Here is a 67,528-nt window from a genome sequence, read left to right as displayed (position 1 = left end):
TGGAGAAAAAAAATATTACGCAGCATTCCGAGCAACTGTTAATTGAACACCGTACGCTAGCTCATAAATTAGAATTAAAAGCTTCTGCACTGATTAGTGTAACCGCGGAGCGCGAGCAATTGCGGCAAGTTATTGACGAGTTGAATCAAACACTGCAAACACAGGAGCAGCTCTTAGGACTGAAAGAGCAAGAATTTCTAGACCTCAAACACCACTATCAAGAAAAACTGAGCAGAGAATCCTCCATTGAGGCCATACACAACCACAGCCTGGCCTACCACGAAGAGATCAAGACTAAGACTAGCGAAATAGCTGCACTCAAGTTATCGCAGTATGAGTTGCAAACGGAGCATTTGCTCATGTTAAAGCTGCAATCACAAAACGCGGAGCAGCAAGAGCAACTGGAGCAACTAAGCTTAAAGCTTAAGGCGCAGCAATTGGATCAGACGTTGAAGGATGCTCAAATCAGAGATCTCACGTCGGAAAAAAAAATGCTAATGGAACAACTTCAACAAACACAGCCGACAATACTTCACCTGGAGCAGCAATTAAAAGACCTTAGAGAGAAGTTCGCAGACACCTGTGCTAATTTGAAATACAGCCATTGTAAGCTTGAGCTAGAGATAAGTGAAAACTATAATCAGCAGCAGAAACTAAAGGTTCTACAAGAACAACTTGACGTTTATATGCAAACTCCCAAAAACTTAAGCGATAGTTCAACCCAAACAGAAGGCCAAAACGTTGTAGATAGCTCTGCTCTGGAGCAACGAATTAAATCATTAGAGCTTCAGCTGCAGGCAGTCAAAAAACAGAAGCATGAAACAGTTGGTCTGCTTCAGGAATTGTTGCAACAACAAAACGAAAAAATAAAAAACACTAACGAAATGGAGTCGGACTGGCAGCAGCTGTTGGATGCGTTGCAAGCCACACAGAAATTGGAACAAAATATGCAACTTCAGTTGCAACAGAAAGCCGATGAGCTGCATCAGCTCAACGAACTGTTTGCGCGTCAAAATGAGCAACTGGAGCAGCTACAAGAATTAAGCGAAGCTCACGAACGCCGGAGCGCAGAAGAATTGCAGGAACTGAAGCAAGTACAAGCTCAAGATGAAGCTAATCTTAGTCAGCTACGACATCAAGTAGCACTGCTAGAAGAAAGCGAAACTGTAACGCGGGAGCATCACAAAACACTGTTGAATCTGCTTGAAACCGAAACGGGCTTAAATCTGCAACACGTTAACAGTATGCCACAATTGATGAAAGTCTTGCGTCAGCAGTTACGCGCAGCTAAAGCATCAGAGGAGCTGCCCACACTTAAAAGTAAACTGGCTAAAGTCAGCGAGAAGCATGCGAGGGCATTGGATAAAATAAAAGTAAATGCATTAATTGCTATTAGAATATTTATTGTATTTTACGTACTTTTAGTTATTGGAGCAAACTTTGGCAGCAGAACGCGAACGTTTTGAGGCTTCTGATGCAGGCAAGTCGACAGCTAGCATAGCTCTAATGGAGCCTGCTCATGAGGTGGCCAATCTTATTGATGATTATAAGAAGGTATGTGTGCCTTTTAAAACTAAAAAGAACACCACAAACAACTGACCTCACTGTCCTGTCAACTAGCTTATTCAACAAACTGCAGAGGAGACGGGTCGTCCGCGCAACAGTTACATACTAGAACTTATTGAGCGCAGTCAACAGTGTCAGCCAAATTTGTGCCAACTAAGCGAGGGCGTGGCCGCTTGTCGTGCGGATATGATGAGTCTGAACAGGCTGCTGGTCGGCCTAAATCCAGATACCATCCGGCAACAGTCCGTGCCTTCGCTAATGGAAGAACTGCGTGCTGTCACAGAGCACACATAATTAAGTAAGTCGAGTGTCACTCATATGGATTAATCATAGTCAAGTAGTTTAAGTAGGTAATTTCGCTTAACTTTTTGTTTTGTATTTTTAAATGTACTTTACACTTGTGTTTCAGTCCCAACGGCCTGTATTTCCCTATGTTTATTATGCTTGTTTTTTTTCATCGCGTGCAATTTACCAAGTAAATTTTTCTCCTTGCCAAACATGTATCGAATATAATTATTTATATTTTAAAATAATAATATATCAAATATGCCATATATTTTTGAAAAACAATTGTAAGCGTAAAAATAAAAAGTATATTCTGTGGAACTATCTTTAATATCTTCCTTTACGCCTAAAATATTTACACATTGACATATTCAACAAATTATAATTTGTAATAAAAACATAACTAGTAGTAAAGAAAAAGAGAATAGTGATAAATTGTAGTTGATAGTTTAATAGAGATCCACAACTAATGTCAAGCCAAATCGATTTCTCACATTTCCACTGCGCACAGTTTAAGCGGTCGCGGCTTACGTTTAATATAAAAATTGCCAGTGTCAATATCTAACTGCGGCATTCGACATTGGTCAATGGATACGGGAGGATAGAACAGCAGCCACTTGGGTATTGATAAATGCGTTGAAGATTAAGTGACCGCCCAGTAGATTTTCACCCAAGCGTCACCCCTTTGCGCCCTATGAGCGAACCACAATTGCTTGCCAAATTCAATTGGCGCAATTTTTCATCGTTTTCAGTGCCTTTAAGGGAACCGCGCGATCCTTCGCTAACACTGCCAATCTTACTATAGCTGTTGTTGTTACTTGTGTTATTGTTCTTGCTGCTGCTGCTGTTGTTGTTGTCATCTATTATTGCCCGTTGGCCTGGCAATTGTTCTCTGCAGCGACTCAAGGTTGTAAGAGATTCTTGAAAAATCACCAACAGGCGAATGCCGCCCGGGCCCAACGTCGTGGCCATGTTGCGGTCTGGGATTTAATTCAATGCCTGGACATTTATAAATTGCACTCAATTTATATACAACACGAAAGCGTGATTTTTACATTTTTACAATCTAGTGAATAATAGATCAGCGTCCCGTCGCTCGTTACTGCCCTTTTTGCTAAATCGCTGCTTCGAAGTTCGAATACTTGCAATTTTTGACACAACACCAATGCATTGTGTGCCGACTACAAATGCCTCGAATTGTTTTTATACACTTTTATAATGGAACTTGGTTAATTGTATATCCACATTTTCTAGAACATGTGAACTGCATTAGGCTGGCAACAATTAATTGAGTTTGACCAAAGTCAAGAGGCAGGGATCCATGCCATGTTGTCTGATTGACCATTGAGTAGATCTCTCATGTAAGCAGAGCTCTTGGGCAAATAGTGAGAGCCATAAACATGAAATTCTCACCAAAGATATATAATACATGCTACAGCCGGTAAGGGTCATTGTCGGTCTGGAGGCAATGCTAGTCCCAAATTGCAAATCCAACTTGTTAACCTTGAAACTACGCAGACAAAACGGACCAACTGACAGACAAACAGATGGGCCAAGTGCTTGGCAGCAACAGACCTACAAGACCTCAGCACAGTATGAGGCATTTAGTCAGACGTCGTCCTCGTTGATGTCCGTCTGCCGATCACTCGTTTGTCTTGCAGCTACAGCTACAGCTATAACTGCAACTAGAAGTGGAGGCTGCGGCTGCGACTGTTGAGGCTTCTACTCCTGCTAGAGCAGCATATTGAATAATGCGTTTATGGGCAGATGAATGACACTTCATAATGGGGGGCTGTCTGCTCATGGTGGTGGCCAAATGTACCGAAGCGGTACAGCTTGAGTAGCGTCCGACTATTCGTCATATGTGGCGCGGCCAAGTCAGTGTTATATTTGAAGGAAATTCATTTAAATTGTCAATTGTCTGGAATCTGTGTGCCTATGAAACAGGTTTCCATCCACTAATGAGGTGCATGAACGGTGGGCAGCAGATACAAATACAAATATGCATTCAAAAAAAAAAAAAAAAGATATACAAAATTGCAAGAAGAAATGAATCCAAGCCAAAAACCCTTTTAGCATTCAACAGTGACGGTGGCCAACGACGGTGGCTCTGCGGTCATTTAGCAGGCAAACTACTTACATTAAACTCTACTTAAGCACACAGATACTCACACATACATTCATCTATACCTACATATGTATGCAGAATATGGGCTAGTTGAAGTTCCGTGCAGATTGTGTGATTTGGTTTGCTGACGAGTGGCATGAAGCGGGGCTTTAGGTCGACTGGTGTTGCAATGTCATTCGTTGCATTTTATGCACTTTACGGCCCGAACATTGTGAACTTGGCGCTGGCCATAAATAAACTTGTATCTTTAAGATAGCAAAAAGTCATAAAAATCTGCAAATAACCCCAAACCCCCAAGGCACTTGAACTTTAGAGCTTTTAGCCATAGCTACTAAAGCCGCAGTTATAGCCGCAAGATTAGTCGACCAGACGTCCAACTTTATTTTCCTGTAAATAAAACCTGGCTAATACTTACAAGCCTACTTGCATGTTACCAGGAATATTAAATTTTATATTAAGCGCACGACTCACAACCTTTGCATACAATACAGAATGCCGTACGTCGGGCGGGGGGACGTTGCCCATTTATGATTTGGACTAGAAATTGGCAATGGGGGAACGTGATTCCAGTTGGTAGCTGCAGCCACAAATTGACATCAATCCAAACTGATATATACAATTTTCTCCCAAAATCAAAACTAATAGCATTCAAACTGTTTTCAATTTCCCGCTGGCTCATCCCCCATTTAACACATGTCTTTCAACAGCTCAATCATCGGAAAGCTCGATGAAGTTGCATTTTTCAAACGCCTTTCAAACTCTTTTGTCCCAAATTCTTTATGTATTGAAGAAGCATTTAAAGCTTGACTACTCAAGGCACACATTACCACAAGTTTTAATGGCTTACAGTAAAGCGAGTTAGCTACCTTACATGGGATTGGAAGTGCGAGAAGAGCGGGCACCCGCTCTGGTAGCCATTTCACTAAAGATCATAAAAAATAATTACTGCTTCGGGTACTTCGTTAATTACTGTGTATTGCGTCTTTTCAAACGCTTCAGCTAAAGCATAATGACCAAGTGTTTAACCCCAACACTTTACCTTACTGTTTGCTTTATTTGAACCATTACACAACCATTTATTACAACCACATATTTGATATTTATGTATTTCTCTCGCTGAATTGGCCAAAGCACTGTTTGAACTACCAATATATATATTGAGAATTTCATATCAATTATAAAGCATTCACTAGCCAGTGACTCAAACTCTTGTATATTATTACTCTGCCAAAAAGAGTGCATTACTTTTGTAGCTCCGTTTAATCTTTTAGCATTCACTCAGTAACTCGTTATTTCTCATAAGAACACCTCACATTTTCTGCAAAGTCAGAAAAATGAATACTCCCAAAATGAATATATAGTATTTTAAAAACAATTTACGTAATAATAAATAAATATTCCAAGTTCGTTACTCTGCATTTTATTATTTCTGTATCTTCAATTGTTTTCAACGCCGCGCCGGCTGCTTGTAGCATTGTTTAATCTATGAGGCATGCACATAAAAGGGCATGAGAACATTTGAAATGATACTTCAGAGTGCGCTTAACCTGAGAAATATCAGCTAAGGCAGGTACATTGATCTCCCGCCTTTAGCGTAGAACCGTTATGATTTAAAGATACTCACAGAGCACACCACAGTACAGTACAGAATTCAATGACCCAAAGATTTGCGCTTCATTTTACTATTTTCTATGTTGTTTCTTTTTGTTTTGTCGTTGTGTTGATTACGTCAAAAAGGCTGCGGCAATCTGGGCGGCTGCTGTCCGTAATTATTTGACATTGCTTCTCAAGATGCCAAGTCAATGGCAAATCTCGTTACTGGCCATGCGCTTGAGTCTCAGTCTCAGTTGCAGTGTCAGTCTCGGCCTTAGTCTGCCGCTTGCTGTCTGTCCGTGTTTGTGTCTGTGGTTGCGCATGCAAATGCCACAGCTAAAGTCCAAGTTGCAGTTGCAAAGTGAGCTCAACAGCTCGACTTGAAGTATGAGGCAATGGCAATGGCAATGCCGTAGGCGCATGGGCCCTGGCCATAGCCATGCAATTTAGTCAAAAGGCCCTAACGGCATTTGAGCAAAATGCGTTTACGCATCCGCTATAAACTCGTATGCCGGTTCCCAACTCAACTGCCAGTTGCGAGTTACAAGTTCTAAGCTTAGGTGTTGCTCGCTCACTCGTTCGCTTGGCTGCCTTGGTTAGCTTGGTTAGTTAACTGGCTCGCTCGCTAGCTTGGTCGCTTGGTTGCTTGCCCTGTCGGTCGCCGCCACAGCCACAGCGTTAAAAGCCCAAGAGCCAAAACCAGTTGTGCTGGAGAGCATGCGACAAATGCTGTCCACACAGCCGGCAAACTGTGACTTCCTTCAGGACGGTGCGCGCGACAGGCACGACACATAGTTAGAGCGACGTTTCTGTGCTCTCTGTGCTTGCTGGGTACTGTTAATTGGACTTATGCTGGCACTCGGGGCTGTCCAACTGGCCAACTTTACCCATCGAGCGCTTTGGTGCGTACAACCAACTAACTGTACCCGCCTCTGTATTTGTATCTGCACCGCCTTGTCCAAATCGATCGTGCCTCAAATTTCATTAAATTTTACGCCTGCCACACTGCCTCGAAGGGCTGCTGCTGCTGCGGTCATTGCACGCATTATCCAATGCTTATCACCAGGCGATCGGCAAACCGATCAACCAATATTCAACTCAACATCAATATCAGCATCAACGGCAACTCCATCTCGCAAGCCCATCAAATCAGCAACGTGACGCTGCCCGTAGGGTCCATAACAGTCTTATGGCCCTCTGCTCGTTTGACTCCCCAGCTTTTCTGCTGCTGCAGCTTCGACTGCGGTTGCCACATTCCTTCGATAGCGTAAAATGGTCATAACATTTGCACCGCAATAATGGTGCTTAGAGTCACTGCGAGACTGAGACCCTGGAGCTTGCAGAGTGCGCATGGCTGTGGCTGAGCTTTATTCATTCAAGGATTATGTTACGCTTAATGACGCGGCCAAGCAAGTCATTTAATTTGCTAAACTATTCCCAACAAGACCAGCAATAAATACAAAAACTACAGTAAAACTGAAATTGGCTTGGGTAAAAATCTACCAGGCAATACTCTTGTATTTGAATTAAATAATCTGAATGAATTAGAATTTTAATTCGAGCATAACGGCCTAATCGGTAAAATTCTTCTTTTTTTTTTTTTTTTAATTTTTCATATAGGCAAGTTGGCGCACCCAACTTTACTGCGATTCTGTTTATTATCAAAAGTTTGCAAGCCGAAACCGAAGCAGACTCTAAATATAAGAAATTTTTTAATAATACAAATAAAAAAATTGGATTGTAAGTCCAAATTTTATAGCTTCAATTTAGTAACTCAAAGATCGTCTTTAAGTATTAATGTCACTGCGTTGAGCTATATATATAAAGCTGAGCGCTAACAATAGCTCAACCATAGCAATGTTGTTAATGGTAATCGTACTGATAATAATGATGAAGATAGTTGATGGTGAAATGAAATTGTTGCTTTCGATTTTGGCTAATTGCCGAGTCCATTGAAATGCCTACTTAGGGCTAATTGGTCCCATCGGAAGCGCCGCCAAGGCATGTACAAACATTTCACGCTGCGCTGTCATAGATGCTGTAATTGATGCCGCTGCAGTGCCATGTCACAGATGTCAACCCTGCCGGATACTCGTCTCGTGGAGACCCTAGGACAACAACAGTAGCAACAACAACGACTGATACGACTCGAAAACAGAGTCGAGACAGTGCCAGTGTCAGGCTAAAAAGGACGGCAAATCTAACAACTTTGATTGACTTGTGATTTGAAGGCGCGCCTAATTGAAGCAATCTCCAGCGAACAGAAGCCCAGACCGAGACCGAGACCGAGACTGAGGCTGCGTCTAGGCTCAACGCAGACGTAGACCTAGACATAGACAGTGACATGCCTTGGAGACTGGGAACTGGATACTGCTCGGTAGCTCAGCCAAATGTTTCGTGAGAAATGTCATTAATACGAACGACGTGCTGTGAATGTTGTTCACGTTGTTGTTGTTATTTCTGCTACTGTTGTCCTACGCACATATGTATATATGTATATTTGTATATATGTATATATGTATCTGTATATATCTGCACTTACCGTGAGTCAGTCAATCCAATTGGAATTCGTTTGGCTGTTTTCTGTTTTGCTCTAGCCGCGGATCTAACCGACCGCATTGTTGCACTTAATTAATGTGCGGCGGCTCCTTGCGGCATTTTGTATGTGCACAATGTACATGTGCGTGCCATATAGGGTCAAGCACAAAGGCGTTGCTTGTATAATGAAAATTGCTATTAAGCATTTACACTTGCACTTAATGCCAGAGGATAATGGCTCAACGTTAGCATTTATCAGCTTGCACCCAATATCAAGCCGGCATGGATTGGCCAAAGCGTTGAGATATTATTTGCGGCATGCAGCGCCGCAGACACATAGGCATTCAATTCGAACTACGCCCGCAGGCGGGCTTCGAGTGGCTAGAAGCAGGTGTCAATGTTGGCGCGAACTGGCTGAATGTAATGCCAACAATGTGCAATTATAGTACTTGATTCTAATTGCAATTAATTTGTGGGATTTATTATATCTTATTGGCGTCGCGACGCATTTTATTGACAGTATTTGTTACTGCTGTGCGTGCGTATTATGTACATGTAACATTTAAATGGTTATTAAGCTAAGCTAAAAAATTATTATTGCGGCTTTGCATAGCATGAATGAAAATATAATTCGAATTTATTTATAGTATATGCAAATCTCTTTTGTTAATTTTGACTCGAAGAAACGTATTTTTGGAGTATCAACATATTAATATGGCCATATATATGTGAACAGATTTCATTGTACGGTATTTCTCTATGACTACTACGAACCGCAAATCATCAGCTAAAATACTAGCGTGTATATTGTTTAAATTACGAGTATATACGTTTGCTGAATTACTGGTATGAATATCATGCGATGCACCTTATATTAAATAGACATTTCATATAACTAATGCTCTAGCGGCTAATTCTCTATTAAAACTTATTACTGCTCCTTGGGAGCCGTATTAGAGGGTATCGTGTTTTCATTTTGTGTGTATGTGTATGTGTGTGTGTGTGTGTGTGTGTGTATGGGAGCGCTATGTGCTGCTTCTTAATTATTATGAAAAAATACTCAGTTCCAGTGCTCTCGATAGCTCTCTGCGCCGCTCAGATTCAGACCGTCTAGTCAATACAATATGCCGGGATGCACGGCGCCACTGCGCTGGAAGTATACATTCGGATTGCTGCTCAATGTAGGCTCCAGCGTAGTGTAGAGATTCGTTTCGTCGGGCCGTATGAACATGCCTGCAAATGGATCACATATATTGCATAGATGTATCTAATAGAGCTGTTGATAAATCAGCGCCTGAATACCAAAACTTATCGCTTGTAATTATGAATATTTGGCAATTACCTGGGGCATAGCGCAGCGTTTTGGCCAGCTGCGCCGCTTGTGTCATGGAGGTAAGCGAGCTGCCAAGTTGTTTGAGGGTCAATGGTGTGGCCAGCTGTGTGGGTGGTGCAGGCGGTGGCGGTAGTGGTGGTGGTGCGGGGGGGTAATAGCAGAACGGGTGTGCGCTCAAATGTGCTGGAAAATAGTGATACATACGTGTGTAGCTCGGCGGTGCGGCGCTGACCAAAGCGACTCGATCTGAAGCCCCGTTAACCATTCGTTGTTGTTTTCAGTTTTGGATTTTGGTGTGCAAAGGAGTTTGTTGTGCATGTAAACGGTTGTAATTCCAAGCCAAAATAATATAATAACCCAGCACACACGCGCACGCATACGCAGCCATATGTATAAATATAAATATGCAGCATACATAAATATGTTTATATATATAGGCCAGACAGGTATACATACATTAATTAATTTTTTATATTTTTATAACGATAAATGTAAATGTAATTCGAATTTAAAAAAGGTCGAAAACCGGAAACAAAACCAAAAACGAATTACAAACAAAATGATTAATGAATAAAAATATAAACAATAAAAAAATTACATAACCACATAGTGAAGTCAATGTTTGTTGTCGTGTTCGCATGTGTGTGTGTGTGTCAGCGTGTTGAGAATTTTTTGTATGTTTTGTTGTGTGGTTGACAAAAATGACGAGGGTAACCATTGGATTTTTATAATGTTGTTGCCGTTGCAATGAGGATATCGTATTCATATAATTTTTGTTTTGTTTGGTTTTGTGTGGCGCAATGATGATGATGTTGATGATGAGTACATGATGATAATGTTGATGTTTATAAGCAAAATGTAGAGAAAAAAATACTTGTAAATCGAGTGCAATATGTGTAGCTTAATATAAAAATTATTTATTACAAATTTATATGTATACCTGATGTCACAATTTCTGCATTGGGCACACATTGCGGTGCCTTGGTCAATAATTGGCCAACCACTTGACCCCAGCGACCAACATAAAAACCCAAATACAATCTTCAGATGACGTTGTCATATTTCACACTTTGGCCGCGCGCGCGCAAGCTAAACATTTATTTACGAGCTTAATGATGTTAAATCTGCTCATAACACCCTTAAGCCATAGAGAAAGTTTGACTTAAGCTCGCTTTCATATTGAGCAATCTGCTAAACGTTCGTTCATTGGAATTTTAATGCGCTACACTAATTGCACTCTTGTACAAGAAGGTCAACAACGCTTCGTATCGTATTATATCGTATTATGAACTCTAGCTCAGCCCAAGTTGTTTATGAGCAGCTTATTAGATTCTTTATTGCCAGTGACTGCATAATTGGCAACTACCTTGTCAAGTTTGTCGCCTCAGTCTTTTGTTTGGGTAGGGGTAGGACATTAAATCACACTTGGACGGAAATTGTTGAGCTTACCATTAGCTTGCAAAAAGTAAGTAGCTTTGGTATGCAAAGCTAAACAAATTCGAGCCAATCAACTGAATGACACTCTGAAGTTTATTATGAGCTTGTTTATTATTTGCAGTCGCTTGTTGCCCAAAGTAAAATAAATATGAAAAACAAAACACACACACACAAACGGAGCAAAAGCTAACTGTGTTAATGACATAAAAACCGACAAAAATAACAGCAGCTTCGATAAAAACGATAGACAGGGAACAGCTGAACTGGTTGCTAGAACAGACACAGCTACGGGGCCTGACGACTGTTGCAAAAACTGAGAGAGAAAAAAATAACTGAGGCCTGCCAACTGAACTCTTGACAGTGTTAAATACAGCAGTTACACATACACGGCTAGATTTGTTTTTTTTTACTTTGCTTTTTGCTTATGCTCTTTATTTGTGCGGCTGGAAAAACCTTCTTGGTTTTCTAATTAACTTAGAACAAATACTGCAATTAAGCTCGCTTGTTCTGCTTGCTGCGCGGGCATCGCACGAGCTGTGAATCTGGAATTATGTGTCAGAAAATGAAACTATTCTTATGTGTGTGTGTGTATGTGTGTGTGGTTGCATGCACATTTGCAAACTAGTTTGTTGCGACTACGACTACTCGCTTCGTCCGGCAGCTGAAGCGGCAAATTTGGCTTATTTCTTTTGCAGGCACTAGCTCTGTCTCAGACTCAGCCACATCCACTGCAGCTGCCTGATTCTATTTGAGAGCGCTGGCTTAGGCTAAACTATCCTTATGAGCGTCTGTCAGGTCACTTTACAAATATGAATTATGCTCCCTTGCATAAAAATGCCACCTTGTGACGCTGACTGGTGCTGCCAAGCCGCATCAACTGTCCATAGCAGGCTCAAAACGAAAGGCCCCAACACAGAATAAGCGACTAATTAAGTGCAAATATGTATGAACAGGGCTTAGCTCGTGCGTGTTTTCCTCAGCTGTGCTTGTATTGGTGCATCCGCTTCTGTGTGTAGATGTGGGCGTGATAGATTGCAAACTCTCTTGTCTGCTAGTGATGACAGTCCAACATTTCTACAACATAACTAATGTAGGGACATTTGAGTTCCCAGTCTAGCGATTATTTTTATCAAATTCACGATTTAAATAAAAAAAACTTAGGCTTTGATTGGTTTATTCAACTTTCAACTAGCCACATTATTGTTCATCTCTATTGGGAGCCAAAAAAAAAAACGCAAAAATTTTCCACGTTTTGCATTTTGCAATTGCCCTTGCGAAGCAGTAATCGGTTTTCCCTCTTACTCACTCTCTCGCTTGCAGAGCTCTTGCCCCCAGCCAGCCAGCCAGCCAGCCAGCCAGCCAGCCAACCAACCACCCGCTCGCTTGTTCACGTTCTCTCACACGTACTGTCGTTGGTAACAAGTTAAACATAAGCCAACTGCCGCACGTTGACTGATTGCTACGTGCAGATTGTCATTGTTCGCTCTTCTTCTGCAACAGTTGCTGTTGTTGTTCTTCTTGTTGCTGATGTTCTGAGCCGCGGCAAAGTATTCTTAGTGTTTTGCTGCTTCTGCTGCTGCTGTTCTTGCTACATACTTTGCAGACTTGAGTAATTTCCTTGGCGAGCGTTGAGTTTTCCTTATTGGCTCTAGCTACAGTTCTAACTTGCACTCTGCAGACTTTTCTTTGGAGTCGACTCTTCTGTGTGTGCTGCGAGAGTAAGTTGCCAGATGTTGTGATATCACGAAGCAGCATTATAACTAATTGGCCACGTTCGTTCGAAGCACTCTCTCCCTCTTTCTTTCGCTCATTCTGCGCAAAGTTCATTGTCATGAACATGGCTTTGCCATTGTTACCCACCCCCAAAACCCTTGTTTGCTTGTGTTTGTGTAAGTCAAAGCGGAAGAGAAACATTTCTCACAGGCCTCTCGGCGTGCAGTGCATAATTTGTGCAATTTGCATATTTCGGCAAAGGGCGTATGACCTTCAAATTGCTACAATTCAGTTGGCATTATGTGCGTGCCGCGTCTAAGCCGCAAGCGCGCGATTCGTCTTGGCCAATTTAGCATTATAATTTAACGTTAGCAGTTGGCAGTTAGCACGGCTCATTGACTCAAGCTGGATACATTGGATGTACAGCTGAGGTTGGGGCTGCGGCTGTGGCTGCTGTTCCACTCGCTTGGCTAGCTCGCTTGCTTGCCAATCGCCTGGCTTTTCCGCTTTCGGTTTCATTGCTACAATTCGGAACTGGTTATCGATTACGTTTACAACCATCGTCGCCGTCGCCGTCGCCTTTGCCGTCTGCATCTTGCGGTTGGTTACTCTAGCCAAAACATAAATATCATCAGCTGTAGCAACTGCTGCAGCCACAGCTATGACTATGACTATGACTTCGACTTTGACTGGGCGCTGGTTATTGCAAAACCGCTATAATTTTGTGGTAATATACAGTGACGCGCGTTTCAAGCACGTGCTGCAGCGTTTACTCTACTCATATATTAAACACACAGACACTTCTATGTGTGTGTGTGTTTGTATGTGTGTGGAAATACTAAGCGACACGTACTTCACAGATTTTAACGTTGAACGCTGTACTCATAGTCATCATTGGACTTTTTCTTTTGTGCTTGCTTCTCAATTCGATGCATATTCCGTTAAAAAAAATTGGCTTTAATGGCATTATGAAACGGTGACTGGCTCAGCATTTAGGGTATATATAGTCGTGTACTTTATATGATCATTGGCACCATATTAATAATTTTTTGTTTATTTCATGTTCTGCTGCCTAAGTCTTTTGTTATGCTGCGAATTCAAGGGGGCCTAGAACAATTTAGGCTAATCGATTTTTATTTGATTTGATCGCTAGCTGTTTTTGACAGCTGATGCTGGTAAAAGACCACGTCCATTATTGAATGGTTCATTGGAACCACTTGAAGCGTTATTGCTTGAAGAGCTTATGAATTTAGAATCAATGTTTCTCGACCAAAATTATTAGAGCTTGGCTGTAAGCTCAAAGATTAAAAAAAAAATTGTTTATTGATTAGCATCAGCGATTATGAAATGTTCTATAATCATAGCGATCATAGCCCACACTTCACCCAAAAGTTCTTTCAGCTTTGTCTTGCGAAACTTGTTGAGAAAGTGGGCTCTTTTGTGCAAAAAGATTTATATATAGAATATACATAGAATAAACATAGTTATGAGGTAAAAGCCGTATTGGAGAATAAACAGAGCGCACAGATCAGAGCTATATCGAATCCAATCTAAATGGCACATGCGTGTCAAACAAAAGATTTGGCCATTAAGAGTTTAGTATGGTTATTCAATTATGACTCAAATTTCAATCTATGTTTATGTTAACAGAACTTTCTAACGAATTTGCAGTCATTTAAATAGCCTTTGTATTTAATTCTTCAGCGTGTTGGCGGCTTGACGACTTGTGTGCCATAGATAAGCATACTTTAAACTTGTGCTCGAACCGCCAAGGCGAGTCCATGAATTAGCATTATTGTTGTTATTGTTTTGTTATTGTTACTGGTATTGTTGCTGTTGTCGTAGCAGCACTGGCATGAATGATTGATTTTATGTATGTAGCTGCCTGACATAAAGTCACTCAATAAAATTACAAAAAAATGCGACACGTCGCATAGAACAAAGGCCAAGGCAGCTGCACATCCGTTCGTATCTCAACCCCAAGACTCAGGCTCACAATCAGTCAGTTCAAGTAGCTGACGACGACGACAATTAATTGAAGCGCAACACAGCATCCACTTGGCAGCAACAAACAAAAACGATTACAAGCCGCAACTACGATGGTGGTTACTAAATTTTGAAGGCTTTGTTGATTGAGGGCAGATAGTGAAGAGCCATATCAAAAGCTTCAACTAGCTTAAACCCAAGATACTTGATACTGTCTGGACGACCCTCGCAGTGTCGGTGTCTATTTTTGTGACTGCTTCCTGTCATCGCTCAGTTTGCTGCAATGGGGCTCCCTGTGGAGGCTGCGTCTGGGGCTGGGGCTGCCGCCATCGTCATCAACGTTGTCGAAGGCCCAGCCACACGTGGCTGTAGCTGTAGCTGTTTCAACAATAAGTCTTCAATTAAAGTGAGCAACCTTGAACTCTTTTCAAGCGGTTTATGTGCGTTCAATCAACGGCAACCACTGTGGCTCATATCGGCCATATCGCGAATCGTTAGCTTGTCCCTATAACAACAGCACCAACAACAGCCCCAACAACAACAGCAAGTAAGCCAGTAACCAAGTTTGCAGCCAAAGCTGTCAATCTGCGTTCCTCGCGTTTTCTTTTGCCTTTTGCCACAGCAATCATCGAATGCTGTCCAAGCTGCAGGCCTGCCCCTCTGGAAGAGCGACTCCTTGTCCAGCGTTGGCTCATTCTTTGGCGTCAACGCCGTTAGCTGTCGTTTAGTTTATTGTTGCAAATTGCTCAGTGAATTATGTGCCGAACCGCTTACTGCCAGCGACCACACGCACACACACACACACACACACACATGGCCTTGTAGGTGCGCCTTTTATGGGACAGAGTTTGACAGGAAATTTGATATTGTGGGTTTATTAGAAGACATTTGATTGCGGGTTCTAACTTGGCTATAAGAACTTTTTATTTATCATCATGAAGCTAACTTTGATTTCCAATTAATGACCGAATTTCTGATTCGGCATCATATTGTTCATATAAAGAAAAACATTTTTAATGAATGCCACAAAAATAATATGCTAAATATAAAGTAATTCAGAACTGGAGCTTATGTTTGTTTCTTCGATAAGCTGCAGTTTGTTTCCTAAGTGAAACTTATACAGGCGGCTTTAGCTTTATGTTAATTCGATTTGCTTTGATTTTTTTTCTGCACTGCCCACGTACAGCTCCAGATTTATATATTTATTTCAATTTTTAGATCTCCTTGCTTGTGATTTTCCTTTTTTTTTTTTTGCTCTTAATCAAGCAAAACCCTTTTTTCTGCCAATGCCTCACTTAACTACACTTCAGTCAATCTGAGCTCGCTGGGATCACAACAACAACCCACACATAGACATGCCACTGCCAGGGAACCGATAATGTCAGCTAAGCTCGACTCACGTAGTGTGTATGCCTGTTAAGCCCTGTCCCAGCTTTGATTTTTATGCTCCGTGTCTCCAGACATTTGTCTCCGCTGTTGCTGTTGTTATTTTTGTTACCTTCAAATGCACTTTCAATTGCAGACAGTTTGACGTATATTTGTAAGTATGTATATATGAGGCAAGCTAAGGTACTATATCTTTCATTTATCTACCCATATACATAAAAAGGTACGCATACTATGTACCAAACTTAAATATATAACTCTGTCTGTCTGTCCGTTCGTCCGTCCGTCCGTCTGTTTGTCTGTGGCTTGTCTTGCTTTCTTTATGCAACGATAGCTAAGAGCTGAACGTGCAACGAGGTGCGGAGTAGGGCTACCCACAGGCACTTGGCAAGAGACGAAGCAATTCAGCTGTGGGCTGCATGGCTCCACTTCCAGCTACAGACTTTGCCTTGCATTGGTTTGTGTCTGCTTTCATGCGTGGCAAGCGCTCCAATCTTTCACTCACACAATCGCACACAAACACACACACACACCCACACATGCCTTTGTCGTCAAGTAGCTGCCATGTAAAACGCTTCCTACTTAAGAACAGCGCTGCAATTGTTATATATAATATGTGAAATTATGGCAGCATTAGTATTATGTAAGTCCGACTACTTGCCACGATTGAATACATTATAGGCCCTACTGAAACCGAAAGCCTGTTAGAGCATTACGCATTCGTTTAGTTTAATAGTGCTGCGTTTTCAATTGTTATTAATTGCTTCGATGTAATCATAAGTTTTATGTGTATTTTCGTTAATTAAATTACATAAAGTGTTGGAAATGTATGTTGCATATCTTGGACACGCATATGCCATAGGCAGCTTACACTGCTTAGACTTATAGCCACTTGTGTTTGCTTTCATTAGAAAGCCAGCACGAAAGGTTTTGTTTCTTTGCTTTTGTTGCGGCTCAGAAAATATTCGCAACCACACAGGTATGCATAGTATATGAATACATGTGTTTTGTTTTCTAGATCGTAAATCAAAATAAAACAAAGATTGTGCGGTATTAGCTCGTTTCACTTGGCATATGACTTACGGCATTCGTTATTTTGCCGGGGCCTCGGTCAATTTTCAGAAGTTGACAATGACTTTTAACACCTCTTAATGACTAGTTGTGAAATCTGGCTAAAAAATTTGGTCTTGTTGATGTCTGCATTGGCACAACAGCAACACAGCACAACTTCAGCAGTAGCTCAGCACAGTGGCAGGTATCAGAAATGATTAAGAAAGCCGCACTTAAATCAAAAGACTTACGTAGCGAACCTGCGCGCTATTCTCACCAGCCGAAATGAAAATGAAAGCAGCCAGCCGAAGCAAAGATACTTACAAGCAGACAAACAGTCAGACAAACAGACAGACAGACAGAGGGGCATACAAATGAACACGGAGAGATAGTCGGATAGACAGATGAATTGCTACAAGAGCTTCATGTGTGTGCTCTTTTTACACTTGGCTTACACGACGGCCTCGTGGAAATTAATACGCAAAACAATTACTCGGCATGGCAAAACAATTTTAAGCCCAGTTAATGCTGCTGCACACTGATGTGAAACACACGAAAATATTTGAAAGAGCTTCAGAGCTTAAAACGCAATTAAAATAATTGTAAAAATTATTCAGATTGAGCTTACATTGAAATTTCTATATATTAAGAAATTTATATAAACCTAATGTAAATTTCTATATATGAACTTGAGTAAGTATTGTTTTAGTTTTACTTTAATTTATGTGAAAGAGTATAATAAATAGAAACCTTGTAAATGTATTCAAATGACCTTCGTTGGTGAACCACTGTGCAGTGTTTCCTACCAGCTTGTCTACGAAAGTATTAAAGCTTTAGCTTTTGCTTTTCTTTATTATTGTTTTTGTTTTAAGCAAGAGCGATGTCGAGGCGTGTGTGAGGCAAGAAAAGAAAGTTATTTCAAAATTAATAGAAACTGTCAGTTGACAAGGGTAAGGGACACTGTCAGGAACAAGCAGCGGCTTACCCAAGCTGCAGAGAATTGTGACATCTAAACCTTTTTGTATGTATAGTGAAATGGGGAAACTTACCACCGCCATTGTTGGCACTGGAGCAGTGCTTGGAGCTGAGACCCTGTCCCGTATTCGATGCAGAATTGGGCAATCCACACCCGCTCATGACGCCATACTTGATGGGCTTGAAATGAAAGAAGGAGGGCGAATAGCCAGAGCCAGCGCGACTCAACGAACTGAACTGCTCCTCGCGGTCCTCGACATAAAGGCCCTCCTTCCCCATGGCGGCCAGCTGCCTGCCCTTGGGCATGAACATGACGAGGAATACAGTTGCCGAAGTTGCCACCAGTCCAAAAGCAATGCACGCATCCTTGTGCCGCTCAGCAACAGCCAGTCCGCACAGCATCCAGCCCAGCCAAATGGGAATGGCGCCACCGATAGCCAGGCCAATGTACGTCGCCTCGCGATAATTGTCCCGTATTCCGCGCGACTTGATCGCCAGTACGGCAATAAACACAATGAGAAACACGATGTAGATCAGCGAGAAAAGGAGCTCCGAGAACTGCGTCTTGCATAGTGGTATCAGCACGGTGCTAACCGCCGCGATTCTGGTGTAGATCTCTGGTGTGCCGTCGAGAGTGGTGTAGGACGTGGGATAGAACAGTGCTGAGTAGTTTGTCTGTGAAGCGACCGTGGTGGAGAGGAAACCGCTGCCCATGACTGGCACGCTGGTCGTGTAGATTTCCGGCGGCTGGGTCAGCAGCCACTGGGCTCCAATGGCCACTTGGATCAGCAGCGCGAAGAGCAAGAGCAGACCCTGATACGGTGCTGGCAGATAGACGCCGCCGTTTAGACTGATGAGGAATACACACTTGACCAGCAGAGCGGCAAAGACAAGCGCATAGGCCACGCCCACGCCGAAGCGGATAGCGCCACAGCTGAGCAGCGTCGGCTGGGCTGTTATAACAGCGCCTAATCCAGCGCAGGCAAATAGCCCCAGGAGCAGCATCTGGCCAAGGAAGAGATGACGCCGCGAGGGCGACGTGCGCCACGCTTTGAACAGCACAAAAATCTCGAAGGCGCCCATCATCAGCATGGTGAGGCTCGCCAGCACCAGCACTGGCACCACCCACACCTCCTTGCGCAGACCCGTGAACGGCAGCTGCGTGGTGGACACTATGCTGGGCGGAGTGGCGCCACTGGGTGGTGTGGAGCGTGGCGTGTTAGCAGCGCGTGCTCGGGCGCCCTGACTGCGCGTGGGCGTTGCTGAAGTGCTGCTCTTGGGCAACGGTGACTGCGTAGGCACCACAAAGAACTCCGTGGACATTTCCAAGCGTGCTGCACTTGAGACATTGCTCTCGGGCACATTGAGATCCTCGCGACGTAGCAGCTGCTTCCCACTGCGACGTACTGGTGCTGTTGTTGTTGTAGTAGTAGTAGTAGTTGTTGTTGTTGATGTTGATGTTGAAGTTGATGTTGAGATGCTGCTGCTGTTGGCCTTGAGCAATTGGTAGGCACTGCGCTCCCGCTCGAGACTGTGACTGTGGGTGATACTGGGGCTGGCACTGACGCTGGTCACGAGACGCACTCGTCGCCATATGTTATTGTTGTTGTTGTTGGTACTGCCACTGCTGCTGTTGGGATAAGAGCTTCGCGCCGCCAGCGCTGTTGAGATCAGCTGCAGCAAGAGCAGCAGCAACAGTATTTGCCATTTGCTCCTGCTGCTTCTACTCATGACCAGCGTCCGTTTGGTCATTGGAACTCGAACTCGCGTTGCCGTTACGTGCCGCAAACTCAATTGTTGCACATAGTCTTTGCAAACACACGCACTGTTGCAAGTAGAGTAAACACACTCGACACGCGCACTTGCAAACGCAATCGCAATCGCATTCACCCAAACCCAAACCCAAACGCACTCGCTTAGTTATGACGCTGACTCTCGACTGTTTTTCTACACGCGTTGCGTCTTCTTCTTTTAGTTCTTCGGCGTATTCTTCGGCTGCACGACTACTTTGGTACTTAACGCGCTCTCACGTCCGCTAGCTAGACCCAACCAACATCGACTGCCGTCTTGGAGCTGCCGCTCTGCCAAGTTGAGCTTGAGTTTGGCTCGTTTGAAGTCGAGTTTGAAGCCAAGTCGCAAAGCCGTTTGCTTGCAACTCATACCAAATCTTTGCTCTTTGCTTTTTAAGCGAATTGGTCTCTCGTGCAGAGAACACTTTCGTTTCATTCGTTCTGCTTATAGCTCGATTAGCGTTTGCCGCAATTTCGCTGCTTTGGCCATTGCCATCGCCCAAATTGGGCCTAACAAAAGCCAAACAAAAGGCGATTGTAAATCAAAAGACTGCTAATGATATATCGATACAGTACAGATAGCTGCCAGATATACATACATAGCTCCAGCTGAGCTACGTTCTTTCAAATTGTTTACTCTTGGCGCTTGCGTTTATGAGCGCATTTAGTTCACAACTGTAAATTGCCATGGGTATGCTCAGAAAGGTGGGCAACAAATAAAATTAACAAACCAAATAAACATATGTTTCAATGTTTTTCTTGTTTCTCTATTTGGTTTACTTTTACCTAGTTTGTTATCTGAATAATTTCTCAGGTAATCTAACATGAAACACTTGAGTAAATTAAACAAACAAAATGGAAAAATTAGCAAAATTTATTTTGTTCTGGTTACTTTACTTATAAACCAATCTTTATTATTGTATTTACAATTACAATTAATTAATTACAATTATTTTTATTTTTTAAAAAACCACAGATAATCCATCATTATTTATCAATTATTTGTAATGAAGAATTGAAAATAATTTAAATGGGATTCTAATTAATTACGACTACCTCCGAAAATTAATTAAATTAATTAGTAATGATAAATTAAATTTAACTTAATTCCTTAAAAAATTATATCTAAGTATTCTTAACTTATCTTGATGTTCTCAAAATTGCAGACGTAGTCAATTTTTATGACATTCACATTAGATTTATCTTTAATTTTAAGTCATGTTTGTAAGTCTTGTGAAATTAATCAATAAATTATATATTTCAAAAGCATCTCTTGCTCATGCACAAGCCATTAACCAGACAACAAAATTTAGCAAACGTATGTAGATCGTATTGATTCGGTCCGGTCTGTTTGCTTCAGAATGCTAAGACAAAGCGCTGCAAGAGAGCAACAAAGAGAGAGAGAGAGAGTATGTGTTCTATTATTGAAATGAATGCGGGTAAATAACATTTCAGCATGCCCCAAAAACTTTTGTCTCAACAGTTAGCTGTGCCACCAGCGCTGAGCAATCTGCCACCGAAACTTTAATGATTGCCAGCTTCAGATTTTTTAAAAAAGTTCAAATTTATCGTTTAAAGAATGTTTTAAAGAAAGTTGAATTGGAAAGAATTTAAGCATTGAAGTACTTTGCCTTAGCACGAGCCACAAACTGGGGCTAGTGTGCAGTCAAGAGTTATTAACGCAATATGTCTCGGCTTGGCAATGGCTTGGACTTGCATTGAAATCTGATCGAGCAGCAGAGCGGCATAAGCAGCATCTTAAATTTTATGCAGGTGCCATGGACTGATGCCGACTAGAATTTTGTTTAAAAGCGCTTAGCTGGGCTTAAGGTTGAGACTGTGGCTAATACTTGAAGCTTTGCCATTCGCTCAAGCGACACTTTAATTAAAAAACGACTAAAAAGCTAGCAGCTTACGTTTGTAAATAACAACTAGAGATAACTGTTCAGGCTTTGCACATGAAATATGATATGCCACTGAATGGGAAGAAGTTATGAGCTTTAGCAGCTCTTTAAGCAAATGAATATTATTTTTTCGCCGCAGTTGCTGCTGAGTAAACTTGCCATTAATGACGAACACACATTTTGAGGCAGTTCCAGCGGCAGCAGCAGCAGCGCAGCACGCGGCATGGCTTTGAAGGCCCTAATTTATGGGCCACAAGGCCTGCTGGCGCCATGAGGTCAAGAGTCAGCCGTTCTGGCCACGTTGGCCAGCGTGTTGTCCGTCGCAATTGTGAATGGTGCTGGCCTGGTTCTTTAATTTGCATCCTAACGCATTTTCCTCTACAGCAATCGCCAAAGCTGGCTGCTGCTGCTGTGGCATAAATCAACGAAAATGAATTTGAAATTTTTAATTTAAACCAGTTGGCGCAAGTGCAATGAACTTGGCTGCAAAATGTGCTCGTAAGGACAAAAGCCTTTGGCGAACTTATTTATTTATCAATACGCTAACCTGTGCTACGGGTATGGGCTCATTGAGTTCACTGTCGACGTTATTCGGGCCAAAACTCAATTCTGATTTATTCGCCTGCCAACAAACGGCCGCTGCTGCCCCACCTGATACTCAACGGGGCTGCGCTTTAATCACGTGCGTGCAATACGCACATGATGCGACTTCCCAATACAAAGTCTGCCCCATGCATGCCTGAACCGAAGGCTGAAGCTGCAACGCTTGCTGCAGCATAAGTTGAAGCTAAAGCCGTTGTTCATGTGTATTCCGCTCTGGTGTTGCAAATGTTGCCAAGCCAAACACCCAAACACCCAGCGAGCCAGCCAGTCAGCCTCCAGCCAGACAGATTGTTTTACTATGCTGCACGCGTAAATGCGCCTTCATGTTTTTAAAAATATACTGACCCAAAAATTGCTATGTAAATGATTTACTGAAATAATATTAAACTAAACTTAATAAAACCAATTATGTTTTCAATAGTAAACATTTTCAACAATTTTATCTATTCAGACATTTTTACAATTCTTTGAAATCATTTTAAGCATTTCAAGTTTTCTACAAATGATCAAGTTGTCCATATTATTTTTCACATCTTTTAATTTTGTTCTAAGGTAGGGGAAAACGCAATGTTAATTTCAAGCAAACGATCCAAGCTATGACCAAGTAAATCTTGTCTGTTCCTATTTGGGTTTTAATACTGTTGAAAAATATATTATATTAGAGTCGGGAAATAAAAAAAAAAAAAGAATAAGATATTTTTTTAAAGCAAACCGAAAATTGTTCCTAAAAAATTCCATTCGGTCGCACGGCTACATCTTTCCTGCTAAGCCTAAATAACTTTCCAGCGCTGTATAATATTCTGCAAGACTCTTGTGTACATGTGTGAGTGTGTGTTTGTATGAGTGCGCGCGCATGCGTGAAACGTTCGTTTTAATCGATGCCTGGCCATCGAATATTTCTTTGCCACGACAGAGCCGTCGTCGGTTCTGTTCTTGAATCCGGCGTATAAGAGTTACATGGTGCGGTCCATTGGGCAGGCCATTATTGTTCGCCAATTGGCTGGTTGGGCCTAAGACCATCGTTTGCCTGATTTACTATGATTCGCTTGAGTTTTATGTGCAGAAAGATAACATTTTTAAGATATTGACACCTTGTTAGGCATTTGAGAAAGTCAAGCAACTGCAACTAGCAACAACCTTTGGCTAGCTGCATGTAAACATGCCACAGCAACTGGTGGAAGTGGCAAGCCCTTAGTTAACATCGCACTCGCTTCATTGTGTTTACGCATTTGCTGTGGCTTTGACTATGGCTTGAGCATTTGCGTGGCTAATTGCTGTTAAAATTAAATGCGCCACCATCAACAAATGCATAAACATTGCAAGATTATCAAAAGCGGCAAGCTCCCAGATACAAAGCGACTAGCCGACACAAGCCATACAACCATGAGTCGAAAGCCCAAAGCCAAAAGCCCACGTGGGTGTCACACTCTTAGTTGAAGCGCTAAAGGCCGCTCAGCTCGATTTATGGCAAAGGAATAATGCATATATTTATTGCTTCATTAGCGAAAAAGCCGTTCAGCAACCAAAACGCGCCATGCGCTACGCGGACGAAGGATGTGTGGAATACTTAGGCCCTTCTAGCAGAAAAAATATTTTCGTATATCGTAATTCATACATAGATCATTCCAAACCTGTTAAAAAATTATTATAATTAACTTTGATTTGAAGCACCTGAAAAATAAGGAGGAATTTTTGAAAAAAATTTAAAAAAAAAAACCTAAAAAATGTTTCCATGCATTTGAAGTATTCTTTTTATGAATATAAGTATTTATATGAATTTTATAATATATTACTATTTTTTTTTCAATAGTCTCAATTCTTTCCCTAAATAATTTAATGTACTACTCTTACTAATGGAAATGGTAATATATTTAATTCATGTATGTTCATTAAAATTGTCAGTCACTTGTCAAGAGCATTTAATAGTCGTGCTGTTTACATTCATTTTATGATATTGTTCTTGGCACACAGATTGATTGAGTCTTTTATTAAAGCGCACGTACAGCATATTATATAAATTGTTAGTTACGTTACGGTCCCCCAGACTTAATGTACTTGTACGTCATGCCGACAACAGATACGCCAGCCCTTCGCTCAATTCTTAACGCTGTTCTTCCTTCAGTTACTTTAGCCACTCTTTAGCTTTGGTGTCGTATGGCAAACGGGACAAAACGCCCCCAAGTCACTGCCTCTGATGTTGTGTAAGTAAATCTGTGCAGACATTGAATGAAAGAACTCAAAATGAACTGTACTGCAGACCTAATATATACCCTAGCAATTGACACTAAAAGCCACTTCATTGAGCAAATTACAGTCATAGCTAAATCTATACTATTTAATGTGTAATAATGTATATTAATTTTTGATTATGCGTATTATTATTATTATTCAGCACCGCCGCCTGTTTGATCTGTTGAGTGGCACAGGATATAGGAATTTGCTTGAGTCATATGATGATGTTGCTCTCTTAACATAGGTCCATAGACATGGACATGGGGTCCTATGGCCAGCAACGTATCAATTATGTGCCAAAGTGCTAATGGCTGTTGACGGCTCAACAAACGCTGAGTACTGGAGTGCAGTGGAGAGGAGTGTCATGACATGGCTATTGTGGGTGTTGCTGGCATAAATTCCACAGCGAAATGTAGCTTGGTGTGTAGAACATGTTATTGCCTTGGAGTTGCATAGAGGCTATTGGTGTACATAACTTTATATATTCATGTGTATCCCAGTGTGCAAAAGTGAAAACTGGTTTTAATTGTTACCCTCGCAATGCAATTGATGCACTCAACCAGTGCAGATGGCGTGCCAATGAGCATTTCAATTATGACACAAATCCATAGCACGCCACAAATAACCAAAAATCAGCGAAGCGCGCACAATTCGCAAATATGGCCGAAAGCCAGCCCCAGGCAATATGTAGCTCCAGCTCACCCGCCCCACCTCAACCTGAACATTTCTTTTGTAACTTTTTTACAAAGTGAATCCGTTATGCATGTACATCCAATTAGGCATTAGGCTAGCTGCTGCTGCTGCTGCTGCTTTGGCTGCTTTCTTTGTTGTCCTGGACAAGAGCAAGCATGTTTTGAGCCCATTCCTTTGGTCTTTTTTGGGGCACTGCGCTAGTAACTTATACTCTTGTCGTTCACAGCGCATGATTAATGACCATCAAGGGCCGAAGCCAATCCCAAATGGAAGTCGTGTAAAAAAGGATGCCAAGCCCCCTTCGCCCTTTACTGTTCGCTGCGCGCGCTTAGCAGCGACCAAGCAATAGCCTAGCTAAAGAACTAAAGCGTCTGGCTGACTGGAGTCGTAGTCGATAACCAACTAGGCAAAAATGATATTTGAGTCGCTGGGCGAATGAGCTACTGCAGTGGCTGTAACGCTGGCCTAAACTGCTCAAGATTGCGGTCACTGATAACGCTAATGCTTTAAGTTAGACATAAAGGTGACTCAAATTTTCTGGAATTTTATATTTGAATGATTTGAATTTCTGCAAGGCCCGAATTAAGCAGCCCCAGTTGTCATGTGTAGCGGACAAACAAGAAAATCGCAGCGATACACTTATATGTATGTATTTACATACGTACATGTGTGTGTGTAAGTTTCACACCTGAATGTAATCGAATTTTTATCATTTTACCTCCGCATTGCATTGTTGCCACGCAGCCTAGCGAGCATTCCCCACTACACACACACACACACACACATGCTCAGTCGTACAGAGAGACACTCACTCACACTTACATACAAGAGTCAACGAGAGAAACATGGACACAGATTAGGACCTAGGCTGCAAGACTGGCCAGCAAATTGAAATTTATTGCCACTGAGCCACTGGAAATGCAAGCCAACAAACTCGTAAAAACCTCAAAGGGAGCTGCAGAGTCAGAGATTCATGGGAAAGGGAGGGAGCAATGCAATGCAAAATTTGGTCAGCGAACTGGGTCGCAATAGTTAGGCGTGCCACAGACGCAGACGCAGATGCAGATGCAGATGCAACTAAGCCAGTCTTATTGTTAGCTTCGGAGGTGTGACATTAGCCCATTAGAGTTGAAGTTGGAGTTGGAGGCCAGATCATCGCGAATGTTGTCTATCTGAGATCGAGAATCAAGCATCGACTATATTGTCAGTCACAGCCTGTGGATTAGTCAGTCTGCCATCAGCCAGTTGCGCAGCCAGTCTAATACCATTGGCAATGGCTCAGGCTATGGCTAAGGTTGGGGCAAAGCCAACGCCCGCACGACTAGAAGCTGCGACTTGCCACCGCCATCGAAGATTTATGGCTTAGATAAGCGCGAAAAGTTACAGATGCTTATGCAGTGGCAGCCACCGCAAGTTTCTCTCGTCTTCCTTTTCAGGTTTTAAGTTCAACAAATCAGCGAGGTGCGTTGCAAAAGTATTGCAATCAAGCCCATACCTATAACAATTATTTTTGCAAACAACTTTTGTATGATTTAAGCTCTAATAACAAATTTTTATATGCGTACATTTTTTTTCTATCAATTGAAAATAAAATAATTGATATTATGGGTCAGCCCTCTCAGAATGTTGCCTGCAGCACATTGTCATCGTCGTCTCGTTAACGAGGCGCGATTGTTGGCCGCGATTGGCAATTGGCAACGGCAGCAGCCAGTCAATGTCTTTGGCCTAAGCTTAAGGGCCGTCCTTTCGATAAGCATCATAGCCTTGCTGGCCACCTTAGCCAGCCAACTTAGCCGCAACTTGAGTTCCAGATGCTGTTTTAACTCCTGCTGACTGCTGGCTAGTTAGCTTAGTGGATGCCGCTCTTAATTCTTTGGCTCTTATCAGTCCCGTCGCATCTGAAATGAGGTCAATTATCAATGGGCCGGAGCCAAAAGTGCAAGTTGTTGCCAAGCCACAGCCGCAGATTGTGGAAACCCAGCCCCATTCCGAAACTGCAATATTCCCTCATAGTGTAGAGTGAGACTTGAGCTCATAAAAAGAAGTTTCACTTTCAATTGCGCGTCTAGAGGCGAGAGTAATAGAAACTGCACATTAAGCGCAACACGTGCCACGCTTGATGGGAGCAGCCGCCAGCGATACGTTGCACTTGCAATCAATCACAAAAGCTTGCCACAGCTAGTTGTAATTAGCGCAGGGAAAAATCAACAACAACAACAACAAAAATAATAATAATAATAATAGCAATCTGCAGTGCACAATGTGCATTAAAAAAAGACAGCAACTGCAAGTGCAACATCAGTAACAACAACAACAACAACATCTGCAAAAGAAAACAAAGAAAGCATGACGAAGTCGATGTAGAGCCAAAGCAGCAGTAAATATTTTGAATGCAGCCAAGAGAAGGCCGCAGAACAGATAGCAATTTGTTGAGGCAATGGAGCAGCAACTTGGCCAGTTTCATTAAAATTATTTTGGTTGAATAACAATAGTAATAATGATCAAAGCCAGCCAACAAATAAAACAAAACTAAAACACTAAAGTGAAAATTTCACTTGATGCTCAAACTGTTGCTTTTGTTGCTGTGAGCTGTGAGCCCATGAGCAATTGAAAATCAACAACAACCGCAGCCAGCAGCTGTAGCTGGAGCTGGAGCATAAATGATTATGGAAATTTTGCTTTTACATGAAATCGCAAATGAGCGTGACAGGGTCTTGAGAGTCAAAAGCCAATGCCAATGCCAATACCAAGCCAAAGCAAAATACGTCTATAATGCAGTTGCAATTAGAGCTCGCATATGCTATAAAGCGTTTAATTGCTTACTAGTGTTATTATTGTTTAATAGAAAAATTGCAAATGGCTGGAAAAGGATGTAAATGCAATTTGAGCAGAGCCCTCTAGCTGCCAATTGGCTTGTCACCGAGAACATGCACAAATGTTGACCTTTAATTATGAACAACTGCAACAGCACAGCAAATCAAGAGACACAGAGCAACAGTAGCAACAACTTGTTTCCCACTTGGCCACCGTTTGTTTAACTACGCACATGGCAAAGAGCTGGCAAAATTATTATAAAAGGAGCCAAAGGAGGCACAACAACAACAACAACGACGACGACAACTGCAATTTGTCCATCTTCAGGCACAGCAACAATAACAACAACAGCCAGACTCTGTGGCTGAGGCTGGGGCATGGAATCAGAGACACAGTCACGCCTTGCATGCAAGCAAAGCTCAGCATAGAGCTGGGCCATAGCTATTGCTTGCTGGGTGACAAGTGCTTAGTGTCAGCACCTTGGCCAGCATATGCATACCTCCCTACTTGTACCGCTTGCCAGCTGCCACTGTTGACAATTTTGTTTAACTTGGCCAGGATGCTGGCGTGCTGCTGTTGGAGTGCTTTTGGTGCGGAGGGAGGGAGGTCGACCATACAGCGGGTACTCAGTTTACACATTAATTATCACTTTTGTTGCCGGATGATGGTGGCTCAGTGGTGGCAGTGGAAAGAGACAAGCGACGGACAGGCGACAGCTAGACGACAGTTGAGAATATTAGAAGGCATGCGCACTTAGTTCGTTGCTTAAGTCTTTAGCTTTAGAGCTTTTTACGCCACTTACCAAGTGATAAATGAGCTGCTGAAAGCAAAAAATGGATAAACGGAAAAGGCAAAGGTTCTAGGGTTGAAACAGCAGCTGCTGGAGGCTTGAGGATCACTGATTTATGCACTCCAGGCACAAAAGTAATCGATAATAATCGATAGCAACACCCACTTGATAGCCCAGACTACGCACACGTATGTATATGTATGAAAATTAAATTATAAAATACTTTACAAGTGGGTCGGCCCCCACTTGCATACCTGCCTGTCCGCCTGTCCGGCCGACCGCCCGCCTGCCTGCCTGACTGCCGCGCCACGCCATGCCTAGCACTGCGCGATGCTTTCAGCTTCGATTCTGCAATAAAATTGCACACAAACGAGGGTGGACATGCGATTTCCTTGACATTTATGCATTGCAACTTGCAGACTCTGTGGGACGGTCCCAAGGAATTGTCTGCCAAAGCTTCAGCCTCAATCAGTGATACGCCCTACTCGTGTAGCCCAATGCGTGGCGCGACCAAGCCAGCACCAGCCCATGCGGCAGCCAAAGCAAATAGCCAACGGCCAAAGTTTGTCTTTGCGCACAGAGCACCAGAGCAACACATATCAATTATGGGCAACCGAAACAATAATGCTGAAAACAATAAAATTATAACGATTGCATGGAATATGCCAATGACATTGGATTAAACGCATACCTTTCGATCTTAGCATAAATATTATTTATCTTTTTTTGTAATATTTCTACAAATACATATCCATCTTTTACATACAGCAGGCGCCACTCGAAAAACTTGTCCACGTACTCTAATGTATAATATGCATACTCTAGGTCGGCCAAGTCAAAGCGGCTTTAAGTGCCGGCAACCTGAAGTATACATCCAGAAAGTCCTGCATAAAAAATGATTAATTTCTGGCCTGATAATTTATGTAGACACATAATTCACAGCGGGACATTTTTTAGCTAGAGTTCAGACCCCAGTCTCGTGCTCTCCACTTAAATGCGCCTCTATAAATAGCAAATACCAAGATTTTCATGTACGTGTATGTGTGTGTGAGTGTGCTTAAGTGTCGGTCATATGCTTATGTTGAAAATAAAAGGTAAGGCAATGAGCGACGCAGGAATCGGCGCGCAGATTTGGCTTATATTGAAGCTTACACGCGGATGCCAAGTCAAGGTTATTCTATGGTCGAAGGGACTACCACCTGGCACCTGAGTTGGGCAACATAATTATCATTATAATTATCATTATATATGTATTTTTAGCGCAGATGACCAGGAATTAACCCGAATGCTTTATGCCTCAATCAAATGTAGTTGTTGGCCTTTCGCTTGAAAATTATCAAGTTTGTTGCTTAAGTCATTTGTATTTGCTTTGCAGCAAAAAAATGTAGTTTTAAATTAAGCTTTTATATCATTTGTATTAATATTAATGAATATTTCAAGTCAGCTATTGAGCTTATAAGATTTTATATTAAATTATTAGATTCATGCTCATTATGCAATCATATTTGACATTATTCGATCCATTTATATATGGATTATTCGATCCATTCAATAGATTGTCAATAGACGGTCAGCAGCTTTACAAATGCCCATCCTCCTTCACTGATTGAGTCAACCAACTCCAGGCTGGCGAGCAACTGGCATAAATTGTAGGCTGGCAGCCCGCTGGCTTTCGTTTCTAATTTTTGCATATGAGCCAGCATTCTGGAAGCTCGGCTCCCGTTCACCGAGAGGTACTAGCACATATGGATGTATATATACATATATATATATATATACATTGATGGCGATGTTTTAACGCATTTTATTGCTTTATTTGAGACCATAGCCTCGCATCGGCATAGGCATCGACATCGGCTCTTGTCAATTTTACAACTTTATAGAGGCAAGCGCTTATCGTTTGCATATTTATGCTCTGCTCGATGGCCATGTCTCTTAATATTTTTGACATATTGGCTATGGCCGCGTGCTGGCCCCAACCATTGTTGGCCCTATTGCTTAGTTGTTGGTGGTTGTTCGTTGATGCTTGTTGGTTGTCCGTTGGCTCTTGCTTGTTGCCTGATGTTGTTCGCTTCCTTTGGCATGGTGCCGGGGTTCTGAGAGAGGCTCATTGTTGTCGTCATTTGTTGGCTGCGCCTTCCACAGAAATTTGTGCAACTCGACTCAAAGCGTTGAGTTCTGTATTTGCCTCTGTGACTCTGTCTGTGTCTTTAGCTGTGTTTGCATTTGTGTCTGTGCTTGAGCTTGTGTCTGCGTTCGCATTTGAATTGCAAATCCTATTATGACTTGTGAAATTATAATTTTTCTAGCCTGCCAGCCCCAGCCCCAGTCTCAGTCGAAGTCGCGGTCGCAGTCTCAGCCACTCCAGGTTCATGTCCATTTGCAGGGTCCAGTCTCAAGTCTCAAGCCTTGTTGACTGCAGTCTGTGTAGAGCAGAGGGTTCAATAGCATGAATTATGTATATGCAGGCGCTTTCGGAGCGCGCACGCATCCCAAGCACTTAGATATGATAACGTTGCACATTTTGCAGCACACTCTGGAACACCAGCTTTGCTTCTCGTGTATTTGTATTGGCCAGCAACAAGCTCCCCACGCCCCAAAAAAAGCAAAAAAGAAAATCAACTCACAGCATTCGCATTCAAATGGTTGAAATGGCCAATGCTTTATGCGTAGCATCTGCTGCAGCCACTGTAAATGTAGCTAAGACTGTGGCTCTTGCTCTGGCTGTGGCTGTGGCTGTGAGATGTAGACGCTGACAACGCCCCCTCTTTTGGTTGCTACCGCAGCTTGAGCATTGGGTCTAGGTCCAGGTAACGCTGACAGAACAAAGAAGTCGTTCATTTGTAATTGTTGTTGCTGCTGCAAAGGGCACTCTTTGCCAAGGATTACCAACAGCATCAGCAACAGCAGCAGCAACAGCAGCAGCATCAGCAACAGATGTACACGCACATACTTCAACCCAACTCCAGCTCCAACTGCAACTCAAATACAGCGCTTGCATACTACTATTTATGTGTGCTCAGGCTGTATTCGCATGCATATCTTTTATGACTTTTGACTTTAACCAAAGTCAGCGAGCCAAGTTGAATGACCGCGACATGTGTACGCGAAGCCAAAAGCAAAGGTCTTGTCAAAAATCCTTTGCTAAGCATTAAGTTCAATAGTTTTAAATTAAATTGACCTTCCAATGGTAGCTTTCGATTGAGCTGCGCACGGCAACAAACAAATCGCATACAATTAGATGTCAGTCCATATTCAAGCTGGCCCTCCAACTGGCTATGATTACTGTCGCCACTGGGATGTAGTCCTTCGTTCGTAGTCTCAGTTGCAGGCCAGGGAAGAATAGATCAAGCAACCGCAGTCAAATCAATGTTCTGCGCTAACAAAACTAACAAACTGTAGCTTAGCTAAGAATGGAAGCCCGGCAGTCGCCCTCTTACCATTTAAAGAGCGCATTTTTCCCATCATTACCATTGAGCAGAAGGGAACCAGCATGCAGATGAAGTTAAATCAGCCAAAGAAGATGCGTACTTAGTTGCACACTGCTTGTGCCTACGACTGTTTGGTTCACGAATTCGCAGTCCATTGAGACAGGAAAGCAAAGGGTGCGACATGCATACTGGTTAATATCCCCGATCAACTTATCACGCAACTTGAATGTATTTACCTAACCATTGGATTTTTCAACTCAAGACCATATAGTTAAAGAATGTTAGTTGCACTTTTGTTGTTAATAAAAATAAGGCATGTGACCAGTGTGCACATGTCCAACATGCTCAATTTGTAGGGTACAAGAGATCAACAAGAACGGTGGCTGCCTAACCATTGCACTCCAAACAAGGCGAAATGCATGTTCATCCTCCTATCGTAACAAGAACAATTTGTTCTAATGCGCCATGGCAGCAGCAGTCCAAGACGTAACATCCACTAACTGGCAGCTGTAGCCTGTGCCTAAGATGCTGCAGATGGCGTGGAATAGGCAAAAACACAACAAACAAAACAAAGGGCAGCCAGTGAGCACGCAATGGCCGGAAAAAATGTAGACATTAAGCTGCAGAGTGTGTCCAAGAAATGGGGGAGCGAGGTTGCAGCTGAGCTGCCGCTTAACATCGAGTGACACGCAATGGGCAAACGCCAACGCGAAGATACTAGCCACAGTTATAGTCACAGTGTCCACCGCAGACAAAACGTATTTATGTATCTGTAGATGTAGATATAAATATTTGAAATACTCGTATAAAATTCGACATATATCTTGCGCGCTAGGCTTTGCCAGTTGACTTTTATAGTCGCTTTAATAAATTCATTGCGGAAATTTCATTAACCGCCATTTGGGGGAAGCTCAGCCTGGACGCCTGCGAGGAGCAGGTGAACATCTAACGCCGAGAAGAAGCCCCTGTACTTGTTTCTGCTACATGGCATAAAAATATTTACCGCCTTAATTCGAGTGGCTTATAAATTTGCACAAACGCGACCATATATAGCGTTAAAGCATGCGCATGAGCATGGCCCATGGGGCACCTTAGTCCACCGACCTCCACTGTCCACCCAATTGAATAGTTATTGTGCTGAGCAACTGTGATAGTCATCATAGAATCGCATTCCTTAAACACATCAGAGAACAATCAATCACTGCAACAAGCCTCGAGAGAAAACAAAAGTATTTCACATATGTATAAGCTTGAATAAGATTTAATTCAGTTTGTTTTTTATTTAATTCGTATTCTACTCAAATTAATATTTGCTTTTTCTTTTTCAAATTCATCGTACTTTATGGTGTGTTAAAGGATACAAATGATCGTTGATAATAAAACATAAATGGCCACAATGTATAGAAACTATAGCTAAGATTTGGCAGCTTACACCGCTCTGGCAAGTTTTGCATTAAATGAAATATTATATGTAGGGAATTTGAAAAATTCCGTTTTTGGTTTCAGCGAAACTAATTTATCAGTACTTATGTGTTAAGATCTTTGGGTTAATTCATTTGGTTGAATTTTCTATTCAAACTCATTTGGGTTAGGTTAAATTCAATGGTAAAAACTAAGAAAGCATATTTTCGCTATGGCACTGTAGCTGACGCTATCACTTACTCTCCCTTTTCCCCATTCTCTATATATCTATTTATATAGAAATGGGTGCTGTCTACTACTACTGTCTGTCTACTGTCTACTTTTGTTTCATATACATGGTTGCAATCTTATCAAGTATGGTATCAACAGAGAGCAGGTCCTCGTTAAACTTCTTCATGATTGGTGCTGGCACAATCCATTTAAGAAACTCTTCCACATTCAGACGCAGTCGCTTCAGCGGTGTCATAGTTGGATCGTCGTGTGACGGTCGTTGTGCCAATTTCAAGGAAGCAATTATCACGTTGTCAATTAAACGCTTCTCATATCCCAGCTGTCGTAGCTTCTGTGCCGAGCTTATCTTCTTTAGCACCACAGCTATGTTGAAGCGAATGCTAGTCAGCACCTGTGCATCTGCACTTTGACTTTCGTTGAGCTCGTCGTAGGGCTGGCATTTGGGACACTGCTCAGCATGCGCCTGCAGCTCTATTTTGATTTTAAAGAAATCATGGCACCCCAGGCACATATAGGGCTTGTGCTGTTTATGGATCTTCTTCATATGATTCTTGAGATGCGCCAGCTGAGAGAAGGCCACCTCATCCACGCACAGTTGACAGCGAAAGGGCTTCTCTCCTGTATGCTTGCGTATGTGCAGCTTCAGCACGCTGGAGTGTGCAAAGGTCTGTTGACAGATCTGTAAGTTACATGGAGTAAGTGGAGTGCGTCTTATTTTATTTTTATTTTACTCTCACCTGGCACTGATAAGGTCGCTCACCAGTGTGCATGCGCATATGAACATTGTACTGAGATTTTTGTGTGAAATATGAATTGCACACTTCGCAGACGTGCGTCTTGACTACCGCATGCTTCTGCATATGTGTGGCAAGATCCTCATCGGGATCAATGATCTTGTGGCAAATCTGGCATTCAAAGTGGCTGAGCTTGTGGTGATCTTGGTTGATATGAGCGCGCAGCGCCATCTCATTGACAAATTGATTTTCGCATATGGCGCATTTGTGATCCAAACCCTGCTCATGGCGGTCCATGTGCACGCGTAGATTGGCATTCGTCGAAAAGCTGGCAGAACATTTGGTGCAGTTGAACTGTTGTATGCTTGTCTTGTGATGCGAGACCATGTGTTGTTGGAGCTAGAAGAATGTGGATAAAATTATAAGCTGCTCATTCAAAATAGTAATTTAAGAAGAACTCACCTGACCACCTCGAGCAAAGCGTTTCTCACACAAGGCGCAGGGATAGGGTTTCTCTCCCGAATGAAGACGCATGTGCAGCCTGAGGCGCTCCTTTAGGGCAAAGGACTTGGGGCATTGTGTACAAGCGAATTGCTTCTTATGCTCGTGAGCCGTGGTTATATGATTCTTAAGATTCACTGCTTGCCGATAACACTTGCCGCATACAGTGCATTTATGCGGCCGTTCGTCTGAATGGATAAGCATGTGGCGCTCTAAATCGGTCTTGCCACCAAACTCTTTGGAGCAATGGTTACAAACGTGCTGCTTGCGTCGTGTGGCTTCCGATTTACGCACCGATTTCTTCAACTCTGGCTGTATATAGTCCGTATCTGAAGAGTCCTGATCCGCTTCTGCATCGACATCTTCAACCCAACAAAGTTCCTGCAGGCTATGAACGCTTGTCTTGCGTCGCTTCTTTGGCAATAGTGATACAGTGGGTGAGGAATCGCGGGCCGCCGGCGGCGATGATAGCGAAATACCGCTATCTGTGAGCAAAGAGACGGCATCCTCCTTGGAGAGACTGCGACGACTGCGTACCATGCTGAGTTAGTTTTTAATAGTTGCAGAGCTTGCTGCACCCAACACCAGCTGCTTATTTAGTTGGGTAGGGGGTTGGGTTAATGTTTCTACTATATTTATATTTTTGGATTTATTATTATAGTTATTATGTTCTTTGGTTATTGTTTTTTACTAATTTAGCTTAAGGAGATATTCCCAAACACCTTGGATTGTTTTAGCGATTTGGTTTTAGCTTCGCTGTAAGAAAAATTTAAAAGCTATTATTTATTTTTTAGCTTGCAATGCCACGTTCTAAGTAACACACACAACACAAAACAGTCCCCAAAAACAAAAAACGAATACAATAAGAAATATTTCAGCTGTGTCCACCGAACTCTTGAAACTGACGCTGACGATAAGAATAGTTTAAATAGAGCGGCCAACTGAGTAGAGGTAAAGATACACTGAGAAAAAGGCAAACATGCATATTTTTATAAATACTAAAAAAAAAAGAAAACTAACAATGAAATCACACACAAATGTATACCAATAAACTTTAAATTAAAATTTTTAATTTCTCTCAGTGCAATTGTACTTAGTACACTATTGCTTTATCAGCAAGAAATTCTAGGTATGAATGTGAGTAAACACCTATTTGATAACTTACAGTCGCAATCCTGACAAGTTGCTTAGTTTGTTTTCTCAATCTTTTGTTCAGAATGAAATAGCAAGCACTGATAAGAGCACAAATCGGGCAATAACTGATAAGGTCCAGATAAATGATTACATGCGTGTGCGTGTATAATGTACGAAGTAACTTTTTTCACTTTAAAACTTTCTGCTGCTGTCGTTGTTGAGAACTTCTAATGAAATGGCATATCAAAGAAGGAAAAAGTGCACGGGAAACAAAGAAAACTGTAAAAATCAAGAACAGAAACAAACGAAGACGTCAATGACGACCCTGGGAACAGTTAGCGCGAAATTCATACACACATATTGTATGTATGTATATACATATGTAGTGTAGGTCTGTACTTGTGTGTTTTTGTTTATTAACCATCTGGCGACCAGATTGCTGGAGATTTACAGACCTTTGGCGACGCTTCACTGGCAACACCGACGCCCAGCGCACGAGCCCATTGGCCAGAGTTAGAACAGTCAATGCTAAAGGGCACGCGGTTGGGACTGCAGTAATTCACACAGCTGCACGTTACGCAAATGAAGCGTAAAAAGAAAATGAAAACACTGTTGAAAAGCGAATTATGAAGCGCGAAACCAAACCCAAAGTTTAACTGTAACTGTTGCAGCCCCGCCAGCTACAGCCACAATTCCCCTTGCCCGTGACCGTACAGAAGCCAGCGATTAATTGAAATGAAAGAGAACGTTGAAAAAGCACGAACGACAGTGAAAACTGACAAAAGGTGTGTGCTTATGCTTGTGCGTGCCAATGATTTATGCGGCAACAAAAAAGATATACAAAAAAACGAGAAAGAATCTTTTGGAATGAGCACAACATGACGGCGTAATTACAGGGCGCCGGAAAAGGGGTATAAGAGGTCAAACATTGAAGTCTTTTGTTTTTCATTAAGTCTTACAAAAAAGGGTGAGCGCGTTATTAAGTAACCAACACCAATTGCAATGTTAACTTTTAATACGATTTAAAACTAACCAACACCAATATCAGTTCTATTCAATCAGAAAAAAACTATGAAGTCAACTTACCCTCAGCTTGCGCTGCCTGCAAAACAAACCACACAACTGAATCACACTCACACAGAGATAGAGATACACCCAAAAACAAACAATCATTTTTACAGCACATTTCTTAGCATTTTCTTTTACCTTGAGTGATTGCACAAACTACATTTTCCGAACGCTAATCAATTCTTACTTTGGGTCGTTCTTTTTATTAGTGCACCACATTTCACAGTTTTTTCATTTTATTATTGTACTTTCTTGCAAGAACTGAAATTATCGATTTTTTTGGTATCGATACTTCGAAAATATGCCAATTTGGAGTAGATTCCTATATTTAGCATTTAACGTTATTACTTATTATGAATTTACTTGTGCCTATTAAATATATATATGTTTATGAAAAGTTTGCAACGTATTTATTTATCGATGCCTAGGTGTATTATATGCAACCCTATTTGTTGTCGGTAAGCGTAAGCTAGCTCAAGTGAACCAACTTCCGTTTGTTGCCTCAATTTTTAAAATGAACTGCAACAATTTTAGTAAAATTCTGTTATTATATTATGCTTTGTGTATGCAGACAAAGCTAAAACTACAAACAATGATATATCCAAATATATAAGTTGTATATATTTTTCAAAATGCCAGGCGTTTCATTAATAGGTACATGGTCTGATCCACCTCGAAGCCGTGCAAGTTGTTAGCATCACCCTGCAGCCTCATCAGAAGTCCTCCGAATGAAACGTATGCCGACAGCCGGGAAGAGGACGACTCGTTGTGAGCTTCGTCTCCTTCAATGCGATAGATTTTGCCAAACATGACGTATTCAAAGCTATCGGCGCGTGATCCCTCTGTATCCATTGGATTGTATTCCCCGCTATCTGGGCACCCATCCTCTCTGAGGGTTGTGGCCAGCACTAGGCGGAATTTGTCTCCTAGCTCCATAGGATAGAGCCATGAGTTAATGTCCAGTATGAGGTCCATTTTGAAGGATTCTGACTCACAGTGAAGGCGGGAGACACGATCGAATTTTTTACCTTCTGGATCCATATCCTTGACGTTGAATATGTCCTCAAATAATACCCCAGCCATTTTGGCTAAAAATATGATAAACAAATTATTTAATTTATTGTACAGCGTTATTCTCACCGCCAAAAATTTACCTTGTGTATAGAAATCTTTATTTGTTAATTTTGGGAGCAACCTAGTACTTTTTGTATTTATACAACCCTATATTAATAGTTTGATATTTAACTCCTATTAATTTATTCACACAACAGCAAATTATTTAATAATTTTAACAATGTTTTGCTTCAGCGTGCTACCGCTGCAGGGATGAAGAAGAGTTGTATCATTTTGTTCAGAGCCAAATCAAATGAATGGCTCTTGGAACTTGTTCCCCTGATAATGAATCAGTATTTTTACTAGCTTATTATTAGCGCTACCAGACCTTTAAAAATTAGTCAGGTTTTAAAATTCGTATTTGATTTTATTCATACCAAAGGCTTACTATATATTCTGCGTTTGATCAGAATATCGAATGACCTATCCCTCTTAATTTATAGATAATAATTCAACCTAAAGTGAATTGTGAAACACGGGCGGGCCTTCTCTTTAATGGAGCGTTTACAACTAAACGCTGTGGCCGGAAGGGGATCCGACGATCCGAAAAAGGCAGTGTCAATTGCGTAGCGGGAAACACAGCTTTGTTGGCGTTGATAATCTGTGCTGGTCTGCGTTGCGGGAGAGTTATTAATTTGGCAGGCCTGCGTTGTGCTTGCACTGGACGAATCACTTGACGGAAAGCCGCGAAGCGCTGAACTAACGGCAGTACCAATTGTGCTTGTGGTCGTAGACTTGCAAGATTTACAAGCGATTCACTTGTAGAAGAACTCTGCGGTGGCAGATATGTTTCCGAAACATTAACCTGTTCGGTGGGAGGCCCATAGGTATTATCGGGTGGACCATATACTTCGTCGGGGGGGCCGTAAACTTCATCCGGCGGTCCGTACACTTCGTCTGGCGGTCCATATGTCAAATCAGGCTCTGGGTAATTTGCAGCCTGCTCCGTTGGCAATTCAAATGGCGGATCAGGCGTTAATCCTGCTGGAGGATATGGCGCCGCTTCCTGTTGCTGTAGTACGGGTCCCGGAAAACGCAAGCGAGCTGCGTTTACTTGAATACTTAAAACCGAACAAATGGCAAATATTAAACCACAAGCACCAATCATTTTGATGTCAAAACATGAACTGCAATTGAGTTTCGACCACTGCTGCCTATAAATACCAACACCCAGCAATAACCTTCATAGGTTTTACTGTGCAAGCTGCCCAAAACTTTACACAAGGTCGGAATCGAACACCGCGATGACTTATACGGCAAACCCAAGCCATGGATTACGTGCCCAAAAGCAATGTAAGTCGAAAATATTGCAGTCATTGTGAGTGACTCAATTTTATTGATAACATTTACATTTAAGTAGTTAATAGATCTACCAATTTCGGTGTAACACCAGGCGCTGAGGTACAGGCTGTTGGCGGCGTCGTCCTTGTGGGAAGCGTTGATAGATTCTGGCTGATTTGCCAGATTCTGGTTGATCGAGCGTCGTAGAGACGGCAATGACGCTGCCATCATCGGACACTTGTACAAGTACATCCTCCTCATCCGGTGAAGGCACTAGCTTTGCATCACTAGGTGGCAAATCCTCCTCTTCTGTGGCAGGAATGTCGTCTGTTTCTGGCTGTGGTACTTCAGCGTCACCGGATAGTGGTGGTCCATATGTGTTATCCGGTGGCAAATAACTTACTTCTGGCTGAGCTGTTGAGCTGGGCAGTTCAAATGGGACTTCTGGTGTAATTCCTGCCTCCGGATAACCCGTGGGTGAAGGATTTGGTGGCTCGGCTTGCACTTGACGTGCCAGTCCTCGACGTGGCACAAACCTTTGCTGCAGTGCATCAGCAGTGGCCAGCAGTGTGAATGCTAACAGAAAAAGGACAGCACCAGCTTTAATCATCTTTACTTCTGGTTGATAAATGTGTGGAATTACCCAAAGACTCTGCTTATTTATACACGGCTTCCGCTACTTGTTCTCTATATTATTTATGCTTGTCACTTGATTTTAGGCCTCTTATGTACATTCACATGTATGTATTATGTATTTACATAAGTAGTTGCTTTTCCTGTCCGCTCGGCGCGGCTTTGATTATGTTGACTCGACCGATCACGGCCTCTGATTTTCGCTTTAACGCTGGCTACGTGACCTTTTTCCCAATTTCGGAGTCCAATGTTATCCAGTTCCAAGCACCGGCCATTATTATTGATCATTAATACGCTGTCTACGATTGCTCCTATGGGCTAGTGGTCTAAGCAATTGTTTTTTTTTTACAATTATTAATAATTATTTATGATAAGCTAAGGTACTTCTACTAAATTTTATGGCTTTTATTTGCATATCTACACATGTTGTGACCTTGGAATAGCGCCCATTAACCTGAGTTCTTCACTAGGTCAACAATAATAATATATACAAATGCGTAAAATGAGAATTACTTTCATTGAATTTTTATTGTAAATAAGTAAGTACGCAGTTAAAATTTTAATTACTTTAATCTATTGTTGATTAATTAGCATTTCACCAAAATGTATATTGCTTACGAAAATTTAATTCGACAAAAGGCACTTTGAATTTGGAAAATTGATATTATGCAAGGTATCTAATCTTCTTTACTAAAAGAACTTACTCTTAACTTCCAAGTTTTCGGTTTATTTAGGTCTACTTGGTAAAAGACAATATATTAAGACAAGCTATGCACAGAAATGCCTCTTGGTTTCCATGATATTGATCAAAATAATGATAACTGTTTTATAAAAATGTCATTCAAATAAAATAATAAATTAATTTAAATAGTAACTAAGTCAGTTACTTTGTTAAAAATATGTACTTTACACTTAACTATGTATTTAAAAAAAATGATAATTTGATGATGATGATTTTACAAGACTTAAATTTTCGTTTTAGGTAACAAAATATATGTATATAGTTTATTCAGCAGATTCGTAATAATTTCATTAGACACTCATAATATCATTCAAGATTTTCAACAAATTAAATACTATAGACTAGCACGGGCCTTGATCGTATGATCTGAGCACTGCGCAGCTTCTCAGACCCTGGGCGACGGCTACGAAGTCCTTGCTGCTGGATTAATCGGGCCGGAAGAGGCTCAGACGCTGGATTGGCATCTACGGGAGCAATGTCCTGATCAGCTGCAGGATCCGCTGGCGGGCCATAGGTGTTATCAGGCTCGGCTGGTGGACCGTAAGTATTGTCGGGCTCCGCTGGGGGACCGTAAGTATTATCGGGCTCAGCTGGTGGTCCGTAAGTCAAATCTGGTTGGGCTTCGGTCTCTGTCGGCAGGTCAAAAGCAATGGAGGGCGTAACACCGGCAGGAGGATAAGGAGCAGAGGCGGGAGTCGGAACAATGTCCGCGACAGGGTCAGCGCCATCTGTCGGTGTTGCTGCTGCAACCTCCTGGCGAGCGAACTGGAAACGCGATCCAGCCCGCACTCTCGCTGGCTCTGCCAGAGCACAGACTGCTACGCCAGCTAGGATAAGCACGGTTACGTTCAATTTGAAAGCCATGTTGAACTGCAGATGGATGATGTTAGAGTGTTGATTTTGTTAACGGTTCGCACGGCTTTTATACACAGCATAGACAATAATTTGGCAATCGCAATTGGTGCTACGAAGGACAGCACCCTTTAGATTGCATCTACCTGCACGCGCAATGACTTCATACGTGACAATATTTAGTCAAGGGCCCATGTTTAACCCATAACCAAAGACCATTAAGTCATTTTGGACACACAACCACTTTGAACTTCGTTAAAGCCCAGCCGTTTCACAGTGGTGCAAACAAATTTGAAAAGCACTAAAACTGATTATAATTTGCAATATATGTATGTATGCCATATTTTTTTGACCGTCATTTTATATAGTTCTTAATCTTTCAATAAATTTTTATAGATTTATAAAATATATTTTGGAATAAGGTACATGATGTGTAGGTATTATTTTGAATTATCTTTCAATTAGATAGAAGCTACCAATAGTATGTTATAAAAGAACGTGGAATATTTCCTAGCTCTCTTTTTGTAGATGCTGAAAGTTTAAGCAATATTTAAGCTTAAATTTTCTATATAGAGAGCAACGGCAAACGTCTGGCCTTCCTTAGTTTTCCACCAAATGTCAAAACTATAATGCCAAAACGTGTCCCAGTCAAAAATATTTTTGAGTCCCACATGTAAAATCTACTGATGCTATATAGTCTGTTCTAACTTTATTGTGCTCTCAGCACTGAGGCCTATTATTAATACCTAACACGTGATAAGGGTTTTCCCAATCCTTGCAATAAATGTTGAGTCTGAGCAATCCAATATGCAAGCAAACATTAAATTTTAAAATACCTTTGGCTTGCCTTAAAAAGTTTCTTAAAACTATTCTTTTACTATCGGACTCCCTTTAGTCAATATAGAATAAATAAACTAATAAATATTAACTACCTAGGAATATTTTGTAAATTGAATTGCTTCGAATATAATTTCACACATGTTAATTCTTATTATACCACTGTGCGCCGCCTAATTATCACATGGGCTTCTTCAAACTTTTTTGAAGTGGCTATCAAATTGTAGACTGTTTTATATGCAAAGCGCAACGGTGGGGTTTAGAATTGCTATAAGCCGCGGCCATCGGAACACAGCGAGTATAAAAGTAATAGCTCCATATACAATCCGCAACAAAGTGTCACAGTCACTGATACTATCATGATGCGTTACCAACTGATTAGCTCGCTGCTGCTGCTGCTCGTTGCCAGCTTGGTGGCCAATACTGGAGCTGAGGTGTCACGTCGTGTGCGGTACAATCGTCAGCGTGTGGCCTTTGCAAGACAGGAGGCATTGCCGACACCATATCCCTCGGCGGACGAATTGAAACCCGAGGAGCCCGCACTTATCTACGGCCCGCCACCCTCCACCAACGTGGATGAGCTGCCCGCCGAAGAGGACCCAGAAACAAATAAATTCCAACCTGAAACCGAGGAGTCTGAGATCGAGGCTTTGGACGCGGACGCCAACTCAGTGGAGACGACCACTTCATCTGCTCGCTTGCGCCTGCTCAGCAACCGCCAACGCCTAAGCCGACTGCAGCGATTTTCTGCTAAGCCTCAACGTACCGCACGCCTGGAAGAGGTGGCAGCCGCAGTACCAGCCACTCCTGTAACTGTTGCCCAGCCGGCTGTGCTTCCCCAGTTGTATTATGTGGGTGCTCAACAACCCTACGTAGTTGCCTACAATGGACTGCCTCAGCAGCTGACGTGGTAAACAGGTTGAATGGATAAGATGTTTTGTTTACATCATAATAATTTTCTGATCACCCAAAGCTTGAGTTATTAAATAAAATTAGAAACTAAAATAAAAGTCTTTTTATGTTCGAATGTTTCTCCGATCGCAGGCTCAATAATATTTAGAGACTATATTCGGTTTCCAGGTTTGCTATATCGGGAGCAAATCGCCCATTTTAACATTGGAAAATTTCAAAACCATTGATACATTTTGTATTATTTAAGTCGTAGCAATAACTATCATGGGTCCTACAGAAATCTCTTAGGTGCCTAATTCTCTAAAATCAGATATTTTTTGTAGGGAATATTCAGTCATAATAATAAGAAAAAAAAGTATCTTAAAATTTTAGGCGCACCTGCTGTCTATATTAAAAATTTAATATGGAATAATACCTAATTTAATTATCTGATCTTTCTGAAACCCGTCGACCCATGACAAAACCTTTTTATTTCATTTATTTAAAATATTCTGTTAAATATTGCGGGAAAAAATTAAAAAGTGAAATAAAAGCATTTTTACTCGGGTATTTGAGCGCCTACATAAGAAAATTGATTGGTCTAGTTCTTATAGCCTCTGAGTTTTCGTTGCTTATATTATATTATCCAGACGGACGGACGGACATGGCTGTATCGATTCAGTTTGTCTTGCTGATCACGAATCACTCATTGTGTCTGACACGCTTCCTTCTCCCTGTTACATACATTGGCACAACTTTATAATATCTTATAGATATAATTAACTGAACTAGATAGAAAAATGTATGAAAGAAATTGTATGTTAACTAATTTATATTGAACGCGCCTTGCAGAAGCAACAACTTTTAATAGCTCCCATTCGATTATTATTTATATTAGAAAATATTTGTGCAAAAAAAATATGCAAATATAATAACATAATAAACTGTACTATTATAAATACCCGCAAGCGAAATATAATTAAAAAATAACAAAAAATTCCGTTATGTGTATGGTTATTTTCAACTTAAGCCGTGTACCGTCTGCTCTCGTATAATTTTTGGGAATACACTCACATTTAGTTATTAGTGAAAGGAATGACATCTTGAATTTTTTCAAATTAAGATATTAAAGCTTATTGTTTCCTGCTCAATTAACACTGATGAAATATAAACTTAAGGAAAAATCATTTGCATAATTCACTTAAAGCTATAAATATGCATATAATATATATTTTTTGCGTCTGGATAACATGTAATGAAATGAAACCACAACTGCAATCTCATTATATTAAGAAAATTAACATTTAATTGCTTGTGACTTTGGTATTTCCGAATTCGTGATTTTCGCGTCAATATCAATGAATATATGTAATATGCGGGTACATACCCGCTGATGTATAGTAGTATTTTCGCTGATAAACATCTACTAAATATATGTGTTTGTTGTATAGTAACTTAAAAAAAAACTTGAATGCTTAATATGTATGTATGTGTATGCTGATTAGCCGGCAAAGAAAGATCCCCGTGTTTCGAGTGCGCCCACATTTGGCTTCGAGTTGTTCCTTAGTGCCTCAATAGCCTGATAGTTGAGAAACCAGAATGGTTGGTTATCCGCCGGCAGTTGGCTTATATGATTTACAAGATTCCGATCACCATGTGCGTCGATGGGCAGCGCATTGCCACTAGGCATGGGATTTACATTACTGCTCGAACTGCTGCTAAAGATGACACTCGGTGTGGAAGCTGATCCTGATGCAATAGTTGACGTTGGTGCTGCTGGTTCTGGTTCAGCAAAGCGATTTACCACTGAGGTTGGCTCAGCACTGTTGCTAATGGGGAAAACTAGTGGCACACCCATAGGCGGCTTTTGTACTGCTCCGTAGGCTAGGGTAACAATTTGCGACTGCTGAGGAACTGTGTCTTCGCCAAATCTAGAGGCAATCGCTACGCCTGCGTTGTTCTCCACGGCGGTATTCTTGGTGCCTTGATATTTATCCTTCTGGTTGAGGCCGTCTGGCGGGCGAGATCCCGCAAAGGAGGGACGCTGCGCCTGGGCGAGCTCCAGCAGCGCCATACAGGTCAAAATATAATACTTGTTCAACATCTTGGCTAACAATTTCCACAGCGTTATGCACGTCACGTTGCTCAATTACGACTGAGAGTCGACAGCAGTGCAAATGTTTTATATATATAAGCTCCACACGTTGCTGAGCGTTCAACAGATTCAGCTGGAGCTAGCGCTGGGCTTATCGCTTGTGACAGCGGGTGAGGCTCTCAGTGACCTCTCAATAAGAGACATCTTGGTTGAGAGACCGCTGGGAGCATTTGCTATGCAAATTTTTGCTTAAAATTTAAATTGAAATTTGGATTTAATAGAAATATCAGCGAGAGTAATTTAACTTCGTTGCAACGCAATTACTGAAGCTTGTTTGCTTGCGGTTAGGGAGTTACCCAGGTGGCTGTAGATAATCTGGTTCGTCATCAGTTTCTTATTTTATGACGCTTAAGCGTGCGTCTTGGAACCGGTTTTGGTTTCTCCCTCCAGCCCCATACCTTTCCATGCCCCCGGGCTACTGTTTACTTATCAATTGTTGTCGGGAGCAGCAAGCCCCGATCACTGTGATTCATCGGACAGGGAGACAAACAGACAGACGGACTGTCAACAATTTAAAAGCATTGGTTGTTTTGGCATTAATCCCAAACAATTTATTTGTCATTTGCTTACAGTCAAAACTTGTGTGTTAGTGTGAGTGTGTGTGAACATTATTGATCGCATGTAGATTTTCATGGGTTTGAGTCAAGCTGTTGCAGCGCTCGCATGGAGCAGGAATCTAGGCTCGTCTGACGGCGCTAAGCTTGGCAGGACGACGATTTGCTTGTAACTGGGCACGACGATAGTTGGCCGCACGCCTGGCGGCCACAAGACGCGCCTGCTCGGTGGGGACGTCTGCGGCAGCGGGCAAATCGTTGCCAGCTGCGTCGGGTGGGCCATAAACCTCATCGGGCATGAACTCTGGGGGTCCATAGACGGCATCGGGCGTTGGCTCTGCAGCGGCTGCCTCATCGAATGGTACCTCTGGCTTCAGCTCATCCGCCGAAGGGTAGGGAGTGACAGCCGCCTCCGCGTCCGCTGGCGCAACTTCCTGGCGCGCGAAAGTACGAGAGCGTGTACGGAACAAGCGCTGCTGCTGATAACGCTGGCGCTGATTCTGAGACTGCGCCTCGCTGAGAGCCAACAGGCAAAGGACAATGCCGAAGAGCATTATTTGAAGCTTGGACATTTTGCAGGATTTGGTGTACGGATGTGTATGTGGTGCTAAGAAGATTGCGCTGACAACTGTTGCCATTGGCAGCAATGCGGTGCTCTTTTATAGTTAGGACCGAAAGCTAGTTGACAATGCGTCGCATGTTGGCCACATGCTCCATGCTCTATGCCCATGCCTGAGTTAGGGAATCCTTATTTGGCGCACGCTCTGACGTTGTCTGCACTATTCAGAGTGCCAGATCGGTAGCTTTATGAGCAAGCGACGTGACAAGAAAGAAGTAGCAGCAGTGCTGTATTATTTAATTTTATAGTTCCGCCATTAATCAGTCCAAAATCGGTGCGTCCAATTCCAGCGGCATTAGTCCTAAAGACGGCCTGATTGACTTATGCTGAAACCCATAAATAAACCCCTTGTAACAGTCTTTTAGTACCACTTTGGGTCAACTTTACATACTAGAGTCAGCCTCAATTTGAATTGCCGTGATTTAATTCGATCTGCAATTATATTAAAATAAGAACTTTTAGCATTTCCCATTCATATTTTCTGCAAGAGTTGAAGAAAAATTTGATAGAAATTTTTTTGATTTACACCATTGAAGACTACGCCATGTAATATGAATCTGGATTTAACTTTTGGACTTGCAAGTAATATAAATTACATTAGGTTTTATTATCATTGTTATTCTTTGGAATTATTATTCAATTGAGAAACTCATGGACAAAAATTTGAAAATTGGATTCTATAGTAAGCTAATTCTTCTTTAGGCTTAGTGTCCATTGTGTTATTGAAAAATTATTAGCTTCAATAAATTATATTTTATTTTTAAGCTAATGTGAATAATAACAATTATAAATTACCTTTGCACATATTTGTTTGTATTTTCGAAGTAGGTCTATTCGATAAAATAGCTTTGGGACGCCCTTGGAGACTCATGCTGCAGTCGCTGCTCGCATAAATATCGCTCATAAGTGTTTAATAAAATTCTAATACTCGGGTCTCCTCGCTTTAGTCAATGCAATTGACAACAAGTTTCGCTTTCAATTACGACTGACCAGACTGTGGATATTGATTTGCTTATCACGTACGAAACGCATTTAAGTTTCATAGAACATGACGATTGGAACGTGGTGGACGCAGATACGCTGGCCAACACCAGAAGCGAGCACAGGCGCAACAAGCAAATACAAATAAATCATTTAATGTAATAACCGAGCGCCCAATAAGTCTCAATGAAACGGAGGAACCGACTCTCGCTTTCATTGGCAGCAGCCACGACTCGCATTCGCGCTCGGACTTGGACTCGGACTCAGCGCTAGAGTCAGACCTTAGACAACCTCAGACAACGAGAACAGTGTATAAAAACGGGAGGCGCATCCGATACGCAAAACAGTTGGCACATATCGGGCGACTTAAATGTATTCACTTAGAATTCACTGGCAATTGCCGCTATTGCTCTGCCTCTGGGCATCTAACAGTATTGGGGCACGTCAGATACGCATCAATCGCTATGCGGCCAGCGTGCAGGAGGATGATGTGCAGCAGGCGGTGAGTCGAGAAGTAGCGCCCATACCCACACCTTATCCGCCAGCTGGCCGACCGCAGGGACGTGCTTTCTGGTTACCGGGGGAAGCAAGTGAGAATGAGGGCTCTGGATTAGATCAACTCACAACGACAACGGAATCACCCTTTGATAGTGAAATAACCAGCACCACAGATGTACTAGGACTGAGCACCACAACCACGATCGACTTAATGGACAGCACCACAACTACAACAGCGCCCGTGGAACCGCGTTCTGGTCGTGCTTTTGTCAAGGCACCATATCCCGCTGCCGGCTATCGGCCTAGTCGTGCCTTCTTCCTGCCCACAGAGCTCAAGGCGTTGGAGCAGCAGCTGACAGCACGCAATTCATCGGTTGATGCAGCCGTTCCAAATAATAATTCAAATCATCCCGTCTGTGGTGTCAGTACAAATCCTCTTAAGCCCACCCCGGAGCCCGGCTATAAGGCCGAGCCTGATGCCGAAAGTGTTGTGATCAGTGAACCAGCTGTGGTGATTGTTAGACCGCCTGGTGACCGCATGGTTCCAGTAGCCATACCTCTGCGATCCCAGCGACTCATAACAGCGCCCAGACGACAAGGATTTACCTATACTACTCATGTGGAGCAGCGCTGGTGAGAAGGATATGCTCGGATACTATTATTTTTTTAATTTTACAGATAATAGTAAACTATTTACATACTTTTTATTAAACTATATTTTATAAAACATTTACTCGTTTACCGTCTTTTTTCGTCTCAAAATTATGCATTTTTTTATCTATTTTACTTTTTTTATGGACTGAGCATCTTCAATTTAAATATATGCTTGAAAAATAATTAAATATTCTATTAAAGCTTAGTCTTTTTAACATTTAAGCATATGTTGGAGAATAAGTGTAATTTAAATATTGTACATGAGTGTGCACTTGTTGGCTTTAGTGCTTAGAAATGCACTATAGTTGAGAGTAGGAGAAGACTCTGCTAGTTTGGTCATAAAGGTCAAGAGAGATAGAGACGGCGATATGTTCGGCAAACTACTAATGATAGGCAGCACTGAGCTTGTTTGTCTCTTTCTCTATTCAGAATCAAAATTTTTTTTGTTTTTTTAATGTAAGTTTAATTCAGTTTCCGTTCATGGAACAAATTCAGTTTCCAGATTGCGAGCGTCGTCGAAGCAAGCTGAACTACATATTTTGGCCTACATATGTTGACACATAACTTCTGGTGAATTTTCTAAGCAATAATTTATTGTGGCTCAATCAATTATTATTTATTATATTTATCAATATTATTATTTATTAATTCCTTTCGAATAAAAGTGTGTCTTGAATTATTAAAATCAAACTGCTGGGAACTGAAAGTGCTGCCCTATATATATATATTGATAAGATTACACAAATGTACCATGATAAGCCTTTACATTTTTCGCATAATAGCGATGTACACTAATAAAATGATGTTTCTAATAGAAATTATTTAAAACGTTTTTAAATAGTTTTTATTGAAATTGAATTTGAAAGGAACTCATGGAGCAAACTAAACAACTTACACTATTTTGCTATACAAATTAAAATTTTATTTTAATTTGATTTATAGCACACCAACAATTTAGAAATAAAAAGTTATGCTGCTCAATCTTGTTTCTAGAAAATCGGCCGCTTCAAAATTACTATAGCATAAACAATGAATTATATAGTTGATGTATTTCATTTAATTAAATTTATGATGTATCTTACCCGTGTGGTATGCCTTTCTGTAAGTCCCACCAACCATTTTTGAATTTTGGACAAACCCAGAAACTCATCTTTTCGCTAATACGCATCATATCGCCAGCATTGCCAAAATATTTGCCAAGAGACTTCAGACGATACTCTTCATCTTTTGATCCGACAATAAAGTGGTCATATCTGGCGAAATGGGTCTCGTCTTCATAATCAACAATGTGAATATATAGCTCATGTCGCTGATTTACTGTTAGTCTATGCAGTTTGTCCAGTCCAAGCCAAAAATCTCGTTGTATTTCACCAAATCCCTCAACATAGCTGCTCATGTCCTTCTCAAAGTCCACACTGCCATCAACCCGACGTAGCATAACAATCCAGCCCGGTCCCGCTATATTATCATTATAGGTAACCAAGAAGGGCTTGATATCAGGCAATTCCATTATTCTTAATGAGCACATAAGGCCATTAATTAGAATAGTGTGTTCATTGATTAAATTGTCTTTAATCTTTAATTTCATATTGAGGTTTGCGATATTTTCCTCGTGAATGGCAATTTGCCTACTGCTTTCATCTATTATAGCCTCTGATTCTTTTAATTTTGTTTCCAAAAACGCTATCTTAGCATCTTTTTCAGTAAGGCCGTCGGACAATTCAGACAACTTAGTCCGTAGCTGATTTACCTCATGATCTCTGGTTTTCAATAAACTTGTAAATTCATCAACTTCTTTTTTTGTTACGAACGAATTTTCCAACATCTCTCGCATTGCTTTCAGACAACTGGTGTTGCTGTTTTTCGTGTTTTCACCAACACAATTGTCGGGTATGGTTTCAAACGAGTTATCCATAGCACACGATATAACAAAATTAAATAGAAGTATCTTGCGGGAGAACACAAATTGAACTGTGTGAACAGAACTGCACTTAAGAACTAAAATCGCAGCTGGCAGTTAATACGTTGATTAGATATCGCATATGCTTACTATTAATCAAGCGATATGTGTCTGCGTCATTCTAGTACATACCCACTATCTTAAAATATTATTTGATTATACTATTTGACTTGTATACTAACATAGTTCTTGAGTAGATATGAAGCTATCACGTCATCGAGTTGTTTCAGCTTACTTATCAATAAAGTTATCTTGCATTAATTAGCATGTGTTTTTTTTTTTTTTTTGTTTTTTAATAATTAGACAGAGCTAGAGGGTAGTGTTTATATATTTGACTTACGGATGTGCAAAGTATTAGCTATGGAACGTGCCTAGCATGCATTAACATCCCATGAGTGGTAATTTCGACATTGAATTGCAACTGGTCAGTCTGGCCTTACCCTTGCCCTGCTCCAAGAGCGTTCAGCTGATTGCTTATTTTTATTTTGCTTCATAGCTTGTGATTTTCGAGGGAGTGCATTGAACTCATCAGAACTTTTTATATTGCTATGAATAAAATTATTTATAATTTGTTTATAGTTATGGGTTAGCTTTATACATAATAACAAAAAATTCTGGTATTATTTTCTATATTTTATTTAAAAGCTTTTTGGCTATCGATTTAAAAATATTTCTCGTAGTTGAAGAGATAACAAAATAAAAAGTATTTCAACATAAAATCTTAATGCAAATTATGCAAATAGTTGACACGGGTAGGCACAATCTCCACGGAATGTACCACTGGCTGGGAGTGCACATCGCTGTCAATGTGCGTAAAGGAGCCCAGTTGCAATTCATCGTGTGTCGCAAAGGATGATAGATCCAGCTCCAAATCACTGCTGCCATCAACTAGCACATAATCCAACTCTGGCTGCACCAGAGTTAAATCAACGGTCACGTAATTGTTAGCAACATGTTGCGGTTGCTCGGCAATCGAAATTGTAGTGGCATTGTCTGTGGCGACGGCTACGGCCACGTTGGGCTCGGGCAATTCCTGCGCAGCTGTTGTTGCATTTATTGCAAACAGCTTTGTGGTGGCTGCTATGCGATCGCTGCCCTGATCTGTCATTGTTGTTGTTTCAGTCAGCTCCGTTGTGGTGCCATCCTGCAAAGTGGACAAGGTCGTGGTGGGTACACTAGCTTCAGCACTGCCAGCATTGGCTGCCTCATTCTCGTCTTGTTCCTCTAGCTGTTGCTCCGCGTCAGCGGGCCGCTTGGCTGGCGTGCTTAGCAGCAGCAGATCGGCTGATTTTGCCTGAGGCCTAATAGGAACTTCAGGTCCACCAAACTGATCTTCAATTACATCTGAGTTGACTGCACGCTCAATTTTTGCTAATCCAATCTGAACGCTTACGCTTGCCTCCTGGTCAGGACTCACCGCAATCGTGTGTAAAGTCTCTCCAATTGTGGTGCTTTCTTCTGGCTTTACTGTAGTACTGTACCACTCCTGAGTGGTTGTTGTAGCCTCTGCCTCCTGGCGTATCACAGCCGTGTGCACTGTTGCCAAGCAGAGTAGCAGTGCCGCATAGATCGCAAATCTTTTCCACATTTTTTATGCTTGTCCGTTTGTTAGCAACTAAACGCTGACATTTTCCCAGCGCACATATTTATACATCGCCGAACTGCTTCCAATGGCCCTGGGCCTCCAATTCGGTAAACTGCTTCCGCAGGCTGATCCAAGCCGGAAGTATTGTTTTACACATATGTGTATGTGTTTTTGTGGGTGCTGGTGGTGGCTGTTGGACAGTGTCACAAACGTGGTCATCGTGTTATCGTTCGTTACACTCTAAGCCGACCCATCGAGCGCCACGATGGTCACAGATGGTCATTCCCAAGATCGCATTCTCGAACATACTCGTCAGCACAATATGCTATATGCAAAGCTCTATATACTATTCATTAATCGAGTTATTCCAGATGGCTATGCAGGTCACGCACAAAGCGTGAATTTGAGTTTGTTGCTTTAATACAAATTTATAAAATTTGAAACTTATGAATAAATAATTATAGTAAATCACACACTAGGCTACTAATTTTATAGAATACTTTCCAGTTTGGTCCCCATTCCATTAAGGCATTATGAACTTGACGATTCCCAAAAAAGAATAAGAACAAAACGTTACGACTTTCTTGTATTATTTTATAAGTTTATCGGTAAAGATTCAACACTACTTATGTTAAAAATATTGTACGTCTTATGCATATGATTTTTTGTTTCATGTTTTATTTCTGTGTTTAGGGGCCTTTGTTAAAGAAATACTCTATCTTTATAAAGTTGAATATGTTATGTCAATATGTAAGTTATAATTTATAATTGAATATATTCGATCAGTAGTGTACGTCTAAAGTGGGAAGTTGCGAAATGGGTTAATATAGTATAAATATGTATATGCATATTTACTATAATTATGGCATCAAGATCGATATCAACTTCGATGCTATACTTGTATGATCTAGTACATCGAGATATGTGTGCTTCGCTTAGATAAAAGATATAATTAGTCAAGTACAATTACAATATTATTGTTCAACATGTATTCAATCAACTTAGGTTGTAGATATTCAATTTCATACAAATGGTTTTGTCGGGCTATAGAACGAGCAGTTGAGCGCCCACACCCACACTCATACACACTTAAATCACAATCATTCTCTCATATGTATAAAATAACATCTACCTATAATATAAAAATGTTTTGGTTTGTGCTGGTTTGTATTTGTTATAGTTCCCTCTTTCATGCTGTGAAAAATTCTACAAAACTTATCGATAGCCCATCGGGAAGAACGCAATGCTCACTCGCTAAATTCTAACATCTTTGCTAAAGTTTACTATCCAGGTCGTAATTATTTATGCATATGGCATGCCAAAAGGCTATTTCATCCAGCGCAATACAATTTGTAACTGAATGAATGAGAAATAAGCTTAGCGTAATTTGATAATTTTTCAATCACACATTGATTTTAAATGCGTTTACCGTCTATATAACAAATGTATAAGTGTAATTTTGATTGTGTAAAAATTCAATCGAACGAACTAAATAATGTGCAAGCGCCTAAGCAAATTTGACTATTTACAAAATAGCTCTAACATGATACATTAAAAATAAATAACCAATTTGTATTAAAATTGAATTTATCCATTGCGCTGAGATTGCCACTTTCCCTCCATTTATAACAGCCTAGGTTATATTATGAACCTTTGCCGATAAACAATTATGCACCACAAACACAACTGGTTTGGGACAGCATTCCATGTCTAGTTCCTGTCAAATATATATGAAAAACATTAGTTAGGCTTTTTATTAGGCGGTTCTTGGTACTCTTACAATTTCGCCATCGTCTCCAAAATCCAAGTACAACATGCGCGTGCCATCGTCTGCGGAGCCTTTCAGTTTATCAAAGGCAAACTGCCAAAGCTGCGTTTTAGTAGCCGCCGACGTAGCTGTGGGCGTGGATGAAGCGAAACCCCCACAATCGTACAAAAAGAATCCTCGATTAATATGCACAACCAATTGACACTGTCTGCCTTGGTACAGACAGCGAAACGAGAACTCTCGCTGCAAGTTGACGGCCTGATGTGAGCCTTGAACGAGCGCTCGCGCCCAGGCGGCCATATCCCGATGCGTCTCTGAGCGTAGCCAATAAACCAAAACTCCTCTAGCGGTGCCACAACGCACGCAGAACACAGTCGTCTGCTGACCCTGAAAACCGCGAATTTATGAGTAATGTAATGAGAGAGAAAAAATAGATCGACGGTATTTACATTAAGGGAGGAGTTGTTTCCCGCGCCGGCGAGTCGCGTTGTGGCCAATGCATAGACTTCTAGCGGACGACCCCAGGCCTCCACAGACCAGGGAGCGCTTTCGTATATGCGAAACTCGCGATCTGTTACCGCCACGAACATAGGCAGCCATTTGTCGCTCTCATCAGAGCTCTCCGAGCTGGAGCGACCGCTGGGCTGCAATGGAAATGGAAATTACTTCTGCGACTTAAAGAGTTGGCTTTTAACTTACGCTTACCACCTCGGGAGCAACGCCCGCCAGGACGCCTCCACTGTTCGATGTTCCGCTGCCACCGCTGGCGGCACCACTGCCACCGGAGCTGCCGCCTCCATTTAGACGCTTGCTCAGCCAACCAATATGCTTGAGCTCACCCATGAAAGTTACCAACGCACGATTGGCCTCGACCAGAGCACGTTGCGTGCTGCTGCCCATGGCGGAGTGGAGCGCATTGAACCAGACCAGTGCCTCCGCAGAGTCCGCCGCACGCAGAATGCACGAGTGCACGCCATCCGGCGAGTGCAGCTCCAGGCAGCGATTCTCTGTAAGCACGTTGCAAATATCATGTCAAATGTTGTCTATAAGCTGCTGTCGCTACGTGCCAACTTACCGGGATCGATGTACTTGAGATTGCGCGCCAGATGAGTTAGCTGCAGCGGTATGTAGCGCGTATCAGCGCGCGGTGTTGTCTTTGGCGCTGGTGGAGATGTTGGTGCACCCGGCCCCAGTGGGCAGAGAAAGGCACGCTGCAGCTCCCAGCCCACCTCCGAAATAATGCTCGCCTTCCGGAAGTATGGCGTCACCTCGCGCAGAAATTTAACTGTAAATGGAAAACATGAAGCATTAATAGGGACCCATGAATATGCAAGATACTGGATAAATTGTCATTCAGTTATTCTTCACCACTTATCGCAGACATAAAGTCGATCAAGTAGGAATATTAATGCAGCTCCTTGCTCCTCATACTATTAATATTTGCACACTAATTGCGTTTGACTCTCGTTTAAGCGAACGCAGTTGCCCCACCCCAGCTAAGCTAACATTTGCATTTAGATATATGCAACCAACAGCGCTACATAAACAAGCACAAGTAAGCAAAAAAATGTTGTTGCACAGCATCCTTAGCTGGCATTTGAAAAGTAGCACGTAGTGCACGTTGGTGAAGAGAAAACTGAAAATTGAGAACAGGGTTGGAGGTTGGAGGTTGCTGTAGGGATTAAGCAGCAAACAAGCCAAATAGCAAACAAACGCAACGCAATAATAACTTGTGTAAATTTTTGCATTCTCGTGTAAATAAACTTCTAACTATTTCAGAGCAAAAAGTAAATAAATAAAAACAAAACAGAGCAGGATGTTTGAGTACATATGTATACGTGTAAGAGAATAAATCAGACTCTCAAATGTGTAAACAGTCAATGACGGTTTCAAGTGTTTTGAAATCATTTAAATGCAAATGAAAATATTAACATACAATTACGCATTGAAATTTATTTGGAAACAAAATTGATGAACTTTAACTTTCTGGTGTGTGCGTGTGTGTGTAAACACTGCTAAGCTAAGTACTTGGACACAGTTTAAATAAATTTACTTTTCACTTAATTATTTCATTAACAATTTAGTTTTAAAATGAATTTTCTTATTTGACAACAACCTGCTTGCAGTGGAAATTATGAAATCTAAATAACCAGCTCGGCGCTGCAGCGTAGACAAAACCACTCCAAGGGCCCACAGCTGTGTATCTAATAATGAAAACTTGCACTTGGGTAGTGGGTAAGCCGGAAAATAATTGTTATTTAATGATTAGCTCAGCCTTTAAATAAAATATATTTAAATAATAATTACAATTACTAATCATTATATAATACGTATGATTTTAGCTAAGCTCTTAAGATTTCGTATCTTTCATTCCATAATTATTTACCATAATCAACTAACATTAGTATACAATTACTAACATAGTTGAAACGCTCTTAATTATGATCACATATCGATATTATCGATGACGCTACCGAAATCTTGATACCACTACCAGGCAGCGGATAGGCCAGCTGTTCATCCGGACTCAGGTGTATAAGTTCTGCGAAAATTTTTCGAATCCTCCGCAAATGCCACCTAGCCACTCCCATAAATCAAGACCAAAGCCAGTCAGTGGGCATGTCTGTGGGCGCAGCGTAGTGATAACAAAAAAAAGTCAGCAACCGTTGTTAGCTAAAGAGTTTTTAGAGCAAATTCTCACGCGCTGCGATGCAGAAACTTTGGGTTGGTCAAGGAAGAGCTGAGGGGTTGGGCGAGATGCTCTCCGGCTGGCTGGCTTCCCGTGGATTCCAAGTATATGGCAAGCCCACAAAAGTATGCCAAGCTGTAAAAACCATTGATAATGGAGCCCAGCAGATGAGAAGTATGCGACCAAAGTAGAAAGCCAGCTGTCGTCACCAGCGCCTTGGCGTTGACATTTCGCAGTTGAAAGTTGTGGAGTTGAAGTGGGCGTGAGCTCGGGAGCGAGGAGTGCGGAATAGTTTTTGTGCAACTGGACGGCAAAAGTTGGCACACGGAATCCCAGCTTATTTAAATTACAATGAGATGAGTGGAGTGCAGGGCTTAATGGCGTGAGGCGACACACCCATGACTGGGAAAAACAACTTTGCCCAGTTGTAAATTGAAGTTGGGGATTGAGATGCTCAACTTGTGCGCCTGCATTTGGAAATAGGTACATACTGATTGCCATTTTGCGATTTTGAATGCGCGTTTGTGCCAAATTACGTGATTATAGATCTGGGGACATTAAATTTAATAAATGAAAATTGGTTTTAAAGCGCCTCAAGGGGAAAACAGAATATTCAGGTAGACATATATATTAGGCATATGAATCTAATTAAACATAATAAAATTGATTCCATAGACTAAACTATAAGGCCAGTCTATTGTGGAGTTGAGCACATACAACAAATTATATTAAATGGTTATTAATTTTAAGGAATATGTTTATATGAATTAACTTATGGGTATAAACTGCAATTTTTTATGAACCAATTTTTAATTTACTCGAATTTATGCGGTTTACTTTGACTTTGTTTTTTATTTATTTTTATTTTTTTTGGCGAAATGGATCAGCAACATGTGCAAAATTAAACGAAAATATTCAATTGTATATAATGCAAGGCACGTTGACTAAACGATGACGGCAACGTCGTCATGGGCGTGCAATGGGACACTGAGTTGGACGTGGGTACGTGATTTAAAGACGCGGGCGGCGTGCGCAGGTTGGGGTGGGCTTGCTGCGTTTCATATTAAAGCAGCATTAACATTGAGTCGAATGGCTCGTTGATGGGCATCAATATAGTTAAATTTATATATTGTTAATATTGTGCGCAAAAGTTATCGTTATCATAGCCGAAAATTAAACCTCACTGACCTTGGTACCGTTACTGAATTCTGATGTAGAATCTATAAACAGCTATAGGGCGCTATAAAACCTGAGTGCGATGCAGCAGCCAGTCACATACCGTTAGCATTCACCGGTCGAGCAACACCAAGTGCAACATGAAGTCTTTTGTAGGAACAAGCCTAGTGCTACTGCTGCTTGCCACAGCTAGCATATCAGCAATGCCACAGCGTCGGCAGCTGAAGAGTCAGCGGCAAGTGGAGTTGGCCAGCACTCCATATCCAGCCGCTGGTTTCCGTCCTAGGATTGCCTTTGAGCTGCCGAATGAGCGACAGCCCAAGCTGGAGGAGCCACTGACCACAACCACACCAGCAACTGCACCCGAAAATTTTGATGCACCAGCAACTGAACCACAGCAGCAGCAAGAGGCACGCACTCCAGCCAATACCTATGGCGCACCCGAAACTGCAGAGGATACCGTAGAGGTGGTTGCCCAGGTGCCCGCCAAAGACTTTCAGCCTCCAGTACGTGAGGCGGTTGAAAATTTTGGTGCCGTTGATAGCGTTGCTGATGAGCAGCAGCCTGTGTTTGATCTGCCTGCCCTGGACCAGGAGCAGTCGGCGACGCCACTAGGCAGCGAAGACGAGATAACATCCACTGAAGTGGCGCTCAAAGTGGCTGCAACTCCAGCCAATACCTATGGAGCACCTAACACACGCTATGGCGCACCAGACATAAGGGAACCCACCAATGAGCTCGAGACGGAGGAGTCACAGGTTGAAGTGTTTGCGGACAAGGAGGAAGAGCTCAACGATGCCGCCCTGGGCCTAGCAAACGGACGCCTAATACTGCTACCCATCAGCGGCAATGGTGCACAATTCGGACGCCTTGTTTTGGCCGTCGAGCAGCCACAACGACAACAAGAACAAGCACGTCAACGTATACGCAGCGAACGCTTGCGACGCAACTAATCAAAACTCTCTGCCAATTGTAAATAGTTAAAATGGAACTATGAGTAAATACAGACTAAAAACTATAAATAATTGAATATCCGCACATGGCGGAAGCAAGCACAACAATTTCTCATATTTTTTCAAATGTAGTTCGTTTTTTGAATAATTGCGTCCGCTTACACAGCCAGAAAAATCACGTAAATAACTACTGGTCAGTTAATATTTCTAGTCGAAACCCTTTTAGTATTGTTGCAAGAAGTTAAGTGCGGCCGTCCACTTTAAACAAATGAAAATATAGTGGCTGGTCATTTGGGCCCAATAGAAACCATTCAGAATGCAACAATCTCACATATGGTCCTCAACAAAATATTTCCTGTAACCCATAGCTATGCTCAATCATCAGACTAGCCTTTAAGCTGCAAATTTAATGGGTAAGCCCGGCGCATAAAAAACTTTTCTCATTACTCATTTCCAAGCCAAGGCAAACAAAAACAAACAAACAAGCAGTCAAGCAGGCAACCTACAGGCCAACAAACCAACGCCACTAACTGCAATCAAGAGCTAAGAGCCAACTGAGAAACTGGCGACATTGCTGGTGGTCGTTTAGTTCATGTTGTTGCTCTTGCTGTTGCCGTTGTTGTGGCTGTTGTTGTTGGGGGATTTATAACTATAACAGTACACAGCTAAAACTGCAATGGCATCAGTTGACAGTAACTCGCATGTTTTGTGAACTAATCCCACAAATACACGGCGAGAAATGTTCAAATGTTAAATTGTTCGGTGCTAAAAATATTTTCTATATGAAAGAGAAAGCGGCCAACTAATTACTTATAACAGTGGTCACGAAAATTAGAATTTGGGAGAATTACAAAAACATTTACAACAAGCACTGGAAGCACTCAGAACGACGCAAGCCTAAAATTCGAAAACAAAGATTGACATTGAGAAAATCTTATTAAGCACACTATTAATTAAAAGCTTTCTTCAAAGTTCAATAAAAACAAAGCAGACAATCTTACATTTATTTATCACCATATCTGAATTTTTCTGAGTGCAATTGGCACTCATTTGCCGAGCAAATGTTTTTGGCAAATAAAAATGTCAGCATTTGATGAAATTTGATGAAAGCGGAAGAGGTGGCATACATACCTTCTAAATCCACAACACGACCGGCGCGTTTCAGAGCACGCACTGCCTCATCGTGGGTGGCATCACGCAGCTCCTCGCCGTTTACTGTCAGGATGGCGTCGCCCACATAGAGACCCTTCGCTTGATCGGCGGCCATGCCCCTGAAGATCTTCGAGATGAGTATGGGCATGCGATTCTCGTGGCCACCCTTGATTGATATGCCCAGGCCATTGTTGTCGGACTTAATAATGCGCACGTGTCGCTTCTGATTGGCCACATGGTCAGGTACTTCGCACATGTCCAACCCCACGGCATCCGCATTGTTATTGTTGTTCAGACAAAAGTCGCCATTGTCGTTGCTGCCAGTGCCAGTGCCTGTGCCATCCAGCTCAGTATCCTGCACAACTATTCCCTGCAACGAGGCTGAGCTCGGCAGCGTGCCATTCTGTTCAGCACCAGCTCCGCCGCTGCAACAAAAAATGAAGAAATTAACAACTGAGCATGTTCTTCGTTCATGCAACTCACCTCAGTGTGCCATTCAAGGTCGTGGACTGCCCATCGCTGGAGTTCTGCGAAGACTCACAGGACTCATCCAGGCTTATGGCCAAGAAGTCCGTCTCCAGTGTTACCAGCACACGGTACCAGGCTCCACGCACTCGAGTCTCTAGACTGCCGCATCGCATACCCGATGGTGACGGCGAGTGTTGATGTAGGGCGGGCTGCTGAGTGGCTGGCGGCGTACGCCCCAAACTTGACGATTCCACCATTTGGCTTATTGATCTATACACTCTGCTAAGGGCGCTCTACATTTCAAATACACGGCAAACTGCAAAACAGAACACAATAGTTCGAAATTCATTTTAAAATCTCAAGCAAATTCCGTATACAAATACTTTGAGCAGCATTCTTTAGATGCTTTAAAAAAGGTTTCAACTCTCTGAACACTTTAATTTAATGTTTGCTCAGGTAAGTCCTGAGGCCAGCATAAGCAAAAAAGAAGCAAGTGGCAAGAACGACACCCGCAGGCAAAATGCAAACGCAGCGAATTGTTTGTATCCTGTGAACATGCTGACTGCTACTCAGTTCTTCATATCCTGTCATTTCCTTTCTCACTTTGCCGTATGTGTGCGCATTGACTCTTGAACAGGAAGCCATTTTGCCACTGCAGTCGGTTACCAACTTTGTGACTTTCCGTTGACTTTGCTTCTGTTCCTCCACCCACACCCACACCTCCACCTCCACCCCCTACCCTTACCCACCTTAAAGTACTTATTGTGCAACATTTATAATTATCGCAATGTTTACAGGCAGCTTGCCCCGAAGGCCACTCAACTCTTTGCACGCACCAAATACTTGAGACGACCCAGACAGTCGTTGGCAAATATATTTGTAATTAGACACAAGCTACAATCTTAAAAAACAGGTAATAATTCAATGAGCTTATATGTAAATAAAAAATAAAACAAAAACTGGAATTGAGATTTAACGAAAATCAATATATTTGCGATATATTCAAGATAAACCTCCATTAATATTGCTCGTATATTTATAATTATAATCATTTTTATTAATGCTAAGGCTAATGCTTTGTGAACACATGTCATATCGCTCCAACCCGAGTTAGACATAACGCCTGTGCCTCATTAGTGAAATGTCATGCAACAATCAAAATCAAAAAACCAAAGAATAATGCGTTGCGGGTAAAATCAGGGCCTGAAGTTCTCGCTCTATGCATTTACCATATATACATGGCCAATTCTTTTCGAATGTGCTTTGGGCTCCATTGGGAACCTTACGAGCCTCGCTTGTAGCCGATGGTGCCATTGGTGGGGCAATTTTTCATGCTGCGCTTTGGCTAATTTAATGCTAGGCGGGTCATAAATTATAAGGCCTTTATGTCTGTGCCTTCCCCCCAAAAGTAGGCAACGGAAAACATGGAAAACTGGCAGCAGCTGCTGCAGCAGATTACATAAAAAAAAAACAAAGTTTCCAAATTGCATTTTGCTGCACTTTTTTGTGCTCGTTTTGATAAAAAGAGATTTCCTTTTTATTTTATTTAATTTTAGTTTTAATTTCTAAAGTTTTGCCTGAGCTAGTTTTATTTTGCATGTGTTTGATTGAATGGGGATTTCTGTATTGACAAACATGCACACATAGACACATGCATATATATGCTGTGCATGTGTGTGTGCTGCAGCGTGGGCGATAAAAACAAAGCAATTGCTGCAGCCTTGTGTAAGTGGGTACGTTTGTATGTGTTGGTGTGTGTTTGTGTGCATGGTGGCCTACGCGATCAAAAAGTCGTAAAATCATAATTTGCAAACGAGCATTTTTTTTCAAAAGAGCATTTATACGCTGCTCCTTTGGCCGCAGGCATTCGCGGAATTTTTGCACTTGAATGTGTCTGTGTGCGTATATTTGCATGATTGTCTGTGTGCGTAAACGAACGTAGCTCATAATTCTATTACACAAAAATGTCACTAACAACGCTGATTGCTGCTATACACTATATTTAAAAATTATTATTTAAATATGATTTATAGTTATAAAATAAGAAATATGCTGAGTCTACATAGCATTAAGTATACGTTATGCACCTGCACAAAAGCTATTTCTATATGCCACACACACATACGCACGTTCACACGTGCGCTCAAGCCGTAGCTTGGCCTTGTGGGGTCACAGCCAAGTAAACAGCTACTGCCAATTTGAGGCACCTGTACCAGCAATTCGTGCGGTGAGACTCTTAATCATTCTTAACAACGTCGCGTTTGCTTTCAACTCCTGTGCCCGTTCAACTGGTGGAAATCGATTTTTCTTGCTAAGCTGCAAGTGCAACAATGTTCAAGTTGTATCTTAAAGATACCGAGTAAGACTTTTGTTTTCGAAACTACAACTACTGTGTAAATCCAGCCAAATGATGCATCTCATTGAAAAATAATTACAAAATGTTATAAATAACGCTATCTTATGCACTCTTATTAATTATCTACACAGTTGTCTACTCTTTGTTTTAATTAAAGTCTAGCTCGCTGCTCACTTACCCTAATGAGCCTTAACGATGGAGAAAAATATAAATCCAGAGGAGGTGAAAATGCAAATTTTCTGCTTTGGACTGCATGAAATGCAAAATGTGATGATGCAGCTTCATTAAGTACGATATCTTACTTTGCCTACTCATTGTTCGTTAGCCTGAGGAAAGGCATAATGACAAAAGGTGCAAACGAACAAAAGGCTGTGCACAAAGTTCTTCAACTTACGGTCTCCATAGCATGTTGTTCTGATTAGGTTAAGCACTTAAAACTGTACACTGCACACACTCATATATACTTGTATTTATACGGTGTATAAATTTAATTCACTTGTTTGTTAAGTAGACATTGAAAAATATCTAGCCATTCAGCTCTAGAGAACGAAATTACAGTTATCTGTCAACGTATATCGCAAAATGAATGTCATTTATGTCTTAAATGCTTAATATAAAATCCGGCAACACGCTGAGAAACGGCAACGGCAGAGTAAAGACCAAATACACCACTAGACTTACAAAGAATGCAGCGAAGGGTCGGGTCGGATCGGATGGATGGCAAAGTGCTAACGCCAACGCGTTGATGATGTTGATGAATGCCGATAGTAAACGGAATTAACTTTCACGCAACAGCGACGCGACGCCCGACGCTTGACGCTCAAGCAAGTTGAATGAAAGAAAAAGCTTACGCAAACGCCGGCGCAGAGCAGAGCCGCACACAAATGAAAAAAGCTTTTCGGCAAAGCGTGCGTAGTAAATGTAGTGGGAGGTGAGCGAAGTGACGAGAAACTGCAAGTGCGGCTCGTTTGACTGGTTAGTTGGGTATGCGTGTGTGTGTGTCTATAAGTGTGAATGTGTTGGGATGTAGAGTGTGGCGGGAAACCCACACAACACCAATAAATCTTAACATTGTCAGCATTGTTTTTAAAGTTATACATAAAATAAACTTTGCACTACTCTCTTATTTTTGCAATTATTGCAATTTTCACTACGTTTTAGTTCAACGATTAAGCATTTATTTAAAACTTGGCTACGACTACAACTTTACACTACGCATGCGCTAAAACTTGGTGCACTGAAGCATTTCTATACACACACGCACCCAATTACAAACTAACGTCTGTGTGTATGCATATATGTACATACGTGCATGTGTGTGAGCGTCTATTAAAGACTTTTGCGTCAAATGATTTTTATTTAATTACACTCTTCACGTTTCGTGGTTGAGCTTTACCAACGCCAGAAACAAATAACGAATTGTTGAACCGTATCGCTTTTTATTTTTATTACGTTTGGTCAATATTGCTTGTATTTTGGAAACGACGGCTTAAACAGCGGCGCGCAGAAAGCTCGTTACAATTAGAAAATAATCACCCAAGTCTAGATTTAGATCTGTTGTAACTTTTAATTACTGTCACAGCAGCGCCTGATCATTGTTAAGCAATTAAGTTCGTAATTATGCTAAACACTATTATAACTTTAAACAGTCTCATCGGTCGTATTAAAACTTGTTTGTTATTGGCCAAGTTTGAAAGAAACACTTTCAATAGCCTTGATATAAGGTATGTAGTGTGCACATTGCAGTTTTTAGTTGCTGTTTGAGTCTCACTTGCAACAATTGGAAAATAAACAAATTTAGTATATATTATATACCTTTTATTTACGTTTTTACAAATAAAACGCACGCACGAGTACAAGACAACCTTTCACTTCGACGACACTTTTAACAGTGCTGTTAACTTCATGTTAGGCCGATGTAATTACAGCAACAGTGCGTATCATCTACCACAACTCTTATCGCCCGACCACCACTTTACGATTGTTATTGCTTTCGTTGGCAAAAATATCAACATAAGGCGGGTAAATGTAAACAGTTTGAATAGTATGTACTTATAAATGTATAAATACAAGGCTTCTGCAACTATAGAGCGCCTCAAAGCATGTTGATAACCAAAGCAAATAATAAATAGTTGACTTTCTGCGGGGGCTCATCCGCCTTCATTGCTAACCGTATGCAACGGGTGCATGAATGTCTCACTCTTCGGTTGAGAATTCCCTTGGCCATCTCCTGACATTAGCATGTGAGAATTTGAACATGCAAGAGCCACCAGATTTTGGGAAGAAAATATGTCGTTGCTGCAAGAGCTTTCCACACATTCGACGCATTTTTCACCGCCAGACAATATTGGTAATCATTATCATACAAAATAAGTAAAAAAAAAAAAAAATAAAACTCACACATACAGAAACAACTATCATATTGCAGGCTCTTCTGGTGTTGGCTGTTGATTGTTACTTGCAGCTTGTTGCCTCTTGCGCGTTGCCGGCGGCTCTCGGCACTCGGTTGACCCGGCCTGGCCAATTATGTGCCGCGCGCCAAGTGGTGAAATCGATGAAGATGCACAAATGCAAACGCACTCAACTAATGATCAAAATACAGCGTTGGTGATGCCAATATGTGGATGTGGCCCAGACAGCTACAGGTGGGTTGTGGCCAAAGTTTCGCCTAACGAGCTGTGAACGTGATTACGAGTGCGCATAACTGCCATGCCGACATACATATACAAATTATGTTTAAAACGCAATTTGGCGAATACTCGTAACAAGCTGAAAGTTGTGAATTCATTTCACAGTTATGTATGGTAATTTCTAATTTGTAATTATAATATTGGAGCCGTCCCCATATATGATTTCACCCAATGTGGGCGTAGCCCTGCCCAGCCATGATTTCGCGGCGATTGCTAGAGACAACACAATGCTTCTGTGACTTGTCAACGCGTTCAATAGCAGCAACAACAATGTCTGGAAGATTTGCAACCTCTTCACAGCCATTGCAAGCACCCAGATCAAAGCGAATTTGCCGCTGCTGGTGGGAATCAGTCGGAGGCGCTAAACGACAACGAATTTTCATTGCACATACGCCCCATGGTCCGCCTCGATCACAACAACTTAAGCAACAACAGCAACAGCAACAATAACAATAACGTTGGACGATCAATCTATTGCTCTGGTGCAGCAGCAGGAGCTACATCACCGTCGTTGACTCACTTGTTAGGCGCCTTGGAGCGGTTTGTAAGAACATAAATCCTTCAACTGTTGAGTCGCGGCGACTGCAACTGTGGTCGGCATTTGAATATGTAAGCGTTACCAGTTTCAAGTTTCTTGCCAGCAAAAGGTTGCAAACTGCACATAACTTTTTTTATAGCCATAAGTGGCAGGTAATTATGTCGCTCTCGTGATACATAACATTATTGACAGAGAGCCGACGCAAATCGTATAAAAATCCCAACTCACTTGATTAAATATCCGTCTATAAGCTTGCAGCAGCTATTCAAGTTACTTAACCTTTGCCCACGCCCGCACTGCACTTGAGGTTAAAGGGTAGAGCAGCCGGCGAGCTCGATTGGATGCTCGCGATAAGGCATGTGCCGACTGTTGGCCAGGAGCTTGCGAGCTCAAGAGTGCGTTCGATATCTGTGAACACGGTAGCTAACATGCTTAAGTTTAATTAATGATAAGAAATCTGTATCTAAAGACGTCGCCGCCACGCTCCACGCCTGTAATGAGCAAGAGGTAAGAAAAAAAAGCAACAACGCTTCTGGCCAGGAATCCAGTTGTGCGCCTGATCAGGCAAGGCCAAGTAGCAACTGCAACGGCAACGGCAACGCCATCGTCATTGGCATCTCAATATCATGTAGATTTTTGCTAATGTGTAGCTCTGGCACAGGCATACATATGCATGCATAGGTGCGTGGCTAAGAGTCAATCTCAGGCTGCTCTCATACTCGCCATTAATTAGTTGAATTTATTAGATGGCCATCTCTGAAAGCTCACCATACGCCTGGGAATTTTTCGAATCCCTTGCATTGCATTTCACACTATGCAAAAGCGATGCACCCCAATAACCGGACCAAACACACACACAGACACGCATATGAGTCCAGCGGGCATGATACCTGTGACTGCCCGGCAATTTAAGTTTGTGGGGTTTCATGTTGTTGTGGCCAATGGACATCAGAGCATCGAATGTGCACCAGATATTTTATCTGACCGCTTGCCACCTGCAGTGCCGCTCAATCGTCGCGCGAGATATGAATTAAGCCAAATGATGG

The 67,528-nt window shown here is 41.7% G+C and overlaps 15 protein-coding genes across 25 annotated transcripts in view; 4 read left to right on the top strand and 11 right to left on the bottom strand.

Moving 5' to 3' along the window:
• Positions 1-2,069, top strand: part of LOC108598426 (chromosome partition protein Smc) — a 2,808-nt gene extending 739 nt beyond the window's left edge. The window contains exons 2-5 of one of the 4 annotated variants that reach the window (XR_004458837.1): positions 1-1,373; positions 1,426-1,554; positions 1,621-1,916; positions 1,976-2,069. The exon at positions 1-1,373 is cut by the window's left edge and continues 553 nt beyond it. Coding sequence is in view for 2 of the 4 variants with exons in the window: in XM_033293460.1 (XP_033149351.1) it covers positions 1-1,373; positions 1,426-1,554; positions 1,621-1,860 (1,742 nt within the window). In the remaining 2 variants the exon portion in view is untranslated. Of the gene's footprint in view, positions 1,374-1,425; positions 1,555-1,620 lie in introns of all 4 variants that reach the window. The other 3 variants (XR_004458838.1, XM_033293460.1, XM_017985052.2) reach the window with 3 other exon arrangements.
• A 6,723-nt stretch (positions 2,070-8,792) lies between these two features.
• LOC108599223 lies at positions 8,793-19,940 on the bottom strand. 5 transcript variants are annotated; one of them, XM_017986018.2, is made up of 3 exons: positions 18,065-19,940; positions 9,453-9,689; positions 8,793-9,343 (listed from the first exon to the last, which is right to left on the bottom strand). In XM_017986018.2, exons 1-3 carry the CDS (start codon positions 19,740-19,742, stop codon positions 9,225-9,227), a joined length of 2,034 nt encoding a protein of 677 aa, XP_017841507.2. In that variant the 5' UTR covers positions 19,743-19,940; the 3' UTR covers positions 8,793-9,224. The 5 variants fall into 5 exon arrangements, 4 of the variants coding, with proteins under 4 accessions (XP_017841507.2, XP_033149432.1, XP_033149433.1 ...); XM_033293541.1 differs by having other exon boundaries at positions 9,453-9,626; XM_017986019.2 differs by having other exon boundaries at positions 9,319-9,386.
• A 13,563-nt stretch (positions 19,941-33,503) lies between these two features.
• On the bottom strand, positions 33,504-37,564 carry LOC108601035 (zinc finger protein OZF). Of its 2 annotated transcripts, none has more exons than XM_017988914.2 (4): positions 37,476-37,564; positions 35,097-35,891; positions 34,638-35,033; positions 33,504-34,579 (listed from the first exon to the last, which is right to left on the bottom strand). In XM_017988914.2, exons 2-4 carry the CDS (start codon positions 35,673-35,675, stop codon positions 33,986-33,988), a joined length of 1,569 nt encoding a protein of 522 aa, XP_017844403.1. In that variant the 5' UTR covers positions 35,676-35,891; positions 37,476-37,564; the 3' UTR covers positions 33,504-33,985. The 2 variants fall into 2 exon arrangements, with proteins under 2 accessions (XP_017844403.1, XP_017844404.1); XM_017988915.2 differs by having other exon boundaries at positions 37,356-37,544.
• Positions 37,565-37,872: 308 nt separating this feature from the next.
• Positions 37,873-38,656, bottom strand: LOC108599258 (DNA-directed RNA polymerases I, II, and III subunit RPABC3). Its single transcript, XM_017986054.2, has 2 exons — positions 38,492-38,656; positions 37,873-38,425 (listed from the first exon to the last, which is right to left on the bottom strand). Exon 2 carries the CDS (start codon positions 38,418-38,420, stop codon positions 37,965-37,967), a length of 456 nt encoding a protein of 151 aa, XP_017841543.1. The 5' UTR covers positions 38,421-38,425; positions 38,492-38,656; the 3' UTR covers positions 37,873-37,964.
• Positions 38,657-38,901: 245 nt separating this feature from the next.
• Positions 38,902-39,558, bottom strand: LOC117134801 (pollen-specific leucine-rich repeat extensin-like protein 2). The gene has a single exon (XM_033293727.1). The coding sequence runs from the start codon at positions 39,556-39,558 to the stop codon at positions 38,902-38,904; it is 657 nt and encodes a 218-aa protein (XP_033149618.1).
• Positions 39,559-39,819: 261 nt separating this feature from the next.
• Positions 39,820-40,599, bottom strand: LOC108599410. The gene has a single exon (XM_017986220.2). It carries the CDS (start codon positions 40,339-40,341, stop codon positions 39,820-39,822), a length of 522 nt encoding a protein of 173 aa, XP_017841709.1. The 5' UTR covers positions 40,342-40,599.
• A 758-nt stretch (positions 40,600-41,357) lies between these two features.
• On the bottom strand, positions 41,358-42,185 carry LOC108599281 (mucin-7). The gene has a single exon (XM_017986079.2). The coding sequence runs from the start codon at positions 41,968-41,970 to the stop codon at positions 41,434-41,436; it is 537 nt and encodes a 178-aa protein (XP_017841568.2). The 5' UTR covers positions 41,971-42,185; the 3' UTR covers positions 41,358-41,433.
• Positions 42,186-43,048: 863 nt separating this feature from the next.
• On the top strand, positions 43,049-43,749 carry LOC108598340. The gene has a single exon (XM_017984958.2). The coding sequence runs from the start codon at positions 43,155-43,157 to the stop codon at positions 43,707-43,709; it is 555 nt and encodes a 184-aa protein (XP_017840447.2). The 5' UTR covers positions 43,049-43,154; the 3' UTR covers positions 43,710-43,749.
• A 1,198-nt stretch (positions 43,750-44,947) lies between these two features.
• On the bottom strand, positions 44,948-45,849 carry LOC108598946. Its single transcript, XM_017985716.2, has one exon. It carries the CDS (start codon positions 45,788-45,790, stop codon positions 45,188-45,190), a length of 603 nt encoding a protein of 200 aa, XP_017841205.1. The 5' UTR covers positions 45,791-45,849; the 3' UTR covers positions 44,948-45,187.
• A 522-nt stretch (positions 45,850-46,371) lies between these two features.
• LOC108599035 lies at positions 46,372-47,395 on the bottom strand. Its single transcript, XM_017985815.2, has one exon. It carries the CDS (start codon positions 47,031-47,033, stop codon positions 46,518-46,520), a length of 516 nt encoding a protein of 171 aa, XP_017841304.1. The 5' UTR covers positions 47,034-47,395; the 3' UTR covers positions 46,372-46,517.
• A 937-nt stretch (positions 47,396-48,332) lies between these two features.
• Positions 48,333-49,153, top strand: LOC108599111. Its single transcript, XM_017985900.2, has one exon. It carries the CDS (start codon positions 48,366-48,368, stop codon positions 49,128-49,130), a length of 765 nt encoding a protein of 254 aa, XP_017841389.2. The 5' UTR covers positions 48,333-48,365; the 3' UTR covers positions 49,131-49,153.
• A 1,072-nt stretch (positions 49,154-50,225) lies between these two features.
• Positions 50,226-50,657, bottom strand: LOC108599003 (ficolin-1). The gene has a single exon (XM_033293726.1). It carries the CDS (start codon positions 50,655-50,657, stop codon positions 50,226-50,228), a length of 432 nt encoding a protein of 143 aa, XP_033149617.1.
• Positions 50,658-51,776: 1,119 nt separating this feature from the next.
• Positions 51,777-53,086, bottom strand: LOC108599004. The gene has a single exon (XM_017985780.2). The coding sequence runs from the start codon at positions 52,693-52,695 to the stop codon at positions 51,829-51,831; it is 867 nt and encodes a 288-aa protein (XP_017841269.1). The 5' UTR covers positions 52,696-53,086; the 3' UTR covers positions 51,777-51,828.
• Positions 53,087-53,277: 191 nt separating this feature from the next.
• LOC108600951 (beta-1-syntrophin) lies at positions 53,278-65,152 on the bottom strand. 3 transcript variants are annotated; one of them, XM_017988799.2, is made up of 8 exons: positions 65,070-65,152; positions 60,914-61,214; positions 60,410-60,855; positions 55,536-55,745; positions 55,166-55,467; positions 54,910-55,104; positions 54,473-54,847; positions 53,278-54,409 (listed from the first exon to the last, which is right to left on the bottom strand). In XM_017988799.2, exons 2-8 carry the CDS (start codon positions 61,153-61,155, stop codon positions 54,326-54,328), a joined length of 1,854 nt encoding a protein of 617 aa, XP_017844288.1. In that variant the 5' UTR covers positions 61,156-61,214; positions 65,070-65,152; the 3' UTR covers positions 53,278-54,325. The 3 variants fall into 3 exon arrangements, with proteins under 3 accessions (XP_017844288.1, XP_017844286.1, XP_017844287.1); XM_017988797.2 differs by having other exon boundaries at positions 55,160-55,467; positions 65,070-65,151; XM_017988798.2 differs by lacking the exon at positions 65,070-65,152 and adding an exon at positions 63,936-64,030 and having other exon boundaries at positions 55,160-55,467.
• On the top strand, positions 58,412-59,328 carry LOC108600952. The gene has a single exon (XM_017988800.2). The coding sequence runs from the start codon at positions 58,466-58,468 to the stop codon at positions 59,276-59,278; it is 813 nt and encodes a 270-aa protein (XP_017844289.2). The 5' UTR covers positions 58,412-58,465; the 3' UTR covers positions 59,279-59,328.
• Positions 65,153-67,528: the final 2,376 nt, after the last annotated feature.

The sequence above is a fragment of the Drosophila busckii genome, chromosome 3L, assembly GCF_011750605.1.
Source record: "Drosophila busckii strain San Diego stock center, stock number 13000-0081.31 chromosome 3L, ASM1175060v1, whole genome shotgun sequence".
NCBI lineage: Eukaryota > Metazoa > Arthropoda > Insecta > Diptera > Drosophilidae > Drosophila > Drosophila busckii.
This window is presented reverse-complemented; position numbering and strand designations above follow the sequence as displayed.

Excerpts from the sequence above, each read along its gene's own strand:
- LOC108600951 (XM_017988797.2), bottom strand. The coding sequence starts at position 61,155 with ATGGTGGAATCGTCAAGTTTGGGGCGTACGCCGCCAGCCACTCAGCAG. Across the intron at positions 54,848-54,909 it reads GAAACAACTCCTCCCTTAAT|GGTCAGCAGACGACTGTGTT; the intron begins GTAAATACCGTC and ends CGCGGTTTTCAG. Across the intron at positions 54,410-54,472 it reads TTGGAGACGATGGCGAAATT|GAACTAGACATGGAATGCTG; the intron begins GTAAGAGTACCA and ends TATATTTGACAG.
- LOC108599410 (XM_017986220.2), bottom strand. The coding sequence starts at position 40,341 with ATGATTAAAGCTGGTGCTGTCCTTTTTCTGTTAGCATTCACACTGCTG.
- LOC108599003 (XM_033293726.1), bottom strand. The coding sequence starts at position 50,657 with ATGGAATTGCCTGATATCAAGCCCTTCTTGGTTACCTATAATGATAAT.
- LOC108601035 (XM_017988914.2), bottom strand. The coding sequence starts at position 35,675 with ATGGTACGCAGTCGTCGCAGTCTCTCCAAGGAGGATGCCGTCTCTTTG. Across the intron at positions 35,034-35,096 it reads GCTTTGCTCGAGGTGGTCAG|CTCCAACAACACATGGTCTC; the intron begins GTGAGTTCTTCT and ends ACATTCTTCTAG. Across the intron at positions 34,580-34,637 it reads AGCGACCTTATCAGTGCCAG|ATCTGTCAACAGACCTTTGC; the intron begins GTGAGAGTAAAA and ends TGTAACTTACAG.
- LOC108599111 (XM_017985900.2), top strand. The coding sequence starts at position 48,366 with ATGTATTCACTTAGAATTCACTGGCAATTGCCGCTATTGCTCTGCCTC.
- LOC117134801 (XM_033293727.1), bottom strand. The coding sequence starts at position 39,558 with ATGATTGGTGCTTGTGGTTTAATATTTGCCATTTGTTCGGTTTTAAGT.
- LOC108599004 (XM_017985780.2), bottom strand. The coding sequence starts at position 52,695 with ATGTGGAAAAGATTTGCGATCTATGCGGCACTGCTACTCTGCTTGGCA.
- LOC108600952 (XM_017988800.2), top strand. The coding sequence starts at position 58,466 with ATGAAGTCTTTTGTAGGAACAAGCCTAGTGCTACTGCTGCTTGCCACA.
- LOC108598946 (XM_017985716.2), bottom strand. The coding sequence starts at position 45,790 with ATGTTGAACAAGTATTATATTTTGACCTGTATGGCGCTGCTGGAGCTC.
- LOC108599223 (XM_017986018.2), bottom strand. The coding sequence starts at position 19,742 with ATGACCAAACGGACGCTGGTCATGAGTAGAAGCAGCAGGAGCAAATGG. Across the intron at positions 9,690-18,064 it reads CAGTGCCAACAATGGCGGTG|ATCGAGTCGCTTTGGTCAGC; the intron begins GTAAGTTTCCCC and ends ACGGGGCTTCAG. Across the intron at positions 9,344-9,452 it reads AACGCTGCGCTATGCCCCAG|GCATGTTCATACGGCCCGAC; the intron begins GTAATTGCCAAA and ends ATCCATTTGCAG.
- LOC108599281 (XM_017986079.2), bottom strand. The coding sequence starts at position 41,970 with ATGGCTTTCAAATTGAACGTAACCGTGCTTATCCTAGCTGGCGTAGCA.
- LOC108599035 (XM_017985815.2), bottom strand. The coding sequence starts at position 47,033 with ATGGCAACAGTTGTCAGCGCAATCTTCTTAGCACCACATACACATCCG.
- LOC108599258 (XM_017986054.2), bottom strand. The coding sequence starts at position 38,420 with ATGGCTGGGGTATTATTTGAGGACATATTCAACGTCAAGGATATGGAT.
- LOC108598340 (XM_017984958.2), top strand. The coding sequence starts at position 43,155 with ATGATGCGTTACCAACTGATTAGCTCGCTGCTGCTGCTGCTCGTTGCC.